We start from the raw sequence: 70,231 nt of genomic DNA on the forward strand, positions 1-70,231 counted from the left end.
TAGTGATATGCTCCAAAAGCCATCAACCACTTTCTCATATCCACATATGTCCCAAATCTAAAGTCAAACTCGGCCGCACCGATTTGATCTATCCGACGCCACCGAGTTCACTTGACATAGCCATTGCCAGAAACCCTAGTCAATTCGGTCTCACCGAGATATGTAATCGGTCTCACCGAGTTTGCTTGACCAACTCTCTGGTTAGCTTATTACGAAAATCGGTCCCACCAAGTTTGTGTAATCGGCCAAACCGAGATGAGGTTTTACCCTAACCCTAACACATCGGTCCCACCGAGTTGATCATATCGGTCCCATCGAAAAGCCTAACAGTCACATTATGAACTAAATCGGTCTGACCGAGTTTCACGATTCGGTCTCACCGAGTTTGGTAAATTGTGTGTAACGGTTAGATTTTGTGTGGAGGCTATATATACCCCTCCACCCACTCTTCATTCGTGGAGAGAGCCATCAGAACGTGCCTACAACTCCAGCATACATTTTCTTAGAGAGAACCACCTACTCGTGTGTTGAGACCAAGATATTCCATTCCAACCACATGAATCTTGATCTCTAGCCTTCCCCAAGTTGCTTTCCACTCAAATCTTCTTTCGACCAAATCCAAATCTGTGAGAGAGAGTTGAGTGTTGGGGAGACTATCATTTGAAGCACAAGAGCAAGGAGTTCATCATCAACACACCATCTATTACCTTTTGGAGAGTGGTGTCTCCTAGATTGGTTAGGTGTCACTTGGGAGCCTCCGTCAAGATTGTGGAGTTCAACCAAGGAGTTTGTAAGGGCAAGGAGATGACCTACTTCGTGAAGATCTACCCGAGTGAGGCAAGTCCTTCGTGGGCAATGGCCATGGTGGGATAGACAAGGTTGCTTCTTCGTGGACCCTTCGTGGGTGGAGCCCTCTGTGGACTCACGCAGCCATTTCCCTTCGTGGGTTGAAGTCTCCATCAACGTGGATGTACGATAGCACCACCTATCGGAACCACGCCAAAAATCTCCGTGCCTCCAATTGCGTTTGCACACTCCAATCCCATCCCTTTACATTCTTGCAACTTGCATGCTTTACTTTCTGCTGCTCATATACTCTTGCCATGCTTGCTTGAAATGTATTGTGAATGTTTAAACTTGTGCTAAAACTCCACCTTAACTTGAACAATTTAAAAACTGCTACTTTTCTTTGTTGAGGGTCTAATCACCCCCTCTAGACACCTCTTCTCGATCCTTTCACCGCCAGCAAAGTACCACACTCGGCGTCTGAGCCAGTCGTCCAGCAACTTGGTGATCCAATTCGGACTGCTATTTCCTTTGCTGATCCTTTGTGGACTGATCAGCCTTCGGCGTCGACTGCCCAAGTATCTGCTCCGATCGTACAACTTCAAGCCTCAGCTCCACTAGCTATGTCGCATGTACCAACACCTCCTCTTTTCGTTACTCATCACGTCCCGGAGGACCAAGTAGGAGCTGAGGGAGTCCTGGACTAAGGGGTCCTCGGGCGTCCGGCCTGTTAGCCATGGGCCGGACTGATGGGCCGCGAAGATACGAAGACCAAAGACTGCACCCGTGTCCGGATGGGACTCTCCTTGGCGTGGAAGGCAAGCTTGGCGACCGAATATGTAGATTCTTTTCTTTGTAACCGACTTTGTGTAACCCTAGATCCTCCCGGTTTATATAAACCGAAGGACTTAGTCCGGAAGGGGAGATACACATTACCATAGTCATACAGGCTAGACTTCTAGGGTTTAGCCATTAAGATCTCGTGGTAGATCAACTCTTGTAATACTCATTATTCATCAAGATCAATCAAGCAGGAAGTAGGGTATTACCTCCATTGAGAGGGCCCGAACCTGGGTAAACATCGTGTCCCCTGTCTCCTGTTACCATCGACCCTAGACGCATAGTTCGGGACCCCCTACCCGAGATCCGCCGGTTTTGACACCGACATTGGTGCTTTCATTGAGAGTTCCACTGTTCCGTCCCCAAAAGGTTTGATGGCCCCTTCAATCGTCAACGACAATGCTGTCCAAGGAGAAACCTTCCTCCCCGGACAGACCTTCATATTCGGCGGCTTCGTACTGCGGGCCAACTCACGTGGCCGTCTGGAGCAGATCGACAACTACGCCCCTGGCCATCAGGTCAGATTCGGGAGCTTGAACTATGTCGCGGACATCCGTGGAGACTTGATCTTCGTTGGATTCGAGACCGTGGCAATAGCTCCTGGTCACCCCGATGAACATGACCTAAATCTGTCAACGGACCGCATCCAGGAGATTACTCCTATAACTGCTCTGGTCGTAGATCCGGAGCATATTGCACCATCGAAGGACAGAAACTCAACCCCACCGCGGAGGCCACAGATTCCACGGCGTTGGAGCCGAGCATATACCTAAAGTCACACGACGTCTTTGTCACCGGAACTCCGGACTCGTCTCTGGTCATAAATTCTGAGCCATGTGCATCCGCGGACGCCGAACTTGATCGCTTATCGATCTTCAAGTTTAGCGCTGCAGACATCTTCCAACACTCGCCCTTCGGCGATGTGTTGAACTCATTAAAGAATCTGTCCCTGGCGGGGGACTCACAGCCGAATTATGTCCGGTTTGAACTGGAGGCTGATGATGGGGGATAATTCAGCTTCCCACCCGCCACCCACTCCATAGCCACTATCGAAGACTTAACCAACGTGCTCGATTACAGCTCCGACGACATCGACGGTATGGACGACGATGCCAACGAAGAGCAGGGCCAAAACCCGCCGCTTACCGGACGCTGGACGGCCACTTCTTCACATAATGTATACATGGTGGATACACCTAAAGAAACTAACAACGACGACAAGGAGGATCCGGTCAAGAACAAACCTCCTGAGACACAGCCCCGGCACCGGCGTCAGCGGCGCCGGTCTAAATCACGTCGTACAAAAGACAACAACACCGGCACCGGAGAAAACAATACTCCGGACGGAGACAAAGACAATGAAGACCCTGTCGGGGCAATCTCCGAACAGGATGAACGGGAGGACGGGCACGTCAGCCTCGATGAACAAGCCACTCACGAAGACTCGGAGGATAGTAATTATCTTCCGCTCTCCGAGGAGGAGGAGAGCCTCGGCAATGAAGAATTCATCGTGCCTGAAGAACCTCTCGAGCAGGAGCGCTTTAAACGCCGGCTAATAGCCACTGCAAGGAGCCTGAAAAAGAAGCAGCTGCAGCTTCAAGCTGACCAAGATCTTCTCAATGATAGATGGACCGAAGTCCTGGCCGCCGAAGAAAACGGCCTCAACGGCCCAGCCAAAAATTACCCGAAGCGCAAATTGTTACCTCAGTTTGATGACGAGGCGCTAGAGCCCGTACCATCATCGCACAACACGGCCGACCGACCGCCATACGGTCAGGATAAAGCGGCAATTCAAGCCGAATACCAGACCGCCCCACCTCACCGTAAAGGCAAGAATAAAACAGCTCGGGGTTGTACATACGACCGTCGACAGGACTTGGACAGTAGAGCAGGACACATAAGGTCGATCTATGGATCACGAGGACGTGCCTCGACACGCGCCGACGGCTACCTATTCGAACGTGACAAACCCAGCCACGCCCGGGCCGAAAACTGCAAACAGACTCCATCGGAGGTACGCCGCAGTGTGGCCCAGTATAGAGGTGCCGCACACCCTCTTTGCTTCACAGATGAAGTAATGGAGCATGAATTTTCCCAGACGGGTTTAAACCCATGAATATCGAATCATACGATGGAACAACGGATCCCACGATATGGATTGAGGACTTCCTCCTCCATATACACATGGCCCGCGGAGATGACCTTCATGCCATCAAATATCTACCACTAAAACTCAAAGGACCAGCTCGGTACTGGTTAAATAGTCTGCCGGAAAATTCTATTGGCAGCTGGGAAGATTTGGAAGACGCCTTTCGCGACAACTTCCAAGGAACATATGTCCGGCCACCGGATGCCGATGACTTAAGTCACATTGTCCAGTAGCCCGGAGAGTCAGCCAGGAAGCTCTGGACTAGGTTCTTAGTTAAAAAGAACCAAATAGTCGACTGTCCGGACGCGGAAGCCCTTGCGGCCTTCAAACACAGCGTCCGGGATGAATGGCTTGCCCGCCACCTCGGCTAAGAAAGACCTAAATCCATGACAGCCCTTACCGCTCTAATGACCCCCTTTTGCACGGGAGAAGATAGTTGGCTCGCTCGTAGAAGCAACAGCGCCTGCGACCTGGTCACTTTCGAAATCTGAGACGGCAATGGCAAGCCACGACGCAACAAACACAAAAGTCGCAATGATAATGAAAGATCACGCGACACAGCGGTCAACGCCGGATTCAGCAGCCCCAAATCCGGTCAACAGAAAAAGGCATTCAAGGCAAATAGGGACGGACCATCCAATCTAGACAGGATATTGGATCGACCCTGCCAGATTCACGGCCACCCCGATAAACCAGCTAATCATACCAACAGAAGCTGTTGGGTCTTCAAGCAAGCCGGCAAGCTCAACACCGAACACAAGGGGAGAAGGCTGCCCGGCGATAGGGACGACAAAGAGATCCACCAACCAAATACCGGGGGTCAGAAGCAATTTCCCCCCGAAGAAAAAACGGTAAACATGGTATGCGTGACACACACCCCTAGAGGTGAGCGCACGAAGCATTCCCTCCGTACAGGAGATCATACTACGGCTACCTCATCCGAACTACACAGCGGCCTTATCATGCCGCATACCACGTCGGCCATCACGCCGCCGGTCTCCATTCAACAGGACCGATCAATGTCCATATTGGACTAGCAATTCGGCTTCCACCATTCGCCCAATATGCCTTCGAAGTGGGTACCGCGCATACATAATTATGCACTTGAAATACCCTGGGCACCGGCGGAAGCACAACACGGGTGTGCTTGCACCCACCCCCCCCCTACTTTTCTAACTGCCCTTTTTTTCATTTTTATTATCCCCTCCACGGGTAGCTCAAGGGCCGGTCACCCGGAGGACTCTACCAGAGTTTGGGTTCGTACAATCATCCAAGGGTTATCCCTGTCAAGGAATCCCCTAACCGAGGACAGGCGGCGCAGACGTGCGACAGGAGGTCCAAAATAACCTTTTGTAGACCGAGCTCTCTATTCCGAGCCTATAAAGTGCCTTTCTCCTCAGCCTTCGACCCCTGGCACGTCAAATAGCCAGGGTTGCGGCTCTGTTATTTATATAATAATTGGCATATCACCCAGCTCCCAGTACACATAATCAGTGTCCAGTATCGATTTTTTATTAATCGACCCGAATTTTTGCTCATGTGGTTGTTTCACACACACACCTCGGCATAACTCGCCAGGGGCTCGGTATGGGAACAAATGAGTTGCCGGCAAGTCCGAACAGCTTTATAGCGTACTTCGGCGTCGCGAGTTTGCCTTATATGCATCAGCTCCGAATCATGTCTTGGGTCAATAGTTGGGTTGCCCGACTCCTGTGCTTGCTACCCTACGTTCCGCTCTATCGGCTAGGGTAGTAAAGGGAGAACTACTGTGATTGTGCTCCGGCTCATCTGGTGAAGCACCTCAGTAGAGAAAGCCGAAAACTGACTGCCATGATGCGGCGAGAGCTGGTCAACCACTCGATGACTTATCGTAATCTTTAGCGATTGTTTCCGAGTTATATGAAGGATCTTTTTCAATCATCTGTACAGCGCATCGTACTAAAAATAAGCCGCGTACATACCAGGGGCTATATCGTAGACCCACCATAAAACTCCTATGGCTAAGTGAAAGTGTTAACGCCCTATAGTCTGATCGCCTTGTTCGCCGCATTGTCACCTCCTTCATGGACCAAGATGTTGGGTCAAGAGTGATCAAATGCTTTTCCGAACACCCCCGTACTTCCTACGAGGGGGCTGAAGCCGACGACTGGAAAACTTTCAGGTTATATAAAAAACGGCCGCACAGGAGGAACAAAAGCTTTCGAGCAAAACTTAAAAATAGATTAAATATAAAATTGTCTTTTACAATTCCCTTACACCTCACTCGAATACTATGTTTTTCGAGCATTGACCCTCTATTAAGCGGGCAGCCTCTAAGACGTCTTCAAAATAATGCTCCGGTGCGCGACGGTCCTTGCCCTTGGGCGGACTCTTCGCTGCAACATCGATGGCCTTCATCTTCCCCCAGTATGTCTTGACACGGGCAAAGGCCATCCGTGCACCCTCAATGCACGCCGACCGCTTCACAGCGTCGATACGTGGCACCGCATCAACGAGCCGCTGCACCAAGCCGAAGTAGCTATTCGGAACAGGCTCAGTCGGCCACAGCCGGATTATGACGTTCTTCATGGCAGCGCCGGATATCCTATGAAGCTCGGCCCATTGAGACATCTGTTCATTCAACAACAGAGGGCGCTTTGACACGCCAAATTGTGACCAGAAAAGCTTCTCCGTTGCATACCCCTCTCGCGCTTGCTAAAACTGCACCGCATCGGAAGAACTCTTCGGCAAGTCTAAAAACTCGTCCGGAGAACTCCACACTTGGTTAAGCTGGGCATAGTTCGGATCGCCGAACTTAGTTTGTAGCAAAAACGGCTTACCAGCCGCAATCTCCCCAGCTTGCTTGATCTCCTCACGGGATGCTCTGGATTCAGACCGCGCTTCTCTGTCCTCTCATAAGGCCTTGTCAAGTTCAGCCGTTCTGGCTTCATTCTCCTTCTCAAGGAATTCACAGCGGCTAGTAGCATTTTTTAGTTCGAGCGCCATCATGGATATTTTCTCCTCGTCTTGGCGCCGAGCAGCTTGTTCGGCCTTTAATTCAGCCGATGCCTTTTCGGCAGCCGCGTTGTTAAACCGGGCCTGCTCCTTGGCCCGGGCCTGCTCCGCCTGAAGAATCTCAACGACGGCGGCACCATCTGTAGCCATGCATATTCCAGTATATAACTTTCAGAGTCATGCTTATATCACAAAAATGTATGTGAAGGGACTGCCCCGAATACATACCTTGTGACTCATCAAGACGCATATTGATTAACGCAATATCACCCCCTGCCACATCCAGCTTCCGCTGCAGCTCGGCTACTTCCGTACTCCGGGCAGTCGCCAGGGGGGACACAGCCTGTGTTCAAATTAATCAGATTATTCCCTGAGCATATCTTTTTGATCATCTGACCGCCTCCCTTGGGGAGCCAATCCGAGTCTTAGGGACTACTGTCTATACACAGGTGCATTTCGCGCTTAAGGTACAATAGGAAAAAATTATATCACAAACCTCAAAGCCTCTTAGTAGGCTCATAAAGGCTTCATTCAATCCGCTCTTCGTGGATAGAATCTTCTCAACCACCGTACCCATCAAGGTACGCTGTTCCTCCGAGACAGATGCTTTTCGCAGCATATCCCTCAACATATCCGGAGCCACCGGATCTCCGAAAGCCATTGTCGGCTGAAAACCGGACAGTCCACGGCCTTCATTATTGGCCGCCGAATCCCGGACGACCGGAGGTCCATCTTCGGGTACTGCCTCTCTCATCCCCCCACCGCTTGTTGATCAAGAAAAACCCTCCGAGACAACACTTCGGAGTCGTCCGCCTTATTGGGCGAGGAGGTCGGGGGAGGCGTCTCGCTTTCCATCATCTCCGGGAGGAGATCCCCCGAAGAAGAGGATTGCCCAGGAAAACTCTGTGCCGAACTGTAAAAATACACAGGCACGTTACATGTCTCTTCGGTAACAGGAAAGAAACGGGATGCGATCAAGGCACCCCGGACTGACTTACGATTTGGTCGAGGGCTTGTCCTCATGACGGAGTTGTTCAATGGCGTCACCTTCCAATCCCGAGCCACCCGATGGTGGCATCTTTCCCCTCTTGGCAGGCCGCCCCTCCCAACCTTCGGAGGCAGCCCTTTTCTTTCTGAATGGAGAAGGGATACTTGCTTCTCCTTCGCCTTCGTCCTCAGGCGAGGAAATGTCAACTTCTCCGGACTCGGTATCTAATTTACCTCCGGAACGAAGGCCATCCCGGGTCTTCTCACTCTCTGCCTTGCCCTCCCCTACCGGTGCTTGGTATGGCACCGGTGCCAGCATCCTTGTTAACAAGGGATCCGCTGAGTCTTCGGGAAGAGGGGCCGGACACCGGATCCGTTCCGCTTTCTTTATCCAGCCCTGGAAAAAGATGGTTTGCTTAGTGTCTTACCAAAGGATATCTGATTATGGGGTGTTCGGCGGACAAGTACTTACCATGGTATCTGGACGGTTACAGTCTAGGCCGGTGTCTTTTGTGGTCTCCGGCCATTGTCCTCGTTTCCCGCAAAATAATTTCCACATCCCTTCGTGCGTAGCGCCAAAGAAGTGCTGAAGAGTCCATGGCCCTTCAGGGTTAAACTCCCACATGCGGAGAGGCCATCACTGGCACGGCAGGGTCCGGCGGACTAGCATTACCTGAATAACGTTGACAAGATCGATATCCCTCTCAATGAGGTTTCGGATGCGACTCTGTAGAGTCCGCACTTCGTCAGCTGATCCCCAGTCCAACCCCTTATTAATGCATGATGCAAGCTGAATTGGGGGGCTGGATCGGAACGCAGGCGCAGTTGCCCACTTGGAACCACGGGGCTCGGTGATATAGAACCACTCTTGCTGCCATAACTCGAAAGATTCTTTGAAGGATACTTTTAGCCAGATAGCGCGGGTAAGCTTCCTCACCAAGGCACCACCGCACTCCGCCTGCTCCCCCTCCGTCACTTGCGGTTTCACATTGAAGGTCTTGAGCCACAAGCCGATGTGTGGAGGAGTTCGGTGGAAGGCTTCGCACGTGACAATAAACGCAGAGATGAGAAGAACAGAGTTCAGGGCGAGATCGTGAAAATCAAGTCCATAATAGAACATGAGCCCCCGGACGAAGGGATTGAGGGCGAAGCCTAGCCCTCGGAGGAAGTGGGAAACGAACACGACCCTCTCGCCGGATCTAGGGGTAGGGATAACCTGCCCTTCCGTGGGAAGCCGATGGAGGATTTCTGCGGACAGATACCTTGCCGCCTGAAGCTTCGTGATATCCTCCTCTGTGACAGAAGAAGCCACCCACCGGCCTTGACGGCTGGATCCGGACATGACTGAGGCTCGCAGAGATTGAAACCTGGGTGTTGGAACTCGAGGTAGTAAGGGTTGAGGAAGAAGCAAGCGTGGAGAAGAAATACGTGTCTGTACCCCTTTATAAAGGCTGTGAATATTGAACGCCTCCTCCTGGGCCTTAAAACTTGCCTATTCCCAAGGAGTTGTACCCTAAAGACGGTTGGGTTACCCACGTCCGAGTTGATAAAGAATCCCTTAATAAGGGGACACGATCTTTGCTTGGATAAGACGTGCCAATGACAACCGCGTCTCAGAACGTGGGGCAGCAGGCGGGAAAACGGTCTGAAATAATGACCAGACAGACGTGATATCATGTTGTAAAAAGTTGCCAGAGGATTGGACTTATAAATTATTATGCCCTCTGTGGAAGTATAAGCTACTTGTGTTGCAGAGCCGAACTCGATCATCCGAAGACCATTGTGAAGTATCCGGAAAGAAGGGAACCCGCCTTGCAATGCCGAAGACAAATCTGCGCGCCGGACTCCTCGTTATTGAAGCCAGGTTCAGGGGCTACTAAGGGAGTCCTGGACTAAGGGGTCCTCGGGCGTCCGGCCTGTTAGCCATGGGCCGGACTGATGGGCCATGAAGATACGAAGACCGAAGATTGCACCCGTGTCCGGATGGGACTCTCCTTGGCGTGGAAGGCAAGCTTGGCGACCGAATATGTAGATTCCTTTCTTTGTAACCGACCTTGTATAACCCTAGATCCTCCCGGTGTTTATATAAACTGGAGGACTTAGTCCGGAAGGGGAGATACTCATTACCATAGTCATACAGGCTAGACTTCTAGGGTTTAGCCATTACGATCTCGTGGTAGATCAACTCTTGTAATACTCATATTCATCAAGATCAATCAAGCAGGAAGTAAGGTATTACCTCCATAGAGAGGGCCCAAACCTGGGTAAACATCGTGTCCCCTGTCTCCTGTTACCATCGACCCTAGACGCACAGTTCAGGACCCCCTACCCGAGATCCGCCAATTTTGACAGCGACAGGAGCCGCTAAGGAGGCCATGATCCAGGCAGGTCTAATGATGGACCGACTGAAGGTGGTGTATGACACCAGCAAGGCCGCCTATGACGCCAGCTCTGCCCTCCAAACCAACGTCCGAGTAAGTGAGATTGTAAGTTGATTTCTGATTGGCTTTCAGCTTGACCTTTGTTCTGTTAGGATATGCTACTTAAAAACTGCTACTTTATTATTCGTAAGATGTCGATCTGTTTCTTGCATCTGTACACCCAGTGGGTGTCTCATGTAGTTGCGTGTAGCTCCTTTCGCTCCAATTAGACAGGTCGTGTCGAGTGAATTCTTGGTCCAGTGGGGGCACGCTAAGTGCACCCACTGGGTGTAGTCCCCGAGACCACTGTTGACTGTTGGCAGTCGACGGTGGTCTTTAGAACTCCCTCTCTCCCTTTTTTTACTCCTTCCACTCGGGCTGGGCAGGCCATGCCTAGTGGTAAATCAAGCCAGTGGGGGCACGCTAAGTGCACCCACTGGGTGTAGTCCCCGAGACTACTGTTGAATGTGTGATTCAGCAGCGGTCTTAGAACTCTTTTTGTTGTGGCTATTTGATCTTGCATACTTTCCATTCGGAAGTAACTGATCTTCGTTTCTGTCGACTGACTTATCTTTTTGTTGGTTGCAGAGAGCTTGTGAACTTGGAACCAGGTATGTTGATTTGGAGAAGAAGCGGATCCAACTCAATCTCGACCTGGAGTTAGCCAAGGAGAACTTGAAGAAAGCTCAGGATGAAGCAACTATCATGGGAGGTAATGATTTGTCGACTGCTCGCCTTGTCATCTTTTCCTTTTCTTCTTTTGAACCGAGTGACTCCACTCGAACAGATGTGCGTAATGAAAACCGTCAACTCCAATCTCGTCTGAAGAATGTTATTTCTTTAGACAAAATGAAGCAGGCTCTGGAGCAGAAGGATCTCCATCTTGCAGCGGCGCAGAAGACAGCGCGTGAAAAGACTGAACTTGCCGACAAGAAGCTGGCTTCAGTCGGAAAGTTAGAAGAGGAGAACGCCAAGCTGAGAACTGTTGTTGATGAGGCGAAGAAAGAAGTCGTGCAGCTGAAGGAGGAGAAGGTAGCTTTGGCCGACAAAGTTGATGTTCTCACTCGGAAGAGGGACGAACTGGAAACTTATCTGGGTGGTCTTGCCAAGAAGATGTTCCTTATGCTTGACGGTATTTTCTCTTACCCGACTGACTGCAAAAAACTTCTTCGCCACGTTACTGCCAATTCATTACTTTTCTTGTGCGTGTAGAATTCTGTCAGAATTTTGAAGAAGAAACTAGGCCGATTGAAACAGGACTGGACCCCATCAATTCTCCCATCAAGGATGAAGCTGCTATGAATGTACTCCGACTGGAATCCCGCCTCGCCAGCGTCTTGGATTACCTTGCCCAACTGAAAGTGGCATTGTCGCGGATCGACAAGGAGCTCTGGCCCGAAGATGTGTTTCAGAATGATCTCGAGTCACTGATGACTCGACTCAACGAAATCCCTGACCAAGTGCAGGCGTGGAAGAAGTCATCTGCTCGCTGTGGTGCTGACGTGGCTCTATCTTTGGTTCGTGTTCACTGCAAGGACGCCAAGGAAGAGAAGTTGAAGGCTCTTCAGGTGGCCAACACCAAGAAGCTTCAATTTTAGTCTTTCATGGAGACCTTTATCGATGCATCCACCCGTATTGCAGACGGCATTGACTTGGACACCTTCGTCGAGCGAGCAAGTCCTCCTCTTGCCGAGTAAAAAACTTGATAACTTGACCTTATTTGCCTCGGAATGCCGAGTGGTTTTGTAACCGTTAAACTCTTTCGGGCTTAGGGCCCGAGTACTTCCGCTGGTGATATTTATCATTGATGGATTTATCCAAACTTGGTTGTTTTATTTGGATGCAGTTTCTTTTGTCTCCGTTGTCTTCGGATTTTTTGATTTAGGTGAATCTAGGATCACAGTTGAGTCTTCGAGTAAGAGGATTGCTCTTCACTCGGGATAGATGTTGTACTTGTGGCGCAGTTCAGAGTGCAACAAGATGTTGTACTTCTGGTGCAAATCAGAGTGCAACCAGACGTTGTACTTGTGGTGCAGCTCAGGTGCAACCAGACGTTGTACTTGTGGCGCAGCTCAGAGTGCAACCAGACGTTGTACTTGTGACGCAGCTCAGAGTGCAACCAGGTCTCCAAGTGAGAGGATTGCTCATCACCCGGAGTGTTTTTGAAACTTAGGCGAGTACGAGGTCGCAGCTAAGCCCCCGAGTGAGATGATTGCTCTTCACTCGGAGTGTTTTTGAAACTTAGGCGAGTACGAGATCGCAGCTAAGCCACCGAGTGAGAGGATTGCTCTTCACTCGGAGTATGTTTTGAAACTTAGGCGAGTACGAGATCGCAGCTAAGCCCCCGAGTGAGAGGATTGCTCTTCACTCGGAGTATGTTTTGAAACTTAGGCGAGTACGGGATCGCAGCTAAGCCCCCGAGTGAGAGGATTGCTCTTCACTCGGAGTATGTTTTGAAACTATCGGGTACATGCCTTAGATAAAACTAGTACGTAGTCTCCAATAAGAAGGTAGTAAAATAAGAATCACTCTCCCTGATTGCATGAACACACATTCCTCTCACTGCCATCACAGTAATTGATTTTATTCTAGTGCAGCGAGATCCAGTTGCCTTTTATTAGGTCGCTGATTATTTAGTTGTCCCTAATTAAGCTTCTAACTACCAAATTAGTTCAGGGTATTTTTGAATAAAATTCTCATCAATTTTGTGCCTTGGTTACCGCGCCTCAAAAATGCATCTTACATAAAGAAACAGAGCGAATATATGTCATTTAAACTTTCATGTTTCTTGCTGCTATATAAACATGTAAACTCTTACTCCCTTTGTAAATTAATATAAAAGCGTTTAGATCACTAAAATAGTGATCTAAACACTCATATATTATTTTACGGAGGGAGTATCATTTATTGTCAACGTAGACAGACGTGGAAACCCGAACCATCAATGATGTAGTATCGATCCTACGATGCCACCTTACACAACGTGCACGGGGTAACATGCTTGCTATGTGGGTGGCTAAATAAGTACCATATCACAACTCCATTACAGATTCGCAACAAAATATATACAACAACTCTGACGAGTTAAATTAAACAAATGAATGCATTATAAGGGCCTTACGGATACATTATAAGGGTGTTACGACCAAGATACAACTCACAACAAAAGTGAATATACCTTAGACAGGTAAAGAATGCAAATGCCTTAAGAAGGCTTTAGAGAAAAGTGATTTTTTACACAAACATTTTCAAATCCATGAACTTTTTTAGAATTAAGAAACTTTTTAAAAATTAATGAATATTTTTTATTTACGGACATTTTGAAAATTTACAAATAATTTCAAATTCATTAACATATTCTGAGTTCTGGAACATTTTCAAATCTGATTTAACAAAAAAAATGAACATTTTATTATTCATGTATTTTTTAGAATTACAATTAAACCAACCAAAATGTAAAAACAAACTGAGAGAAAAAAGAAAGGCGTGCTCTCGTTCGGGGACTGAATGAGCCAATGCGCTCGGGTCAGCCTAAGGAAAACCACGCATGATATGTATCGCCCTATGCAAGGAATACGACAACAATGCCTCATGCAATGCCGTCCATGGGCCAGCCCATTAGAAACAGCTTTTGGACCAATTTTAGGAAGCTTCTCTCAAAAGTTTGGGAAGATCCAGACCGAACTTTCTGCTTTTTTGCTTTTAATTTTGTTTTCCTTTTTGACTTATTATTATCTTCTTTTTTATATTCATGAATAGTTTAAGATTGATGGACTTTTATTAAATTTACGAATATTTTTAAATATGTGAATTATTTTCAAATTCATGAATGAAATTCCAAATTTGTGATCACTTTTTAATCCATGATTTTATTCGAAATCATGAACTTTTTTAATTTTCCTGGGTATTTTTGAGTTCATAAACATTTTTCAAATCCATGATTTTTTTTCATATTTGAGGACATATTTTCAAATTAATGAACACTTCACAAAGCTAAGAATATTTTTTGAATTCTCAAACATTTCTCAAATATGTGACTACTTTTTGAGTTTGTAGTCATATGCGAAAATCTCGAGCATTTTGTGAATTTGTAATCATATTTCCAAATCAATCAACACTTTCAAATCAGCGAATATTTTCCGAATTTGCCAATATTCCCACACAATTTTTTTTAATTCATGGACAATTTTCAAATCCATGAACATTGTCCAAATTCACTAACATATTATCTTCGATATTCCTAAACATTTTTTCAAATCCACGAGCATTTTTAATGCGCTAACATATTTTTAAAACGCGTAAATTTGAATTCGCAAAAAAATTTAAAATCACCAATTTTTTTATTCTTGAATTTTTTTTCAAAACCATGAAAATCCTTTATTTATTTTAAATTCGCGAAATTGTTTTAGTTCGGAATATTTTGTTCTAATTTGAAAACATTTTCTGTATTCATGAACACATTTTAAAAATCTGTGAATATTTTTTGTTCGCAAACATTTTTCAAATTTGTGATCATTTCATGATATTATTTGAAACCATACCTAGTGACACAAAAAAGGAAAAACCCAAAAGGCAAATTTTTAGGGGCGAAAACAATATATACATTCATAAATGGTTGTAGGGATACAAATAATGTTCAGAGTTACTACCCTACTTGTCTCCCAGCATCGAGGATGCATCCCAACATCCATACATGTCTCGAAGCATCGAGTTTGCAGGCCGCTCTGGCCAGATTATGAGTCTCCAAGTTACTGTCTATCTTCTCATGTTTAATGGTCACTGACGAGAATCCAGGAAGTATGGATTAGATATCTTGTAGGAGTATAATCATCATGTTCGCTTCAAGATAGAGCTACAAATCAGGGAGCACCTATTGGGCGCTTTAGGCGCCAGGGAAGCTCCCTAGTGTCCATGCTTTGGCACTACTGGGCTGGCCCAAGTACTCGTTCACATTTGAGAAAACAAACCAAAAAACAGGGGGAAAATCAGAAAAACGAAAAAAATCGTGAATTCAAAAAATTTCACCTATTTTGAAAAAGCATTCATGAACTTGAAAAAAATTCATCAATTTTGATAAAATTCATTGAAATTGAGAAAAAATTCACTGATTTTGAAAACAAGTTCATTGAATTTGAAGAACGTCAAAACAATTCATGGATTTTGAAAAAAGTTCATTAAAATTGAAAAAAGTTCATGGATTTTCAAAAAGGTGCAAACTTTTGAAAAAAAAATGGTTCATCAAATTTTCAAAAAAATCATCAATTTGAAGAAAAAATTCACGTATTTGCGAACAATTCATCGAACCACGAAGAAGGAAAAAGAAAAAGCAGAAAAGGCAAAAGGAAAAGGAAAAGGAAAGAATAAAGTTGAATCTTGCCAGATCCTGCTGGGTGGTGCAGTGGTTACACCAGCGTAACTATATGAGAGAGGTCGCTCGTTGGAATCTCAATCGGCGCGCTTGTTTTTGGAGAATAAAACACAGCTACTTGGGCCGGCCAGTGAGGGGCCCTTCAGGCGCCCGTTTGTGAAATACACCTCATTTGGAGTTTATGAGGTGAGCAGTGGAAGCAGGGGCTGACTGTAATTATTTATTGCGTTTACTTGGTTTTGAATCCTAAACCTCTTGGTTACAAGTTTATGCATCTAACCAGTTCACCCATGAGCGATGGACAAAGGTTGGCTATGCATTTATACGTCAATACTCCACCTCACGAGTGGCGCACTCAACCTGAACGTGCATCGAAAGGGGGCTGCAATTTAATTGCGGCTGCCGGATATTAAACTCAAGACCTCTTAGTTTTAATACCATATAAAACTGCACAGACCAACTAATTCACCCAAAAATTCAAGCTATGAAGAGTTTCAGACATGGAATTGCCTACAAATGGTACATATATGCTGGGAACTAGCTATCCCAAGTGTGGGCAATGGGCCGGCTCACCCCAGGCCACCGCTTGATTTGTATCAGAATAAAAAAAATAAAAAAAAGTGATACATAATAACACACAAGGAAAACAATGCTAGCGATGTTTGCGTAAAAAATTGCATATCACGTCCCTATTCTGGGAGACCTCCTACTCGGCGCAAATAGCGTCGGCTAGGAGAACTGGCACCAATGCGTTCATTATGTGCCGCTCCAGTAGCGTTGTCGCTCGTCCCATGTCACCTTCGTTCCCTTGATCATGGTTGGCCGGTCTACGGTTGAGCAGTTGACTTAAAAAACAAAAACAAATGAAAAAATACAAAGCAAAAAATCAAAAATAAAAGTTCATGAATTAAAAAAAGTTCAAAAAATAAAAATAGTCCATAAATTTTGAAAACAAATGTTCATTCATTCGGAAAACTCCATGATGATTTTGAAAAGAAAATCACGCTTTTGAAAACAGTTCATCAATTTTTTTTAAGTCACAATTCTGATTTTTTTTTATCGATTTTGGAAAAAAGTTGGAGGATTTGGAAAAAGTTCACGGCTTTTGAAAAAGAATCATGGATGTGAGAAAAGTAATCAATTTTTTTTTTAAATTTCATCAATTTTGAAACACGTCTATGAATTGGGAAAAACTTCATGGGTTTTGAAAGATTTTAGAACAGTTCGGGGATTTTAAAAATATGCATGCATTTTGAAAAAGTTCATGGATTTGAAAGGAATTCACGAATGTAGTAAAATGTAATTTTTTTTGAAAAGTTGGGAATTTTAAGAAAAAAATGCAATTTTTAGAAAAAATTGAAAAAATTAAAACAAAGTGAAAATGAAAAACAGAAGAGAAACTGGCAAAAGGAAAACCGAAAAAGAAGAAACCCAAACAGGTTCATGTTGGTTGGCGTTATAACAGGAAAGCTTGTGCTCTTCGTGATATTCTCATCATTGCAGGAACATCAGGTGCAAGAGGTTCCTAGTTGAAAGTGAATGTACGAAAGTTGTGGGCGTTATGCAGAATGGCGGTAACTCTCTAGGTGTGGGGGCAACTATATACGATGAATGTACTTTTCTTTGTCGTACTTTTACTCGTGTAATTTTCTCCCGTTACCCTAGAGGAACAAATAGAGCAGCTCATAGCTTAGCGAGGTTTAGTGAGGTGAACCACGAGGTTTAGTAAGGTGAACCTTCATGGCAAGTACCTCCAGTTTTTATTTGAGCTAGCCTTGCTCATGATGTAACTGTGACTCCAGATCAATAAAACCCGCCATGATGGCTTTCCTGAAGAAAAAAACAGGAGAGTTGTCCAGTTGGTTATCGTGGTTTGTGCTTTGCCAAGGGGCGTGGAATTTGAATCTCATCCGGCGCATAATTTTTGAAGCTTTATAAAAAAGGGAATGGGAATGCACTGGGCTTCTTTTCATAGGGCTCGTGAAAACGACTCGACCGTTCGTCGGCCGAGGGCGGCGTGACGGCGTGAGCGCATCCACCCCTGACGTCGTCGGGGATATCCCTCCGGGCTCCAGCCGGCCGGCGCGCGCCACAGCTCACGCACGCACATACGTCGGTGCGTTTGGAGCGGGCGGTCAGACAGGACAAGCGGCGTATCGACGTGCTACCATGCCCGCACGCCGCACGTCTTGGGCTGGCTGGCTCGGTCCATCGCGTGCATGCCGGCGACTTTGTCTTGTCGCCGCCTCCACCTCCACGCACATGGATATGTAGATAAGCACGGACTTAGTGGCAGTTAGTTAATTATTTGTTCGATCTCCCTTCTATCTATCCGACACGTACGAGTGCCGGCCGCCGTGGCTCACGCAGACACTCCCCGGCATGGTCAATCACTGGCAGCTTCTCGCCGCCGCGCTGCCGACATGTATATATTCCGATCCACCGCACTCGTCATGCCGGCGGGTTTGTCTTATCGCGGCGCCGACCGCGTGCGGCCTGCACACCTGCGGCGGGTAGGCACGGATGACTGTGCGTATAGTCACGTAGTGGCAGATCGATCAGACGCGGCGGCGCACGTACGTGCATGTTCTGAACAGCCGGCGGCCGGTCGGCCGCCGTGATTCATGCTGACACTCCCCGGTGGCCGCGTGGTGCGTTGTCAGTTAAATTGGCAGCTTCTGGCCGTGGTATCGCCCACATGAATCCAATTTGTAGAAGGGCAAGATGTGGGCTGTGCAATCGCGATGTATTGATCGGTGCACCAGGCACGTATATAAGTACAGAGGGAGGCCACAACCTCAACTATACAGAGGAAACAGGAGGTGGGCCCTATTATACACAAATATACACGTACACAATATACTTAAACACCCCCCCCCCCCCAGTCGAAGCGGCGCCAGTGACGCAAAGACTAGAACGAAACTCCTCGAAGGTGGAAGTCGGCAGTCCCTTCGTCATCACATCGGCGAACTGTTGTGCAGTCGGAACGTGGAGAACCCGAATACGTCCAAGGGCCACCTGCTCGCGCACAAAGTGAATGTCCAGCTCAATGTGTTTAGTCCGGCGATGATGAACGGGGTTGGCGGAGAGGTACACCGTAGAGACGTTGTCGCAGTAGACAACCGTAGCCTGGGAGACGTCGTGATGTAGCTCCTGAAGTAACTGTCGTAGCCAGGTGCGCTCAGCAACAGCGTTAGCCACAGCTCGGTACTCAACCTCCGCGCTGGAGCGCGAAACCGTGGGTTGTCGCTTGGACGACCACGAGATGAGTGAAGGACCGAGGTAGACGCAGTAGCCAGAGGTGGAACGACGAGTGTCTGGGCAGCCAGCCCAGTCCGCGTCGGAGTAAGCCATCATCTCCAGAGAAGTGGACGCCGTGAGGGTGAGTCCGAGGGTCATCGTGCCGCGAATGTAACGGAGGATCCGCTTCACGAGGGTCCAGTGGGAGTCACGAGGGGCGTGCATGTGAAGACACACCTGCTGAACAGCATACTGAAGATCCGGTCTGGTGAGAGTCAGATACTGAAGAGCACCGACGATAGACCGGTAGAAAGGAGCATCCGACGCTGGCGAGTGACGGTGTCCTGGACTAGGGGGTACTCACCACGTCGTCTCCCGATCAGTTAGATTGGGCCGAGGACCCCCATGGTCGTATACTCATGGGCCAGTTCGGACAGCCGATGACATGCTTGAGGAAGATTCCACAAGACTTGGTGATCAAGACAAGGACTCCTCTCCACCAACGTATTCGGCTAGGACTCTTGTTATCCTAGGCCTCTGGTACATTATATAAGCCGGGGCCAGGCTAGTCGATAGATCATTATGACATTACTCATCATACCTCTAGGGTTTAGACCACAACATATGATTTTGAGGTAGATCAACTCTTGTAATCTCTATATTCATCAAGATCAATCAAGCACGAAGTAGGGTATTACCTTCATAGAGAGGGCCCGAACCTGGGTAAACATTGTGTCCTCTGTCTCCTGTTATCCATCGATCCATGATCCACAGCTTGGGACTCCCTACCCGAGATCTGCCGGTTTCGACACCGACAATGAGCCCTCAAGAGCAGAAACCTTGGCCTTCGTGTCAACAGGAGTAGCAACAGGGTGACAGTTGAGCATGCCAGCACGCTCAAGAAGCTCGTGCGCATACTTCTGCTGATGAAGAAAGAAATCGTCCGGTCGCCGAACGACCTCAATGCCAAGGAAATAATGTAGAGCACCCAAGTCCTTGATGGCAAACTCGTCACGTAGCCGAAGAGTAATCTACTGAAGTAGAGCTGCGAAGGAGGCCGTCAGGATGATGCCGTCGACGTAGAGGAGCAAATAGGCAGTCGAGTCACCGTGGCGATAGAGAAACAATGAGGCATCTGAGCGAGTGACGCTGAAACCCAATGTCTGAAGAAACCCGACGATCCGTTGGTACCAGGCGCGGGGTGCTTGCTTGAGTCCGTAGAGAGACCGGGACAGCAAACACACATGGCCAGGAAGAGATGCGTCGAAAAAACCGGTGGGCTGCTCACAATAAACCTGCTCCTCAAGATGGTCGTGGAGGAAGGCGTTGGAGACATCCATCTGATGAACTGGCCAGCCTCGGGACACCGCAAGCTAGAGGACGGTGCGGATTGTGCCCGGTTTGACAACCGGGGCAAACGTCTCAGTGAAGTCAACTCCAGCGCGTTGTTGAAAACCACGAACCACCCAGCGAGCCTTGTAGCGCTCAAGTGTACCATCCGAGCGGGTCTTGTGGCGAAAGACCCACTTGCCGGTGATGACATTGGCGCGAGGAGGCCGGGGAACTAGTGTCCAGGTACGGTTCCGCTGAAGAGCGTCGAACTCTTCCTGCATCGCCGCAAGCCAGTGAGGATCACGGAGGGCTACGCGAGCGGACGCGGGAAGAGGAGACGGCTCCGCGGTGGAGGCGGCGAGGAGGTACTCATCGCCCGAGTACCGTAGGCTCGGATGGTGAACGCCGGTTCTAGCCCGTGTAACAGGGCCAGTCGGCAACACCGGAGCGGCCGGCGAGGCGGCCCGGCCGGCGAGGCGGCGGCCGAGGCGGCCGAGCCGGCCGCGCCCGAGCCCACGGCGCCCGAGTCGGGGGCGACGGGTGAGGGGGGCGCCAGCCGAGGCGTCGTGGTCGGCCGAGGAGGCCGAGAGGGCAGGCGCCGGCGTGGGGGCACGAGACGCAGCTCATCCCACGGCGCGAGGACCGCCAAAGCCCGAAGGCGGTCCGAGAGCCGAGCGGGGCCGTCCACCTGACGGAGTCGCCGAAGGGCCGCCGGTGGCCGGCGACGACGAGGCGACAAGGGGTACCTGCTGCTGAAACGGAAACACCATCTCATCAAAGTAAACGTGTCTGGAGGTGAAAACACGATGGGAGACGGGATCATAGCAGCGGTAGCCCTTAGTGTTAGGTGGGTAGCCGAGAAAGATGCAGGCGACAGAGCGGGGTGCAAGCTTATGAGGCGTAGTAGCGGCGATGCTAGGGTAGCAAAGGCAGCCGAAGATGCGAAGCTCATCATAAGAGGGTGGTGCACCGAAGAGGAGGTGATGAGGTGCAAAGTTCCCGTGAGTGCGACATGGACGGATGTTAATGAGGAGTGAAGCGGTGGCGAGAGCGTGAGGCCAAAAGCGCGGAGGCACATTGACATGAAAGAGGAGAGTCCGAACGCAGTCACTAAGAGTGCGAAGGATACGCTCAGCGCGACCGTTCTGCTGCGAGGTGTACGGGCAGGTGAGACGAAAAGTCGTGCCATGTGTGGTGAGGAGAGTACGAGCAGCTAGGTTGTTGAACTCCTTCCCGTTATCTATCTGCAACGCGAGAATAGGACGACCAAACTGCGTGAGAACATAGGAGTAGAAGGCGGCGAGAGTGGATATAGCATCCGACTTGCAGCGCAACGGGAAGGTCCACACATAATGCGAGAAATCATCAAGTATGACAAGATAATAAAGAAAGCCTGTATTACTGGCAACAGGAGAGGTCCAAACATCACTATGAATTAACTCAAACGGGTACGATGCAACATGAGAAGAAGCCCTAAACGGGAGACGAGCATGTTTGCCGAGGCGACATGCATGACACGAGTGATCCTCGTTCTTATTACACATGAAAGAAAAACTCCGAAGTATATGACGAAGGGTGGCGGGATTGGGATGACCCAAGCGAGCGTGCCAAAGATCCACTCCGGTGGCGAGAGCGACAGGGGCGGCAGAAGTGGTGGAGGTGGCGGAGTGAACCGGGTAGAGCTCGTCGGGGCTGTCACATCGGTGGAGCACCATCCGGGTGCGAGCGTCCTTAACAGAAAAACCACATTCGTCAAATTCAACGGTAACAGGATTTTCACGTGTAAGAGAACGAACAGAAACAAGATTTTTAATAAGCTCAGGAGAAACTAAGACATTAGACATGTATATTGGAGTGGAGTTAGACGGAAAATATGCATGACCTATGTGAGTGATAGGAAGAGAGGAGCCGTCACCGACGGTGATGCGGTTGGAAGTGTGGACGGGATAGGAGGTGTGGAGGTTACCGGGATAAGCGGCCATATGTGCAGTAGCTCCGGTGTCCATATACCAGTCGCCGCCGCCGGTGTAGCTGGATGGTGAAGGGGCGGTGTGAAGAGCCGCCAGAAGGGCCGGGTCCCACGGCGCCGACGGGAGAGGCTGCGGCGGGGCCGTCAGGGGCAGCAGCGGCAGCCCGAGGGCGCCACATAGGGCGCCGCATAGGGCTGCGGCACGGCATAGAACGCCTGGTGCGACGGTGGCCGGGCGCCGAGAATACCCGGGGCAGGGGCACGGGGAACCGGCATGGAGTAGGCGTGCACAACGCTGGTCCATGGATTCTGGCCGGCGTACCACGGGGCCGACTGATAGGCCTGCTGTGGCGGATGGGGTGCTCCTCCCTGAGCGCCCGCGCGCCCCCCTGCTTGCGGCCGCCGAGATGGCCGCTGGGGCGACCCCCATTGGCGGCCGGCTGGGGCGGCGGGAAGGGAGCAGCCGGGGCGGGCGGGAAAGCGGGCGCCGCCGGCTGGGGCGGCGTCGAGCGCGGAGGTGGCGGGGCTGGACCCCCGCGGGTGCGAGCGACGAGGGCGGTGTGGGTTGCGCGAGTCCGCGCCATCCGCATCCGGCGCTCCTCCAACTTGAGGTACGCCACCACCTTAGCGAAGGTAGGCTCCGGGATGAGGGTGAGGTTGAAGGCGGCGTTCCCAAAATCCTCGTTGAGTCCGGCGGTGAGGGTGCTGATGAGGAGCTCGTCGCCGATCTTCTCCCCGAGATCACGGAGCTCATCGACAAGCTTCTTGAGGTGCATGCAAAAATCATCGATGGACGAGTCAAGCTGCTAGCACCCATAAAACTCGCCGTGGAGAAGGACCTTGCACTGCAGCCTATTGTTGATGAAGAGGCCGTTGAGCTTGGTCCAGACCGCGTAGGCGTCATCGTCGTCATCCACCACGGTGTGGAAGAGGTCGCTGGAGATGGTGAGGTAGAACCAGCGGATGATGATGGCGTCGAGGATCATCCACTCCTCGTCGTTGATCATGAGGGCCGAGTCCACGGTGCCGTCCACGTGGCCGTGCAGGAGGTACTCACGGAACACAAGCGAAAAGTACCGCTTCCAAACGGAGTAGGACGCGGTGTTTTGATCAAGCTTCACTGGGACACGCTCATGGATGTTAAGGTCGCGGACGAGGGTGACATCGGGACCAGCGAACGGGTTGGATACGGTGGAGGAGGAGGAGCTCATGGCTAGGATTAGGGTTTGGGACGTGTGGCGCGGCGCGGGTTAGAGGTGGTGCGGCGCGGGGTGGGGTGGCGGGGTGCTGCGGCGCGGGAAGCGGCGGGGTGGGGTGGGGTTCGCGGCGCGGGTGGCGGTGCGGAATGTGGAGGCAGGGAGCGGAAGCGAGCGGCGATCGGCGGCTGCGGCGTCATGGAGAGGCGGCAGCGGCGGAAGGCGCGGTGGTGGGGGGCGGCGGCGACTAGCGGCAGCGGCGGCGACCGAGAAGATGGTGGCGGCGGCGGCGGCTGGTGGTGGCGGCGGGGAGTAGCGGCGGCGGCGGCTTAGGGTTTAGGATCGTGCTGCGATAGATACCATGTAGAAGGACAAGATGTGAGCTGTGCAATCGCGATGTATTGATCGATGTACCAGGCACGTATATATAAGTACAGAGAGGGGCCACAACCTCAACTATACTGAGGAAACAGAAAGTGGACCCTATACACAAATATACATGTACACAATATACTCAACAGAATTCACTGCTGCAAATATAGAGCAAGCAGCCAAGCACGCCGCTAGCTAATTTTGCAGTTCGTTACCACGATCGGCTCCATAGACCATAATAACCGGATTGCTAAACGTAAGTTGACTCGAACGAGACTCTCAGCCGATGCTGTATTCGCGGGATCTTATATGAAGATTCGTGCAAGATTCTAATCTTAATTGTTTTGTTCATTTTCATATGTGTTGGCATTTGACTGAGATTTGGTTAAGTCTTAAAGCATCTACATCCAGGCGCCTCAAACCCGCCTCATACGTCGGGGCTGGTCGTCCGTCCACTGTTCTTTCATGTTTTTTTGAGCCAGACGGGCTCCTTAAACGAGTCTCAAATGCCCGGGTTGACCGGCACCCCACATATCCAGCTCAAATATGAGGCAATATGGGGGCGACCTGGCGCGCCCGGGCACGCCCGCCACATAGGAATTACGAAGGTGTCCCACGCAGACTCGCCCAAAAACCCGGCGGTCCGACGGACGTGTCCTCCGTCGCCGCGGTGGCGCCGCTCCGGCTTGCCGCCCGTGAGCAAATCGACATATTTAAGCTGGCCGGAGTCCCGCAACCCTAATCCATCCCCTCCCCCCCTCTCCATGCCGCCAGTCCGAGCCCATCCACCTCTTTCCTCTCCCGCTCCGGCGCTCCGCCCATGCTCCGGCGCTCCGCCATGGTCCGGACTAAGATCACGCACTACGCAATGCTCACGCCGGAGCGCAGCGCCGAGATCTAGCAGCATATCTGGGTGAGACAAGCCGCGCGCGCAGCCCGCATCGCTGCCAGCCTGCCTCCGAACTCGCCGGAGCCGAAGGAGGAGGAGCAGCAGCCGGGGGAAGAGGAGGAGATGGAGCTGGTGCCGATGGAGGTGGAGGATGCGGAGGAGCCGGACCAGGCAGGTGCCGACCTTCAACCTGGAGCAGGCGGATGCAGAGTTCGTCGTCGCCCAGTCCAACGAGATGGCAGAGCAGCATGCCATCATGGAGTCCATCCAGGATGATGCCTATGCGGAGACCAATCAGGCGTTCCTCCGGCGAGGCGGAGCCCGACGCGCTTTTCGCCGAACTCGACACGGAGATAGAGGCTGAGGAGGTCGGAGCGGAGCAGCCGGAGGAGCCGGAGCCGGGTACAGAGATCGTCGTGATCTTCGATGAGGAGTAGTTAGGATCGACGTAGTGCGTAGGTTTTACTTCCTTTTGCATGTCTTTATATAGATTTAAAAATCTAGTATGAGATGTCCGGATGTAACAAGTGAATTTTACGGCGTGCCCGGTCACTGCACCGGGCGCTTGAGGGCTCATTTTTGTTATACGTGGATGTAGATGCTCTTGCTTGACTGAGATCCAGGCACACACTCACAAAACCGAAGATCGTCGGCACCTTGCTACCATATCGTTGTCAACTTTTCATCCTTACCTTCATCGCGATGTATATATAACTCCCGTTCGTTTATCACGTACGGTTGTCCCTATCGTGACGACCCATCCATCTGTCAGATCGGTGCGTAGGGGGTTGAGAAAATCCCGCCGAATCGTAGGTACGTGGAAGCTAGCTAGCTCCTCGTCCGGCAGACATGCGTGCATGCACACGCCTCACTGACGCAACCGTGTACGCATGCGCGGCACGCAGACCCTCCGTCCGTTCCGTGCCCAGCTACACAAGCGTACATAACATATACATCAAGGAAACCAGCTAAGCTAGCCCGAAATGGTTCTGGAAAACGTGAAGGCGCACGTCACGGACCGGCCAGAGCGAGCTAGCTAGCTAGCTGGACCGATCGATCATCGGGTTAACGTGCAAGAATGTCATGTTTCTAGAAGCTAATGCACTGTCGTTGCACTTGCACCCACCCGGCCGGGCTGGAATTGGTCACGGCGAAGCTGTGACTAACGCACACCTGATGCATGCCGTGATGCGTGACGTCTTATCTAAATTCCGAAACCATGGACCGGCCAAAGAGCCGGTCAAATAACTCAGGAGGCAGCACGTATGTAGCTAGCTAGGACGACGCATACCAAGTCGTACGTACTGTACGTGACATGTGCGGCCGATGCCGGCACGCCGAGACAAATACACCATTCGTTGTACGTAGTATTCAACTGCTGCTAGCAGTTACGTTACGTACGTATTACAAGTCGTCATGCGTGTCATGCAGACGGCATGCATGCGCGCGCACGTCACGGCAGGACAAGCTAGCTAGCAAAGGTGGTGCTGATCGTCCTCTGGATGGAGACGGAGCAACCAATCGCGGCACGCACGCACTCACGCGCGTCATTCATTCATGTCGATCTGTACATAGGAGTATATGTTTACGACCAGGTATGTATGTACGTATGTACACACACATATATATATATATACCAATACGATTGTATACTCAGTAGTGTAGTGTATTGCTAGTACGTCCTGATCGACGAGGGATGTCACGCCTGTCCACGTCACCGGCTGCTAGCTTTGTATTCCCTCCGTTCTTAAATAAGTCTTTTTAGAGATTTCAATATGAACTACAAACAGATGTATATATACGTAGTTTAGAGTGTAGATTCACTCATTTTGTTTTTTATGTAGTTCATCTTAAAATCTCTATAAAGACTTATATTTAAGAACGGTGGAAGCAGTTCGTTATCCTGATCTAGCTGGATCGAGTGATCGAGATGCATGAAAGGAGAGTTGTCACTGGAGCGAGCATCTGAAAAAGAAAAGGCTCCAGGTGCTGCTGCTGCTCAAATCGCCCATCTTTTCAGAGAACACGTAGGCATGCAGTGAAGCAAATCGAATTGGGGAGATATAGGAGTAGTGGGGAGGCAGCGGAGTGGAGGAGGTGCCCACCAAAATCACGTCGTCGACCGCGACGCGCTTTTACACGATCTTCCTCCCAACACCGGCCGCCGGACGGCGCACTATCCAGCTTTAGAATGTTTCCAGTCATGTTTAACTGTCTTCTGCTGTCTCTACAGTAGAGGCTATTGTTCAGTTGACCTAGAAACTGCCACTTCTCTCCCTGCAAAGAAAAGAGAAAAGAAACTGCCACGTCTTTGCCTACACTCATATCCATTCGATGAGTAATGCATGATTTTTATTTTATTTTATTTTAAAACAGAGGCATACGCTTTTGCCTCATCCACTAATTAAAAAAAGAGAGAATAGATTTTGTTACGCAAAACCATTATTACTAGAGGTCATTACTCCCCCATAACGATGCTACCCAAATTTTCGCACTCGGAATAGCCCAAAGTCTTGCTTCCCTCTTGATGATACCAAAAATGATCGGTGGAAGAGTGGACTTGTGTCGGAAGACACATAAATTCTCTCATTCCAAATATTCAAACTAACAAAGCATGGTGAGAGAGGCCACAACCTTTCTATCGGGGTTGTTGTTGCCCGACATGTTGCACCACCAAATCACCAATGCCTATGAGAAAGGCACATGCCCACCAACCTGCACACAACACGTGGCAAAACGGTCAGACTGAAGGAAAACTATCCACTCTAAAGAGATTTTCAAGTCTTCACCTGAAGAAATAGGTTCGGATTGAGTACACACCGAAGACATAAATCTCAACTTTCTCTTAGACCCCATAATAGTATGTTTTGACCTATGACTCAAATAGAAGAAAATGAAACTAGGAAATCACAATTTTCATTATGCACTTATTCCTCTCTGCGAGTTGACTGTTCCCAGAACAAGCATTCCAAGACATTCATTGTCATTACAATTTTTAGAGTCATAACTCTCATGTTAAACAAAATACTTTGAGACTTCCACCGGTGTATAGTCACAAATATATTAGGCCCTTAACTATTTTGTCATTAATCATCCAAAACTATCTAGGAGGCACTAGATACACTTACAATCTTCCCTTTTTGGACGATTGATGTAACAATACCAATTAAGCTTCAAGAGAGGATAAATTAAGTTGAAAGTAGAAACATGAGGATCTTGAATTCGAAGATATAGAGGAAGCTCCCTCGTAAAGATGTGCATATCGAGGAATTTTCTTTTGAATGCAAATGCACATGGTAGGTTTGAATAGTGGAGATCTCCTCTATATCTTGGAATTCAAGGGCATCTATTGCATATTGGATAAACTTGCGAGGAACGATACAATGCATCCAACAGTGATCTCTAAGGAATAACCACATGCATATAATATAGCAGTTTAAGCATGCACGAGGAATAAATGAGTTTAATGCATACAGAGGATCGCAAACTTAAGAGTTTTACACCACTTTATAAGGCAAAACCCGCCAAAGGACCCACAAACATATTCACACATTGATCTTCCCCCCTTTAGTCAACAAGTAATCAAAAAGGTCGAGAAACAGTGGAAGTCTACTCATCCACATGCTCGAGGAAGACGTCGATGAAGAATCCAACAGCGAGGAGGAAGTCGAAATATCGGCGATGATCAGAGCAGCTTCTTGGTCGGCAACAGGAGAAGTTGGGCCGATGGAGTATCTTGGCGTTGCAAGCCTGGATCAAATGCACGTAATGCGACAGTGTCGTCGACGACAATGTCACGAGAGTGAACATGATCCCATCTGAATAGCTTGACAGTGGCAGAGGAGAAGTTGCTTTGCAAACAAAGTTTCCGCGAGGAACATCACACATCCGACGATGGAAAATTTTACCATTGTTCAAAGTTATTGCTAATGCCCAAAGCTTCAAGCTATTCGCGCCTGTAATGCTTTAGCAAAAGTGCAAAGCTTTATCCTTGCGGTCATGCTTGATATGATTCGCTAGCGCTTGTTGTAGACCAACAAGAATGTTATGGTTTGAAGGTGGCTGGTGGTTAGCTCGTGTGCGACAGAAGGAAGATCTGTGCCACTGGATCAGGGCAAACACGCAAAGATGCTTGATTTTCGATGAAATGGAGTTGATGTGTTGGAGCTTCAGATTGGGGATCTTGTCAAGAGGTGCCCACAATACCTTTGACATAATCATTGTGAGGAGCAGTAGGCAGACCACGAGCCAGTGGTAGAAGATATCCATGAGAGGAATCTATCATGTACAGCCGTTCGAGGTCTTTGTCAAGGAACAACCGGATCTAGGGAGCGTATATCTTCGGAACAAATGGATCTGAAGCAGAATGCATCAGATTTCTTCAGAAATCTTCAATGTCAAGGATATCCAAGCACTCATGATGAAAAATTCTCTTCTTCTCACATAGTAGCTCGGTATAGTAGATTTGCCACTCATTGGACCAAAAGCGTGCAGAGTGCGAAGTGTGCTCCCTTTGGTATGGATTGTTCTTTGAAAAGAAAGTCACATTCTGATGAAGTGCATGGTTGAATGATGGACAAGGAGCCTTTCGTCTTGCAAACATGGGGACAAACGGCTGAGGGAAAATGGACAAGGTGGTGTGATGATTTTCCTTTGCACTTCTCGGGAATGAAGAGAGACAATTCTGAGGTACTTCAATAGATGGAGCGACAGCGAACTCGGAGGTATTAATGCTAGAGGTACCAGCAGCAAAAATAGTATTTTCTCCGGGCGGTTGCACTTTGGGAAGCTTCTACAAGTTCTTTGACATGAGCACTAGGCTCAACTGAAATAGGTGCCTCTTTGGCATGAGGATATTGCACATGTTCTTGCTCAAGGGCCGGAGGCCCGGGTTGGACGACAACTTCCTCTCTTTATTCGGATGGAGCCCTTGGCTCCGGTAGGACATTTCTTCTAGAACATCTTGTTCAACTTCTCTTCTGGAGTGATGTTTCACGAGAACTGCTTCCATGCCGTCAAGAATCATCTCTTGACAAGGATTCTCAGTGGCCACCGATGCAATGCCACTCTTTAATACCTGCACTGGCTCATTGATGCGGAGCCGAGTGGAGGTTTTCTTCTTGGTAGGTTGAGTTTTAATTTATTCAACCTTTCAATTTTGCTGAGTCGCTGATGCAGTAAGAATTTGCTTCAGAGAGGAAGGCTAGCACGACGACATTGTGCTTCTGAGTACATTCTAGCTAGAATGGCATTTGCTAGGCACGCTCCCCGGGTGTTTTTCTTCTCAATATAACCTTTCTTCTCTTGCTTCGGCTCTTCTATGTTGAGAAAGATAGCATCCCTCTGGTCGTCATCAAAACTGAACTCATATCGGCCAGCTACATGTTGCCATTTTTCATCGACGATCCATTTCTACGTGAAGATTTTGTAGCTCATCCATGAAAGATGTCACTTCCTCAAGTACATCGCCGGGAAAAGGCATTTCCTTGATGGGAGTGCACGGGTCTTCAGCCGAAACATCCATGAGATCCAGCATAGGTGTAGGATCAAATAACTCGAATTCTCCTTCAGCGGGCTATGAAGAAGAACATTCGGCAAAGCTCTTGCGGAGGTACGTTATACTTCTGCGCCAGAGGAATTAAATCATCTGCGCTATCATATGCAGAGCTCTCCAGAGTTGCTTGCTATCATGATGGCTTTCCCTGGAAAAAAATGCAGCAAAAATGCGTCCCCAATTTCATAGTATATTTTAAAATTAAGAATATATCTCTACCACACCTCAAAAACCACTCTGCTGGGTATAAACAGACAGACCACTCCTTTTCAAAAAAACAGATCACTGTTAGGACACATCATGCTCCTCATCCCCGTCCTCCACACCTGATCCTAGTTCCTCCACGGCGTCCTCGTGCGGCACGGCAGCCACCCACGGACCCACCGGCCAGTCACCAGGAGAGATCCAGCCACCCCGGCAATCGTCACCGGCCACGTCGCCCCCGTCACGAGCCGGGCCCGCCGAACCACCGCGCGGTCTCCCCCCGCAACCCAACCGCGGCTGACGCGCCGCCACGTCACGCCGCCCCCCGCGTCGCACCACTTTGCATGCGCACGCACACGGCCGCGCCGCGACCGGCGCGAGAAAGCCGCGGTCGCCGTCGTCCTCTCGCCGCGTGGGCCCCGCCGAGGAGAGAAACGCTCGCCCGCGCCAGTGACGGATGAGTGACGTACGCCGCTTCCCGCCATGAGCTCATCGCGCTTTATATATCCGGCCTCCCAACGGCCATTGCCCATCGCACCACCACGGACGCAAGCAAACTGCGCAACGCACCCAGCGGAAAAGGTAGCGGAGGAGGAAGAAGAAGAGCTCGATCGTGTGCGTACGTCGCCCGGCCGTCCGATCGAGATGTACCAGGCGATCCCCTACAGCGCGGGCCGGCTGCCGGCGTGGCCGCGGCGGTCCGAGCAGGCCGAGGCCGACGGCGCGGCCGGCCAGGAGGGCGGGCTCGCCGACGCGGCGGCGAGGGGCGACGGCGGGGAGGCGGTGAGGCGGGCGGTGGCGGAGAGCCCGGTGCTGGTGGTGGGGAGGCGCGGGTGCTGCCTCAGCCACGTGGTGAAGCGGCTGCTGCAGGGGCTCGGGGTGAACCCCGCCGTGCACGAGGTCGCCGACGAGGCCGAGCTCGCCGCGGTGGTGACCGGGGACGCGGGCGGCGAGGCCGTCGTCGCGCTGCCGGCGGTGTTCGTGGGCGGGCGGCTCCTCGGCGGGCTCGACCGGCTCATGGCCGTGCACATCTCCGGCGAGCTGGTGCCCATACTCAAGGACGCCGGCGCGCTCTGGCTCTGAGCCTACTCTGAGCAAAATCAAAGATGCATGCCGGACGGGGTACTACGGACGTACGCACAACCGTTTGATCAGGAGTTAATCTTTTCTCCTTCTTTTGATTTCTCCTTTTGACTCTTGAGATCATGTGAGTTACTGCTGCTCGATCTCCAGTCTCTCTTGATTGGGATCAATAATGAAGTACTACCACTAGCTAGCTATATATAGTTAGGCTTAAATTCTTTTGATTAGGGGTGGAAAAAATAGGAACTATTGTGCCATCTCGTGCTTATTTTCGACCACACGCTTGTAAATACATGGATGAGTGAAGAGGGGTGTACTATTTAGCACTGTATAAATCATGTTCCTTTCATCTTGCACATCAGTTTTCTAGATGCCAATTCATTTTGTCTTTGAAGGTTTCTTCTAGCGGGCTTATGATGTTATCATGAAATGGCACTGTGTTGGATATTTGTAATCCATGGCAGGTGGTTGTTTGTTGCAGCTGATTTCCCCCTTTCTTCTTCTATAGTACTCCTTCTATTTCAAAATGTAAGATATTTTTTGACACTATACGTATGGTTCGCCACCGGAACACTCAAGCTAAGCCGGTGCTAGCTGCAATTTAGTCGATGTCATGATGAATCTTATCAGTGCAACAACGACATGTGACGTGTGATTTATCATCACGAGCTAACCTCACCCACGTGGCGCTCGCAGGAAGCCAACCACCAAGTTATTAGTAAACAAACTAATCATGATACATTCCTTATGAAGGTTGATTCATTCATTTCAACCCTGCAAAAAAATCCCCTCTCCTTGGAGTGCTCAAATTGCTATGATATTTCACATCTGCTAGAAGCCGTTTCCATTGTAGTAGGGTTTATTTGGTTGTTTATTTGCTCATGGTTTCTTTTGTGTTGTTGGTTTGAGCCAACGTACCCTCTACCCCACATGTGCCATCCTTTTTCTCCTTCCTATAATATGTGAAACAACGATGCAACGACACACAACCAGAACAACCCTAATGAACAACACGAATACCCAAGGTGTATGCTTACTGTCAAAGGGAATGCTAAGTCGATGATGTGTCGGGTCCCACATCAAATCCACAACCAAGACGATAAGCGCTCCCTTTTTGTCAATGTAGAGAGCTCCCCAAGGAGTTTAGAGCAACTTCAACAAAGTCGCCACGATGGGCAAATCTCTATGATAACCATGAATGTGGTGATTCCGGCTAAAAAACGCACTCTAGTAGAGTCACCATATCATGCCACGTCATTGTAATTTGTGGAGCACTCTCCATATCTGGCCTCTAAACCTCCATATTTGGAGTCACGGGGCTGCCTTGGGAGCACACTCCATATGGTAGTTGTGTGCGGCGGGAAGGAAACTTTACGTGGTCCCCCGTCTCACGTGGGATGACATGAAAGTAAGGGAAAACGGATGTCCCATTGAGAAATGGGTCCCATGTGTGGAGGCAGCCAAATATGGTGACTTTTGAGTTTGTGCATAGCTGGCGCAGGCTTCCATATCCATATAGAGCGCGCTTTATATGCATTATATTGAGGCTATCGAGGTGATGCACAAACTCGATATGGAGACTCGCAGGGATGCACAAACTCAAACTAAATATTTCCATTATGCATCGTCGGCATGGACTAGGATGGACGGAAGTGGTCAGCGCTACGGCATAGAAGGGGGGGCGTTGGTGTGGGAGGGAAGAGTAGCGGCGGGGGGAAATGTCGCTCGCATCAAACTATTTTTGGGATAGAGTGCACTCTGAAATATTCCCCCACAACGAAGGCTCGCAGGCCTAATTTGGAGCGGCCTCATTACGCCGATCGCACATGGGATGATGACTCTACTAGACCGCTCTTTGCCCTGAAAAAACTAGACTGCCCTTTTCGACAAATATCGCCACACAGACGTTTATTATGGCATCGATCAGTGTGATTATGCTAAAATTGCTCTTAGAAGACGACGTCGGCATGTCGGCCCCTAGGTGTGTGAAGTAGAAACCTACCTTGCAAAAAATGACACGCCACGACTCAACGGCACGTACTATGTAATAATAAGCATATACATAGATCGCTACTGTGGGTAGGTGCCGGTGGGGAAACAACGAGAACCCCATGAGTTGTCAAGGGCGAGGTAAAAACCGAACGAAATGACATAGGTGCATGCGTGCATCCTTGTGTCGTTTCTCCTCCTCCTCTTCTTCTTCTTTTTTTTTTTTTTTTTTTTTTTGCTTGCTGTTGGATGCGAGCAGATCGACAAAATCATGTGCGGCACGTACGTGCAGGTGCCCTACGTCAGGCTGGCCGGAATGGCACTGCCCAACCAACTTTGGATAGGATCCGCTTGTCTGGAACGGAGAAGAAAATTCGGCGACGTCTATTTGGAGCAAAGTACACAAGTCGTAGTACGTGCGTAGGAACCAAAAATCCGAGTTCGACATGAGAACTTGAGGCCAAGTGGCCAAGTTGTGAGCACTCTCCCACAGCCCCAACCAAGAAATGCCAGCCCCCAGAAATTCCACAAAGTAAAAGTGAAGTTAGATTGGTTCGATCGATGTCAAAAGTTGGCATGCCAATATTTGGCAAATGCCAAATGCTGGCTAGTGATTGATTGGCTATCGACTTTTCTTGTCAACCTCACAAAAAGTTGTCAACATTTGGCAACTTATAATTTTGTCAAATGTTTGCTTGCCAAATATTGGCAGCAAATTAATTATGCTCTTAGTTTTCTGTTGAACCTTAACATGGAAATTCCCCAGCACCACTGTACTAATCCGAGGTAGACGCTGATGCATGGATCAATTAGGTTCAACAGTGAGCGAGAACATTGATCAAAGGTAGTGTCTCAGCTCTCAAGTTGCAGTAAGATGGGGATTGCGTACGTAGGAGGTAGTGCGAATATGAAATTGGCCTTTGACCATCCCCAGCCGTTGTGCAACCACCGTAGAGCTTATGCGCCGCTGACGTGGCATGCATCACGCTCCTCCGACTCCGATCATGGGAATTCCGCCTTTTCTTCTAACGGGAAAACGACATGATGATGATGATGATGATGTACCCTCCTCTCTCAGCTTCTCAGGAGTGTTCCCTCGAGGTAAAAAGGGGTTACCGCATGCGCATGAGCTGGTGAAGCTGGCACGTCGCGCTCACGCGCAATTCGCCCGGATCCAGATGAGCCAACGAATGTTGGGTGAGTTGAGTTGAGAGAAGAAGAAAGGGACGGTGAAAAATATCAAACTGAAATGGTCAAGAATTTCCAGAAGATTTACATCATCGCTTGTGACGTGGGGAAGCATTCTGATGACGCTGAAGGCCTGAAAAACACACGCACGCATGCATGGGCATGGCTTCGACATTCAGGCCGGTTGGTTCTGAGCGTTAGGTAGATCTCTCTTTTTCGGAGTGTTCTATTTTTTTCGTGATTCCCGTCGAAATTGAATCGAACTGTTTCTCGCGAAATTCATGTGAAATTCTCATGGATTTTCCGAGCTAGCTCCTTGCACGGCCTGAACTTTATAACTGTAGACATAGTAATCTTGATAAGGAGATGACATGATACCGACACGACGACTCTCGGAATCCAAATATCTGTTCCTGGGCTACTAGCACAATCTACAGGAGACGTGGTCACAGATTAATCGACTGATGTCAGCCAGCCAAGGGGCGTCTAAAACTCCAGCCAGGGAGTATTAAAAACGTGTAGAAGCAATCGTGTGACGACGACCCCGACAGCAACGTTGTCGCGCCCGCCTACGTGGCGCGACGAAGGCCACGGTAGGACGACGTGGGGTGGAGATCCGGGGGATCGCACCCTGACATCAACGTGTTTGACAAGTAGCTACCCGGTGGTTGGATGGCACTACTTCTTAATAATTAGAGATAGGAGGACTACTTAATTACACTAACATGTACGTACGTACTCACTTAATAATGGCCTGCCAAGACGAACGGCTCCTGGCCAGTTGATGTCACACCCCTGCGCATGTGCTCATGGACATACGTCATGGATCACCAGGAAATGGAAATGGTTTCCAGCCCAGCCTAGTGGGAGGAGGGTTTTGGACTTGGTCTTTGTTAAGCAAAAATATGCATCTTTTGTTGTTTATAAGCTACAATTGGGCTGCTTTGGATGCTAACTACGATTAATTAGGCTGGCTGAGGTGCTCTCCGAGCATCATCAAGTCCAGGGGAATGAACCTATTCTATCATCCCTTGTGCCGAACCGACAGGATGGACTTGTGCTGGCCTATCACAACTTGCTTGATTCCGGAAACGAACATGGACCCTTCTCCCTCTATACGCTGGCTGGAGTGGAACAAAAGCTAGCTAGGATAGGAGGATCAGGCATCAATATCATCATCATCGTCGTCGTCTGTCGTCGTGGTGATGCATTGTTGTTGTGTACCACTACCTGTTTCGATGCCAGGCAACCTTTTTCTTTGCAAGAGAAAGCACTTTAGTGCAAAAATACCACATGGATATGCCGGTTTGTCGGTTGCGGTTTTCATATATAAAAGCGCAGAGAATAAAAAGGAAATATAGAAGAGGCACGCATTGGATAGATTTTGTTGCTTTCTTTTCTTTTCATTTTGATGAATGTATACATGTACTACACCCTCTGATCCATATTAATTGTCGCTGATGCTGATTTAGTATAATTAGGGAGTAGTATTGTTCTATGGTTCAGGGCTTAAAGAAACCTGAAAAAAAAAAAGCATGCCTGACTATTTATCGGCTGCGATTTTCCGTTGTGTACGTGGTGAACTGACCTGCAATGCCGCGTCCAAGCGGGTCTTATCCAGACACGGAGATGATGAAGCCATGGGATGGATGATGGGCAAAGACCAAAGAGTGCTGCTGTCACGCGGTTGGCCCCGTGAAAGCAACCGGCATGTGTGCACCCTTGGCTCCTGGATAGCCCTTGGGGCGATGCAAGGGCCAAATTGTGCGTGTGTGTGTACAAATCATAATAATATCTGGATTGGGACATGGGCAGGGTGTCAAAGATAGATGATAGGCTTCAGCTCAGCACGAACCTGGACAGACACAACAAAATGAGTGATGATGAAGGCAAAACAACTGGGCAGACACGACATGTGATGTCAATCAAATGAATGGAACCTTTGCACGGACGAGCGCACCTCTCTTTCCAGATCAAGCAGAAGATACCACCATCAAGAAGAAAAGGCTTTGTTTGGACCACAGCGGTTTCTCCATGGCGAGGGAGGTGAAGGGGGTTCGGATGCCGTACCTTCGCCGCGAACTTCTGGCACCTTGCAGTCCACGAATCGGCTGAATTGCAGTGCCTTGGTCCTTGAGGTGGTGATATGTTGATCCTTAGCAGATTGCAGATCATACATGGGGGAACAACTACTGAATCGGACAACAATAGTAAGAAGCCGCGACTGTTACAGGCTTTGAAGTTGAGTTATTTCAATCCACCTGAGCCCTTCGAGCTGAATAGGGATGACATGTAGGATGAAAGGTACAAACAAATCAGTGATCAAACCCAGCAAACTTGCTACTATTGATATTTCCACAGAAGAAATGTAATTTGGGGACAGAAAAGCACATACAGGGGACCAAAACAGGAAGACTGAACTGTTTGCATTACTCTGTTTCCCTAGGAAAATCAACGAAGTAAGGATGTAACGTACTACAAAGATGTGACCAAGTACACTTCACCAAGGTACATATCGACAACTAGGTTTAACAGCAGTCAGCCTTCTGGACTCCTGATCAGTATGGCAATAGTGCAACATAACACAGGCCTAGCACCGAACTGACACAAGCCGGCGAGTGAAGCGCATGGGTATCCATTTCCGCATTTTCATGGACCTCCACATTGACAGGTATATGGGAGCTTCTGAAGACAGCTTTCCAAAAAAGTTTGCTACTTAGTTTCATGAACTGAACAAAAGCACAGCAGGCCTGAAGCCAGCTCGCACCTCTTCACCATTGAAAGTGTTTCTTCTACTTCTACAGTGAGTCAAACCACGAATCAAAGTCAGCTGATACATTCGAGGAACCAGAAGGTGGAGGCGCGTTGGCATTCGAGATGTTCTGTTCCCCCTGTACAGGTGTAGCTTGTTTCTTCTCACTCAGGCAGAAAGGGGTGTCGGCAAGCAAATCATCCACCGAATCATCGATAGATGTTACATCTATTTGCTTGGCATATCTGAAGTCAATGTTGCTTTTGGAGTCAAAAGTTGGTCGAGAAGATAAACTTGATGCAGCAGAACCTTTATTCTGCACAGGCAAGGATGTCTCTGAAAGCAAGGCATCTAGATCGTCATCAACAGGAGAAAGTGCCGGCGATTTGGACGTTGTGCTGCTAGACGTGACTTTCTCATTTGACTCGTTGATCTTCATACCTACCAAAGCAGAACTACTTCCAAACGACTCATCTAAGTTGGAGCTAGAAAGGTGAGTTCCATCGAGTGAATTAAGAAGCATATCGAGCTCTTCCTCTGGAGCAACCATCCCAAGCTTCGACTGTTCTCTGTGGCCTGCATTTGGAACAGCACCTGTGATTCCTGCGTAGGCTTCAGTGTCTGAATGCATAGGTCGAGGAATAACTTTGAATGATGTTGTAGCTTCTTCTTCTGCAAAACATTCCGACTGATGATGTGTTTTCATTGGGTCATCGGAATGAATGTTGCTGGCATGCTCAGGACTAACAGCATCTTTCCCAGGCTTTATGTCCCTGAAGTTATGTTGAACCAAACTGCCTTTAGCATCAGACTCCAATGTTGTGCCCAGTTGAATCAGTATTTCATCATCTTCGTCTTCAGAAGCAACAGCCTAGGGAATAACAAGATGAATCAGCCTAGAAGAAATCACATGAACAGAGGGATATCAAGTCAAGCTGAACGGATTTGAAAGAGGCTTAAGCATACATGCATGTTTAGCATAAAAGATCTTAATGTCACCAACTCAATTTATAAAATAGGCACATGCATACAACTCCTGGGCTCCTGGCTCCTGGAATTAGGACCTTATAGACACATGCATCAATATTGATAGCTCAGATGAACACCAACACTCCAACAGGTCAACAGCAGCTTTATCTTTATCTATTTTAATATTGTATGCACCATGAAGAAGACAAATTAAGGGCGGAGGGTTTAATCGGTCAAACAGTGAAATAGGGATAAAATGTCTACTCAAACTCATTACCTTATATAATCATTATGGATGGGTACTGCTCCAATGAAGGGAACAAACGTGTTCCTCCAATGAAATTAACATCATCAGAATAATACGGAAGCTTATATAAATTTTATTGCTTCAATTAACAACAGAGTATGTAGTGCAGGAAATTGCCATGATGGTGAATGCAGCAGAAAGCAGTGGCCAGAATAGCCAAAAGGTCAGATGCTAAAGCACCCTATCCTTGTTGCAGAAAATTGGGAGATCAACGGAGAAAATGGTAGCATAACGAGGCAGACGGGCTAGCTAGGAGGTGGCAACTACTAGTCATGAGTTGCGAAAGTGCACTTAAACATTTAGATTGCAGCAATTGATAAGGTTTGCATACCAAATGCATATGTTTATGGTAGTATTTGTCAGGAAATATGAATTTCGATTGAAGGTTTCTTCGTATACAGATTGGATTAGATTTTATCGTCCATTTTCATTTAATATAAGATGGGCCTCTCCAAAATCTAACAGATAATTTCCCAGTCAAAAAAAAATCTAACAGATAATCCATTCGTTTACACCTCATAATATTACATGTTCTCATAAACTATCTATCAGCAAACTTACTGCACCTAATACCAAAATCTACCATAATTAATTTACTTCATTGCCATTTGTCAAAATTAACCTCAGAGGTTATTATAAAACTGGAAACTACCAACTGAAAGGAAAGTACCAACATGAAACAAAGTTAGCAACTGGAAACAGAAATTGCAGTACTGTTTTTACTATAAGGAGGCAATCTTAGACTCTTAGTACTCTTCCATGATTCAATACATTCAATATTTATAAAATGTGCGAAGCTGAACACGGTAGCAATAGAACAGAATATAGTACCATATCCTCGGGTAGTAGATCTTCTTCCATAAAAAGTCTCTGGGAGAGCTTAATCTTTGAGAGTTTGGTGGCCAATGCATGGAGATCCATGGAGAGAAAAGGCACCTGAAATTAGAAGAAAATATACTCCCATATGAATATGTGAAAAACTGATGGTCCTGGAGTGAAGAAGCCACCAAATTCTGAACAAAAAGGTGCAATAGTTTCGTAAGTAAAAAACCACAAGAGTCCACCAATCCAAATAAACCTCTACATTACTTCATATCCTTTTCTATTCAATAATCCATATAATACGCTGATATTGTCTATTTGATCCAAACACATTTTCCTTCCATAAACTTCGACAGATGCTCAGACAAGGAAGGGACCAAGGGCAACTCCTGCCAGAATCCCATGCATTTTAAAACTAAATATTTGCTCTCAGAAAATTATCTATACCATTTTTTAAGACAACATCAAACCCAACGCTTGTGTAGAAAAAAGGTAGGGATTGGACCTAAACATCACCTACCCAAACAAGCACCAAAGCAAGTTATAAATTGCGTAAAACAATACATTTCACAAACATGATATAGCACAGTAGCAGATATGTACTACCTCAAAATCTGGTGCTAAATCATCCTCTAATATGAAATTATCGTCTTCAAACCAGGACATGATCCCTTCCCCTTTAGCCTCAAGCATAGATGTAGAAGCCTGCATAAAATCTAGAAAAGGAAACATAAAATAAAATCTTAGCACCACTAGACTAGAATCAAAGCAGTCTCATAAACAATGGGCCACATCCTAATGAACATGTGGTGCTATGTTCAGCGCACAAAAACAGAATCCACATATCAATTTTGCCAACATTATGTGCTAACTCATTGTGGTAGGGAATTTTTAATATGAGTCCAAATCAATCAAGGGATATATGCTCAATTCCAGCCCTTATAATAACACAGTAACTAATGATGAAATGCAAAGTATACCTTGTGATGTTTGATGCACTCGATTCTAAGTCTCGGTGTTAACACGATTAGGAACAGAACATATCTTACATTAGCGTTGACAGCACAGATTAAGTCATATTTGAAGCAAGCATAGCACGGATCACCTAATAGTTGACCTAAACATGGTTGAAGCGACGAACTGAATAAGCTTGACAATGAACAGAGGGAGGTAAATAACATAATCCACACTCAATTTTTACAGAAAAACTATGAAACAGAGGGTGAATAGAAGGCACGATATCGTTGGAATTTTCAACACTGCACATAATCAATCTGCCGGGCATCTTCTTAATCCCAGTCCTAACAAGAGCACAGTAGTTACTACTGAAATGCAGAGGATGCCTTGTGATGTTTGATATACTCGATTCTAACTTGGCGCTGCCGTTAACATGAATATGAACAAATTAACAAAGCATTCCTTACTTTACCAAGTTCTCACACTACAAATCTAGGCGTATTTAGAGGAAGGATCGCAATGATCGCCCAATTGACCTAGGCATGGTCGAAGCGACGAACTGAATAAGCTTGCTCAATGAACAAACAGCGGCAAAACATGCTGAAATCAGAAGCGGCAGCCGAAGCTGGAGTCGAGAGCTCACCAAATGGGGAGTCCTGGGAGGCGAGCCGGCTGGCCGCGCCGAGGCCCCGCTCCTCGAGGGGCTGGGCCCGCGCCTGCTCGAGCAGGAAGGCGAAGTCAGCGCCCTTGCTGCGCGGCGCCACCTCGCCGGCCCATTCCGCGGCGTCGTCGGCCTCGGGTTCTTCCTCGAAGCGGTCCCAGTTGGAGGGGAGGTTGCGGCTGCGAGGGGCGGAGGAAGAGGAGGAGCCGCCGCCGCCTCCGCCGGCGGCGGCCGCGCGCTTCTGCTTGTGCGCCGCGGCCGCCGCGGGGGTCTGGTGGGTCCGGCGGCCGTGCACCGTGTGCGAGCGCTTCGACCTCGCCGCCGCCTTGGGATCCATCGGGGGAGCAGCGGAGCAGAGGGGAGGGATTGATTTTTGCAGTTCAACCCCTAATACTCTTCATAAGAACAAATGTGTGCTCGCCGAGGGTTTCTATGTAAATTCGCGGGGCCACATTTATAATTATACAGTTTCACGAGGGCCTTTAAGCTTCTACGATTTCAGGACAGTTCCGCAGAGCAGAGAGAACAGAGGCAAAACCCTTCCGTGGCTGGCTTGACGGGCGGCGGCGGCGGCGGCGATGCGGTTCACGGCGTCTCCGGTGGTGGAGCTGCCGGTGGGCGGCGCGGTGCTGAGCTTCGAGCAGGACAACGACTCCTTCGAGGTGGGCACCTCGGTCTGGAACTCGTCGCTCGTCCTCGTCAAGTTCGCCGAGCGCTGCCTCGGCGACGCGGCGCTGCCCTTCGCCGACGCGCTCCGCTTCGCGGGCGCCCGCGCCATCGAGCTCGGCGCCGGGTGCGGGCCCGCCGGCATGGGGCTCTCCCGCCTCGGCCTCGCCGACCTCGTGCTCACCGACACCGCCGCCGTCCTCCCGGCCCTCCGCCGGAACCTCCGCCGCAACCGCCGCCACCTCCCGCGCGCGCCCCGCCTCGCCCAGCTCCATTGGAACTGCCCCGCGCACCTCGCCCAGCTCGCCGCCCCGCGCCGCTACGACCTCGTCGTCGCCGCCGACGTCGTCTACGTCCAGGAGTCCGTGCCCCACCTCGTCGCGGCCATGGACGCGCTCGCCGACGCCGAGCGCGGCGTGGTGCTCCTCGGGTACCAGATCCGGTCCCCCGAGGCGCACCAGGCCTTCTGGGACGCCGTGCCCGCCGCCTTCCCCGTGATCGAGAAGGTGCCCCGGGAGCACCTCGACCCGGAGTATGCCTTCGAGGAATCCGATGTGTTCGTGCTCCGCAGGAGGCCGCGGCAGTGAGATTTGTTCTTGTTGCCAGGCATTTGCATAGCAGGTTTGCAAGAATTGCTTATTCCAGTTCAAAAGTATGAGTATTTAGTTGTGATGGCTGGTGAAGGCCTCTGATATACAGTGCTGAATGTTTGGCTTCCATGGGTTAATGCTTAAGTAACATGTTAAGTTTCGCCGATGTTTTGCGGTGTAAACATGTCAGGTATTTCATGTTCATGATCGCATTTGTCCGTTGCATTGTGTGATCGACAAAAAGAAATTCAATGTGTAGATAATGGAGTTGTAAGCATCCTAACACTCAACTTCTGTGTCGAAATCAAATCTTCTTGTGAGTGACACTCTGTCTTGATGAACTGATGAAATGCCCCTCTTTCCAACTAGGGTAAGAGATTAACTGAACATGACTTCAAATAAAGAGATAATTGACTCAACTTCTATGTCGAAATCAAATCTTCTTTGTGAGTGACACTCTGTTTTGATTAACTGATGGAAAACTGGAAATGTCCCTCCTCCCAACTTGGGCAGGAGATAATTGAATGTGACTCCTCCGGTATGCAAAATCTAGCTGAGTATGCCGAGAGGATTCTGTCATGTCTTCTGTTGTTCAAAGCAAATAGGTTGCTGCTGTGGTTTTATGAAATGGTGGTGAGAACCTGATATGATTTGTGAAAGAGCCACTAGTTTTGGCCTTTTGGGAAGCGCGGTGCTTATACGGCTTGAACTTAAAAATACAATGATTCTGTTTCCGTCCATGTAGTTCCTTTTGGCACATCAAAACCGTGTTGTATGCCCATTGCCCCCTTGATGAGGCTAATCGAGTTCCATTATCCTTTTTTACCTTTTGGTGTTGAAGTTGAAGCCATGACTGGATTCAAGGGGGTGAATTGTCCCTCATGGACGTACCATTGAAGCTTGTGATTCCAAGTGATTTGCGCATGGGCTTGTGTCCAGCCTGAAGTCTCTTGCTTGGGTGATGCCTCCGGGAGCTGTACGATGAAGAGACATCAGATGATTAAACAGTTTATGCTCTGCTCATATTTGTCGCATTTTGTAGGGAGTTAGACCTGAGGATGTACAGTCTTGACTTAACTGGCCCTTCCTGAAAATGATGGAATGTAGTAGCTTGGGCTCCAGTTGTCCACCTAAAACACGGTCCAAAAGGCCGAAACTTGTGAAATGTTATATTGATCTGATAGTAAGTCTTGTAGATACAATATATACTCTCTCCATTTCAAATTACATTGCACATCATGTCTCGCGTCAGAAACATGCTATTCTTTGTCCGGGCACCTCTGGCCTTATTTCATTCGGTACCTCCAGGTATTTGGATTCTTTGAAGGTGCAAGTTATTATAGCAGATGTATCTGTCGTTCATATACAGCTATGATGCGTGTGATGTTTTAAGGCAATAAGTTATGCTGGAATGAAAATTGTACGACAACTGGAGTTATTACAGCAGCTGTATATGTCACTCATGCATGCTGTTAATCTGGCACAAGTTTATGGATACTATTTCTGTCGTATTGCATTGTAATTTAGCTCAAGCTTATGCATACTATTTCTAAGTCGGATTGCATTGTAATCTGGCACAAGCTTATGGCTTACGATATTATTACAAGCCCTTTGGCATATGTCTCTGCGGCGCACTTCAGTAGCCGAAATTCTGAATGAAGCTTAGAACACAAATGTACTCCAGTACTGTAACTGTTCTTTTTATGATGTTCCAGCGGAGTGTACTGTCGGACAAAAGCGTCGAGGAAAGAAGGATCAAGGCCAAGGTGGTCTTGTCTGATGATGATGACCGGAACGAATCTGAGGTTCTCGTGCAGGTTGAGTGGAAGAGGAAGGAGCTCAAGTTGAGTGAGAAGGGGATGATATGTGTGAAAGGGGTATTCGAAAATTGATAAACAGTTATTTTTAAACGATTGACTAACAACATTTTTTTACACTTCAAATCTCCTCTTTTCATTTACCAATGTATATGTATATGTATATACTAGTAGTAATAACCAAACAAAGGGGCCGACTATATTGAAGTTGGCTTAGAAAACTATTGGGACTTGGTCGATGTGGCTGAACCGCTGGATTTTCGTTGGAGTCCCCTTATGCTTTGTTCTTCCTCCGGCCTTCCCTTCCATTTGCCTGATGCAGCACCGGTTGAACTGCTTGCTGCTGCAACCCATGGTCGGCGGCGCCCCGCCCCGCCCCATCCTCGCTGCCGCCAAAGCCTTTTAAGCCCTTTTTCTAATTGTTAATGAACTCACAAGAAATCATGAATCTTAGAAAATATTAATGAATATGTTGGCTTTGGTTGATGAGGCCAATCATGGAAATATTCACGAATTTTAGAAAACATTCCTGAATTTAAAATTGTTCCTATAATTTAAAAAAATGATCACGCATCTTGTAAGCGTTCATTTATTTCAAAATATCCACATACTTCTCTTTTTGAAAACAAAAACTGAGAAAACCATAAGGAAAAAAACCGTTAAGCGTTAGGGCTTTCGTAACGGGAGGTGCTGAACTGGGCCAGCCCACGACCACGCTTTGTTGACGACGGCACCAGGCAACAAGACGCCACACCCCGTTCCCCTTCCCAAACCCTAGGCGACGCGACGACGACGACGTTCGAGGCGAGGGCGCTAACCCGGCGGAGGCAATGCCGCCAGGAGGAGGAGGAGGAGGAGTAGGAGAAGGTGGAGATGGAGGAGACCACGGGCACAAGGAACCGGCGTCCACCCACGGAGACGGAGACCAAGACCAGGAGGACCCATCTCGTTCTTCTCTGTTGCCGCCGTCATCGCTGCCGGGCCTCGCCGTTGTTCCCGTAGAGTCTGAGGTTCGCGCCCATCCTCTTTCCCATGATCGATCTGGTAGATGTACTATAAACTTTTGCCTTAAAAAAAGGAAGATGTATATTTAGGAACAAGAACCTAAACGAATTGGTTTTGTACATTTTCTCAATTTAGAATGTTCATTAACACCGGTTTAGTACATCTTCTCAATTTCAGAATGTTCATTAACACCGCAAAAAAAGGGAGATGTATACTAAACGTTTTGGCAGTTCAATTAGTTCAAATTGAACTGCTAAACGAATTGGGTTTTGAGGAATGCATAAACGATTCGTCTCTGCATTTTTTTTAGAATAAGAAGAGGAAGCACGAGCAGGCCCAGGTGTTCATCCCGGAGGGCGTCCTCATGGAGATCCTGTCGCGGGTGCCCTACCGGTCGCTATGCCGCTTCAAGTGCGTGTCCAGACCATGGCTCGCCCTCTGCTCCGACCACGGCGTCCGCAAGAGGTCGCCGCAGACGCTCTCGGGCTTCTTCCATTTCAACCGCGGCTGGCGCTTCCACAACTATTTGTCTGGGAAAGGCCCTCCCATGGTCGACCCCGGCCTCCCTTTCTTGCGCGGCACATACGGACACTTTGAGGTCGAACAATGCAGCACCAGCCTTCTCCTCTGCAGATGCTGGAAAGCGCCCCATCCTAAGCTACTCGGATGGAATTCGTTTCCGAAAGGCAGGGCTGTTGAGCGCTTCAGATGGGGGGCTGAGGCTGATCAATTCGATTATGTCGTCTGCAATCCTGCTACTCAGCAGTGGGCTTTGTTGCCTCCTGTTCCTCCTGTAGAATTGCACAACCAGAAGCAGGCAGATGATGACCTTTTCCGTGCCATCACAGGCCATTACTTTTTGGGTTCTGATCCAGCCGTTCCTTCACGCTTTGTGGTGTTTGTGCCCGTATTTGGCATTGGCCTGCCGGTGACATGGATCTACTCATCAGAAACCAGAGGATGGACTTCCATCCGGTGCCAGTTGGATGCTTATGTTAATAATCCACGGTGCTTCTTTCTGAATGGCACCATCCTTTATTTTTGTAACTTTCTTTCAATAGTCACAGTGAACATGGAGGGAAATGTGTGGCGGGAAATGAAATTGCCACCTGCCATGACAAACATATATCTTGGTCCTTCCTTTGGGCAGTCCCAAGGATGCCTGTATGCTTGGCGGACGGACGATTGCCAGCTCTCTGTTTGGGCTCTTGAGAACTATGATACTGGACAGTGGACCCTAAGGTGTACTGTTGGCTGCCTTGAACTGTTTGGAAGGGATTGTCGCAAAGAAAATGAGGTCTACTGGATGTTTGCAATTCATCCAGATTGTGATTTGATTTTCCTTACTGACGGAAAGGAGAAGACATTGTCATACGATATGAATAACAAAAAAGTGCATGTTATTTGCGCTTCTGGAGATTTCCCGGTAGGTCTACCTTACACTCCCTGTTTTGAGGAATGGACATGAGATGCTTGTCTTGAGTTCGTTGGGTCTATGCCAAATCTTGTAGTTTTGAAGCTGTGTGTTGGTCTGTTCTGTTGTATAAATGCACTTGAGTTATTTTTCATGTTGGTGTCTGGGTGCATGCCCTTCTTTTGCTTTGAACAATACTCCATATCACTAGCCCTCTGATGAGAAAGTTTAGCTGTATGAATAAAGCCAGCCATTGTTCTGTTTCCTTTCCTGTAACAATTATTGATTTCGCTCTTTTAGTCATAATATGGGGTTAGATAATATAGTATGCAACTTGCTGTCCACCAATGTCAAATATTTATCTTTGCCTGTTTCTTTTATAGGAAGTAGGAAGTAAAATGTTATCTCCTTCTGGATTGTGTTTTTTCATTTTTCACAAGTACTATGAAGTCATGTTTCTCGGATCGACAACCCTTGAGGTTATTCCTCTGTTTTTGTGTGTTTTTCTTCTTCAGATTTGCTAATTCGCACCTTGATGAGAATTAACAAATTCTCATATAACCCCTATGCTATTTGATTCTACGTGAAGATTAGTGCATATTTTTTCTTGTTCTTTTTCCTTTTATCCATTGTAATGTCACTTAGATGAGACTTAATTAATTCACATCTAGATGAGAGCTAGGCATACCTGTACTTCTTCCTTTCGTAAAATGCATATGATGTTTCAAGGCAATAAGTTATGATGGAATGAAAATTGTACGGTAAGTGCAGTAAGTATAACAACTGTATATATCGTTCATGCTGCGATCTGGCTCAAGCTTATGCACACTGTTTCCAGGTCTGATTGCGTTGTGTAAACCAAGATAGGTATTTTATGTTTACGGACGGCTTAGAGTGCACAATGATACCAAGCAGAAAACAGGGAGCACTTCTGACATTCTTCACTTGCATTATCCTGGGGGAACGTTGGGCTTGTAATGTCGATCACGGTCTCGGAAAGTGGCAACAACTGGTTCTCGCTTATGATCTTAAGCCCCTTGGAGTATGCCTCTGCCATAGACGCACTGTACTATCTGAAATTCTGAATGAAACTTACAATACAAATGTGGTAACTGTGTGTTTTTATGGATGTTCCAGGGGAGTGTACTATTGGACAAAACTCAAAAGCATAGAGGAAACAAGAGATCAAGGTCAAGATGGCCTTCTATGATGATGACGGAAATATATCCGAGGTTCTCGCGGGGGGGACCTGCAGGTTGAGCAGATGAGGAAGGAGCTCAGGTTCAGGTAGAAGGCGATGATATGTGTGAACAGGATATTCGAAACATGACCAATAGCTTGATATCTAGTACGTACTAGTAACCAAATAAACCGTTCAACCTAGGCTTTACTGTGATGCACAAACAGAAATGTTTCGTTTCTCTTACTGCATATTTTTGCTTAGCAAAGACCAAGTCCTAATTAGTCAAAATCTTCCTTCCACTAGGGTGGGCTGGAGCCTGGAGGCCGTTGGCAGTGATCCATGACATATTTTCATCACCACATGCGCAAAGGTGTGACATGGACTATCCAGGAGTCTGTCTCGGCAAGCCATTGCCTGCAGCGTAAGTAAGTATCTGTAATCCAACCACTTAAGCTGACTACTTGTTCAAACATCGCTGATGTCAGCAAGTGATCTGATCTTCCAGATGTTTATCCCACTCTCAGATCAATCGTCGTACCGTGGCCTTTGTCGCCCCACGTAGGCAGGCGGTACAAGGCGCTGTCGGAGTCGTCATCATCTGATTACTTCTACACGCTTTTGATTTGTGACGATGATCACGTCTCCTGGTTGATTGTGCATCTGAATTCTGGGAGGCGTCATGCCATCTCCTTATCAATATTACCACGCCTCCAGGCGGAATTCAGGGGGTGAAATTAACTTGGCGGTCAGGAAATCCACGAGAACTTTACAGGAATTTCACGAAAAACAATTCGATTCAAGTACGACGGGATTTAAGGGAAAAAAATTAAGATCTACTCCCTCCGTCCGGAAATACTTGTCGGAGAAATGAATGTATCTAGATGTATTTTAGTTCTAGATACATCTATTTTTATCCATTTTTCCGACAAGTATTTTCGGACGGAGGGAGTACTTTACGACCAGAATCAACTGGACTGAATGTTGAAGCCATGCGTGCATTTTTCAGCCCTTGAGCGTCATCAGACGGCTTCCCCTCGCACGTTTCACTGGTCATAGACTCGCGCGCACAAGGGATTTCTGGAAATTCTTGACCATTTCTGTTTGATCTTTTTCGCCGTCACTTTCTCCTTTCAATTCAACCACCGTTGGCTCACGCCCTCGTGCTTCTCGACTCGCTGAGCTCATCTGGATCTGGCGAATTGTGTCTGAGCGTGACGTGTCAACTTCACCAGCTCATTCAGTAGCGTACTATCTCTCTTTTTTTTTACCTCGAGGGCATTCTCTCGAGAGCATTATCTCACGTCGTTTTCCCGGTAGAAGAAAAGGTGGAATTCCCATTATCGGAACGCGAAGCATTCAGCGTCAGCAATGCACAATTAGTCAAGGTTTCTTTCATTTTACGCATCTATGCTTTGATCAGACCTCCATTTGTCATACCTATGTTTAAGACAAGACTCGGCACCCTGCTGAGCTCATCTGAATCCGTGCAAGTTGCGATGAGCTTGACGTGCTAACTGCAGTAATCCTTTTTTAGCTGAATGGCATTTGAGCATGCATGAGCAATGGGTAGTTATTCAACGTACGTATGGAGATAGTCAACGCTCATTTCATATTCGTACTAGTGCTCCATCTTGTTTCAGTCAATGGGTTGGTGCCACGCAGACGCAGTGCCCTCAAGAGCGCATGTCAGGGGAATCAATGTTGAAGCCGTAGGTCGGCGTCTCGCAGCAACCAGGTTAGTGCCTCGGGAAAACAGACAGCGGTGCTGCTGTGAGATTTCCATGTTAAACGTTTACTTTGCCTGGGCTCAAGTTGTCATGATGAACTCGGTTGTTGTTTTTTCAAAACAAAGGCAAGAGATTTGCCTCGTGGATTAGCTAAACAGAAGAGAAATTGTTCAGCTAATTTTTGGGAGGAGGTTTCTCTTCTCAACACAATCAGAATATCCGACACAGTGCCGTTTCATGAAAACATGGCAAAAACAGAACAGATTGATTGATTGTCATCCAGAGAACCATGCAAAGCTAGCTGCTGTACAGAAGGGAACGAGCATCATTTACATGGAGTGCTAAATACTCCAGTAGAGTACATCCATCTTCACTCATCGATCTATTTACAGGCGTGTGTGGTCGAAACTAAATTCACTTAAAAAGAATTTAAAACTATCATCGTCTAGCTAACTATCATCACCATTACTGATTGATCCCAAGCAGAGAGGAAGGTCGAGCAGCAGTAATTCACATGACCTCACGAGTCAAAAGAAGAAATGAGAAGGAGAAGAGATTACTGGCTGTACTAACTCCTAATCAAAATGTCTCAGAGCCAGAGCGCGCCAGCGTCCTTGAGTATGGGCACGAGCTCGCCGGAGATGTGAACGGCCATGAGCCGGTCGAGCCCGCCGAGGAGCCTCCCGCCCACGAAAACGGCCGGCAGCGCCACGACGGCCTCGTCGCCGGCGTCTCCAGTCACCGCCGCGGCGAGCTCAGCCTCGTCGGCGACCTCGTGCACGGCGGGGTTCACCCCGAGCCCCTGCAGCAGCCGCTCCACCACGTGGCTGAGGCAGCACCCGCGCCTCCCCACCACCAGCACCGGGCTCTCCGCCACCGCCCTCCTCACCGCCTCCCCGCCGTCGCCTGCCCGCCTGCTCTCCTGACCGGCCGCGCCGACGACCTCGGCAGGCTCGGACCGCCGCGGCCACGCCGGCAGCCGCCCGGCGCTGTACGGGATCGCCTGGTACATCTCGACCTCGACGCTGATCGATCGGTGCGTGCCGCTGTGGTGTGTGCAGCTTGCGTCCGTGGTGTGACGAGCAACGGGAGCGAGGCTGGACATATAAATTAAAAGGGAGGAAGGTGGGGTGGCGTCACCCGACGACCATCGCCAGCGCCGGCCAGGTGTGTATGCGTATGCGTTCTTCTCTTGGGCGGGCTCCACGCGGCGAGGACGTCGGCGACCGCGGCTTTTTCGCGCTCCGTGCGATTGTGTGCATGCAACGCGCCGTGACGTGGCGGCGGTTCAGCCGCGGTTGCGGGGCGGTTTCATGGGCCCGGCTACGTGGCAGGTCACTATTGCTGGGGTGGCTGGCTCTCTCCTGCTGCCTAGTGGGCCCGCCCGTTAGCCGGCTGGCGCACGAGGATCAGGTTGCTTCATTTTTTAGAAAACTATGTTTTTGTCCCTTCAATTCCTAAAATGTATAGGCTTCTTTTGGTATACACTTGGTCCTTCCAGTTTCAAAAAGGGATAAGTTTGGTCCAAAATCAGATTTTAAGCACGCTGACCGGGTTTGACCACGTTTGACCGGGGATTTAACTGGTGAACACTAAATTCAAAAAAATAGCAAAAAAAAACACTAAAATTTTGTGGCAATCTAGATGCTTTGGTGCCTGAAAATTTGTGTGTGTTTCGACATCCGAGGATCTCGTGGCAAAAAGAAACTAATTTTGGCTAAAAAAGCATTTTTTTACTACAGCTCCTCGGATATTATTTGACCACAAAAATTCACATGCACCAAGCGCACCCAAGCATGTTGGTTGTCACAAAAAATTAAATTTTTCTGAATTTGTTTGCTATTTTTAAAAAAAAATTACTGTTCATCGGTCAAACCCTGGTCAACGTGCTCAAAATCTGAATTTGGACCAAACTTATCCATTTTTTAGACTTGAAGGACCAAATATATACCAAAAAAACTTGAGGGACCAAGTCTATACTTTTGGAAACTTAAGGGATCAAAAACATACTTTTCTCTTCATTTTTTTGCAAGGGGTGCCAACACTTTATTGATCTATTTGGACAATGAGAGGGATACAAGCTGGGTCATGCGGGTTAATCAGCCACAAGTTATGACCTGTCGAGCAAAAGGGAGTGTTTGGCAGGATTGTGTGCATCAACATTCGATGCTTTATTTTCAAAACTAAAACTACACCTATTAAATTGGATATGCAAAGTGAAATTTCTCTAATTACTGCGAAATAAACTCCCCCTTTCCATCATCTATGTCATCTATCACTGGTTTGCAATCACACGCCACCACGAAGTTCTGAAGAGAAAGGTCCTCTGCAAGTGCTGGTGACTCACAGAAGGCTATGGCCTCCAAGACTACCAGATCGGTAACTCTTGGAATAAATAATGTCGAAGAGCCCAAGTACAAGCCAACATGGTTTCTGCATACTGCTGCCGATGCTCCTACTCCAGTATTGAACAGCCCAGCATCTATGTTGATTTTCATCAGCCCAAGCGGGAGTGGCTTCCAGGCTGAGCTCGATTGAGCAGCCAAGCCTACAGATGACCTGTTCGACGATGCACTGGACAACACATTGATTGTATTCAACTCAGAAATGAAGTGTTTCACGAACCTATGTGTCGCCAGTGGGTTTTTCATATCTAGTATTTCTATACTCATTCTTGGGTTCGTCTGGTCTTCATGCCCTAAATAACAATACTTCCGCCTCCTTCTCCCCCTGCTTCCCGAGAGTGCTTCCTCTCTCTCCCATGGCATCAAGGACCGAATATCGCCCCTGCGGACTACCCTGTCTTAGCTGTCCATGGCCTGCTTGGTGGTGGCGCGTCCCTCAGCGGGCGTGTGGGTGAGGTGGGCTGCTTCCTTCGAGTCCTGGTGGCGCAACTGTCCTGGGTGGCTGGTGGCCGTGGAGGGAGTACCCGTCCGCCGCTGGAGGCTTGATACGCCAGATCCAGCGAGCTCCTGACCCGATTTGGTGCCATCCTTTGGCATGGCGCGCCCCTCGTCGGTGGCCCCTTGGGTTGCTTCTAATGGGTGCCCGGTAACCCAGATCTATGGTTCGTCTCCGTGCGGGTGCAAGGTGCAAGCTTTGGAGTCCAGTGGGTGGCAGATTTGTGTCAATGCGGCATTAGGGCGGCCGGCTGCGTGCTTGCGACCCATCTCCATGTGGGTGGTGAGTGAGGGTGAATCCCCTTGGTCGCCGGAGCGGTGGCTCCGAGCGATGGGCATGGTGAGACCTTTTCGACGGGTGTCGCTGCGCAGGTGCTCGTGTGTCGCCTTAGCCACTTGGGCGGCGAGGTGGATCACTCGGGGGCATCTGTCATGCGAGTGTGTTCTTCACTGCCACCCCGCCTGGTCTAGGTGTTGTTTGCATCTTACCTTGGTCGGCCGTGCCTGCGGGACCTGGTTGTGTCCCGAGCGAAAGCTCTGCCCAACAGTGTCGGGGCCGGAAATAGCGATACTCCCGTGTGTCGTTACCTCCTTGGAGATGTCATCGTGGGTGGGTGACCTCCATCCACCATGGGATTTAGTTGAAAACACTTGGTGTGGCATGTTCCAGACTGGGCGGTGGCGGCGTTGTGGCGGCATTTCCTCCTTGGAGACTTCATCTCGTGGGCAAGGTCCCATCTTGCTGGCCGTTGAGGTGTGTTCTGTGATGAAAGTTTGTTCTCGTCGTGTGTCGGTCCATGCTTCAAGGACGGTGCACTCTTCAGGAGCTAGGTTCGGCGAGGTGGCTATGCTTGAAGGCCTGCCTCTGTTGTCTTGGCGCTAGCTTCCATTTGCGCTCTAGGGTGGTGAGCACTCCATCGTTCGAATGGTGCGGCGCCCTTCGAGCCAGGGCGAGGAGCTTAGAGCTCCTATTGGCGATGATGAAACAAGATGACGTCGTTCTGCCAGATGCCCGGGCGATGGCAATGGCATAGCATCCTCACCGGCTGGTCTTCTTCTCGGGTTGGCTTCCTTTGCAGGGTTGGTCCTCCGATCATGTTTGAGGGCTCCAATTGCTTGTCTTTTTATAGCTTTGTTGCTGCTCCTGGGCACCGCTGTATCTTGCTTGAGTTTTTGTTTTGTTTTGTTGAGTTGTACCATTGGTTGTAAGGGCTTCATTAATTTAAAGCATGGCGCCAGCCTCTTTTCTAAAAACTACTCCCTTCGTTTCTAAATATTTGTCTTTCTAAAGATTTCAACAAGTGACTACATACGAAGCAAAATGAGTGAATCTACACTCTAAAATATGTCTATATACATCCGTATGTGGTAGTTCATTTGAAATTTCTAAAAAGACAAATAATTAGGAACGAAGGGAGTACATCACAATTCAGCTAGCCCCTGGTCAGGATTGCAATACAACCTACAAGAAATCTAGGCCCATTTCCATGTTCGCAAGTAAGACCAGCACAAGGCGTGCAACTTATTCATGAAGGACGGTAGGCTGACACAGAAGCGCATGCAGGGACTTGCCAGGCCATCTCAAAATTGCACGATTGATCCTACCGAGCTAGCTACCACATCATAGCTCGGAATATTCATTTCAAGTGCAAATGGGGAATATAATACTACTCGCATGCTACGTACGTTTTTTTTAGGAGTGCATGCTACGGGGAGCTCCTATCGGGCGCTTCAGGCGCCCGAACTCCTCCCTGGCGCTCGCTACGCCGCTTAGTTGGGCCGGCCCACAAAAACGGCAGACAGCGAACGCAAAAACCGCAAAAAACACCTCTACAGGTCAAGAACTCATGCACATCAAGGTCGCCGTGTGTCCCACTAGCCACTCGAGCTACCTATCATTAGTGATTTGCATCAGCGACAAATGCGTAATAAACACTGACGCCACGCTATTTAATAGCACCGAACAATCTACTGTATCGCTTAATTATTTTTGAATTATTTGGAAAAAATGTGAATTTGTAAAAGTTCATGGATTTGGAAATAAGTTCACAAACCTGAAAAGTTTCATCAATTTTCAAAAAAAAGTTCATCAAATATGAAAGAATGTTCGTGGGCTTTGAAAAGAAAAATCATCAAATATTTTAAAAGTTCGCCAAATTTGAGAAACGTTCATCAAATTTGAATTTTGTAATGGATTTCCAAAAAGTATCATAAAATTTGAAATAGTACATTGAATTTGAAAAAAAGTTCATGGAATTTGGAAAACGTTCATCAAAATTGAAAAAAAAGTTCATGAATTTTCAAAAAAAGTTCATCGACTTGAAAATAGTTCATCGAGTTTGAAAAAAAAATCATCAAATTTGAAAAAAAGTTCATGGAATTTGGAAAATGTTCATCAAAATTGAAAAAAAAAGTTCATGAATTTTCAAAAAAAAATCATCGACTTGAAAATAGTTCACCAAGTTTGAAAAAAAATCGTCAAATTTGGAAAACGTTCATCTAATTTGAAAAAAAGTTCATCGAATTTGGAAAATGTTCATCAAAATTAAAAAAAAGTTCATGAATTTTCAAAAAAAGTTCGTCGACTTGACAATAGTTCATCTAGTTTTAAAAAAGTTCATCGAATTTAGAAAACGTTCATCAAAATTGGAAAAAAGTTCACCGAATTTGAAAAAGAAGTTCATCTAATTTGAACAAAATTGAATTTGGAAAAAGTTCATCAAAATTGAAAAAAAATCTGAATTTTCAAAAAAAGTTCATCGAGTTTGAAAAAAAGTTCATCAAATTTGAAAAACGTTCATCAAAACCACAGAAATTCATCGAATTTGAAAAAAGTTCATGCCTTTTGAGAAAATAAAAAAGTAAAGAAAACTAAAGTAAAAAACGAAAAAGAAAAACAAATAAAACGGTCCAAAAAAGACCAGATAAAAAAAAGTAAAACCGGCTGGGAACCCAGGGGAGAAACGAAGTAATAGGCACAAAGCGGTAGCTTTCCTAGTGGTTACTGCGATGTCCTTCAATCGAGTAGGTCTGCCGTTCGAATCCTGCGACCACACCTTTTTTGGAAAATTAAACAGAAAAATTGGTTAGAAGGCCGGCCCATATAGCCCGATGAGAGAGGTGGGGGGGTGTGCGCCCGTTTGCGCGGTTGCCTGTAACCGGCGCAACGGGCGCCGTTTAGGAATCGCCCATGCTACGTACTACGTAGGTTGTACTCTACCAAATTGCTAGCGCTGTCAACTCGGGATCCATCTACTATGAGGCTATGACTACGAGAGAGCAACGTCGCGGGCCGCGTATGGGTTTGTAATTTTCGGCCGGTGGGCCGTCCAGCGTGCGCCCCTTGGTCGCTTAATTAGGCTGCGTGCGCGCGGTTCGCTGTCTCTTAATAGTACCACACGGCTAGCGTGTAAATTAGTTGTGCGGCTTAATTAGGCTGCTGTTAGGCTACATAGAGCCGAGGAAGCAGTCACGGGCCAGTTAGCGCTGGCTAATCGGGTTTGCCGAGGCAAAAGACCGACGTATAGACGTTGAGGCATACACGCATCGCAAATGCGAGCCGAGTCTAACAACTCCGTATAGACGTATACGGTCAGTCTTTTTGTCTCTTTATTCTTCTTCTTGTGATTTTAATTTTGGAAAAATAGGGTCTGTTGTCACGTCCTCTTTTTTCTACCTTTTGCAAGAGGTATGGCCGAGCATTGTAAATATGTTTTTGCTACCTTGTTTTCTCCATTGCGAATTTGACGATGGTACAACATCCCTTTTGCAAGAGGTATGGACGAGCATTGTAAATATGTTTTTGCTACCTTGTTTTCTCCATTGCGAATTTGGCGATGGTACAACATCCTGAGGTCAAAAATATGAAGCAATGCATTCTTTTCTTTTCTTGTTTCCCTTACATCCGTCGCCATGCTCAAAAAACATAGTGTCAAAAAAGACTTACATTTTGGGACGGAGCGAGTAGCTAACATCAATTTTTTTTATCCTTCCTTAAGACAAAAATTCTTTTCCTTTTCTGACGCTCTCGTTTATAATCGTGCACTAATCATACATGCATCATGCACGGTCACGAACGGTGGCTCACGTGAATATCACAACACACCCTTTCTTTGATTTGATCCTGGGCAGCCGGCAGCCACCTCATTGGTTTTTCTCCTTACACCCGGACAGACTTCAATTCGTCTTTTACTTCTTTCCACTCTAACTGACATCGAATCAATTTTCCCATTGCACTCCGGTTGCATCGTCGTCCCTCTCAAATTGCGGTGACTAGGGACACATCGGCCTCGCCGCCGATCCTTCGCGGAGATGCCAAGACGGCCAAACATCCTCCTTGACTTTGGAGCATCGAAGGTGGCGCCAAGTGATGAGGTCAAAATAGCCAAACTGGACCCGGAGTACCTCATGATATGTCAGCTGACAGACAAGAGTGACGTGTATAGTTTCAGCGTCGTGCTACTGGAGGTTCTCACCACAAAATAAGGCAATCTACTTCAATGGGCCCGAGGACGGGAGCCTCGTCTCGCGCTTCGTAGCGGCCACGAAGGTCGGCACGCACAACAAGCTCCTGGGCAGCTAGGCGATGAAGGAAATGGGGTCTGAGGCACTGGAAGAGGCCACCCACATCATGGTGCGATGGGTGAGCCTGAGCAGGGAAGAGTGGCCGACCATGAAGGAGGTTGCAGAGAGACTGGAGGCGCTGAGGAGGTACCACCAGCGCCCGTGGGGTCAAGGTGGTGGCAGTGATTCGAAGGAAGCGAATAGCTTGTTTGGTAGGGATATGGAACAGGGTGTGGAGTACATGTTTGTGCCTTGAGCCGTCCTTGATCTTGAAAGGGGGCAATATGTACACTTTAAGCTTGTAGTATGTTCTAATACCATGTGCCATTCTCCTGCAGAAGTGTATTGGGACTTGAATGACGAAAAAGGCTCACACCCCGTTTTATATAAAAAGCAATGACCATACAATCCGAAGGATATAACTCAACCCCACACCATCACACACACCCCCAAGACAAGATACAATGATGCCAAGAACAGCTACAGATGGAGCTGCATCCGACGACCGTGGACTACAGAAAGGCGCCCTCAGGAATGTAACGGCACCGGAGTGTTAACATGTATTTTGTATAGTGTATGTAACCGTGCACACGATGGCACGTTAGTCTCCTAGATTGTAGGATCACAACTAACCAAGGCCTGCGTGTCTACTCTCCAGTGTATGTACGTTGTTGTAACTGTGCATGAATCAAGAGAGCTTAGTTTTACTCTCCAACTTGGTATCAGTTTCCAGACCATCGCCATGTCGGAGCAGCGCTCATCCTTCTCCTCCGTGGCGACCCTCTCCGCCACATCGCCGGCCTCCCTATCCTTGACGGCCCCCTCCTCGGCCACTGCCGGCGCGGCCACCTCTTCCTCCTTTATTTTTGGTACCTCGCCCTCCAATCTCAGTGCCACCGCACCACCCCACCTCCCAGTTTACACCTCTCTTCTCCTCCACTGTGCCGCCGCCACCACCTGCCCGCCATCCCATCTTCAATGCCGACATCTCTAGCCACATCAAGTTTCTCTTAAACCCTGCTGAGCATAATTATCACAAGTGGAAATCCTTCTTCTTCATGGTCGTGGTTCACTATGGCATCACATATCTTATTGAGCATCCACCTCCTCCCAACGCCGACAGCCAGTACCTCGAGCTCGACGCCCATGTCGCTCTTGCCATGTATGCCACCCTTGCTGATCAGGTCATCGATCACGTGATCGGGGCCACCACCACTTATGATCCCTGGACGCCGATCGGGGACTATTTCCTTCCCAACAGGGCAGCCTGCTACATGATGCTCAATCGCCAATATCGAAACCTCAAACAGGGCGATCTCCCTGGATCGCTCCGTCACGGCGTCAGACACGGCCAAACACCGTCTCCGCCGCCTCGACGGGGAGATGGCCAGGTACGGCGAGGAATGGTCCCTCGCTGAGATCGCCGCCGCCGCCAACGATGACGTCTCCAACGACCGCCGCCCTCTCCCCCAGCTCATGTCCTCGGTGGCCGCGGCCGCACTGTGCACGACGCAGGAAGAGGCAGAGAGGATCATCCGCGAGCATCAGGCGGCCGACGGGAAGCCTTGCCGCGACGCCACCACCTTCCGCCGCCCCAAACCCGACGACTCCGACTTCGACGGTGGGTCAAGCAACGATGACGGAGGAGGAGCCGCCGGCCAGCCCGGCATGGCCTACGAGTTCACCATGAAGTATAGGATAGTTTAGGGTTTTAGTTCACCGGACGAAACATCGTCCGGTTTTATGTAGAAAGTATCATACTTTCAGTGAAATCAGCCATGTTTATATCAAAATTCGTCATGTTTGGTAACTGATTTACCTTGACTGTCATTCCCTGATGCGGATATTCTTGAATGTGCCCTCATGTTGATGTGTTCACCGGCCGGCCGGGCAAATGACGGCTGTCCAGTGGCATGCATGCGAACGACGGCGCGCTGCTCCAGTAAAACTGGACATGACAACAGCGCTGTCCATGGTCGTTGTCCATCACAAATTAACCCGTACCACGAAAAACAAGAGAGATTCATGTGACCAGGGCCGGCCCTGATGGGGGCGCAGGGGGGGCGGCCGCCCCGGGCCCCCATAATCTAGGGGCCCCCTCCCAGGTTGCATGTACGTACTTGGCCCATTAGGCTATAGCCAGTTTCTCGTGGAAAGAAAAACGAGTAGCCCGGCTGACCAGATCCCAAGTAAAGGCCCAAGGAACGGGGGAAGGACGCAAGTCACGCAGTTTTTCCTCTGATCGTGCGACATTCCCGTGAACCATGATGCCTAATCGCCCAATCGTCGTCACAGGCTGCAGCGCTGGCGCAGTAGGGCATGTCCCAGCGGCTCCGGTGTCCCGGTCTCAAATCTCCAGCCTCCCGTGTTGGGGCCTCTCGCCCTCCCGCCTCGTGCTAGAGTGGGACACGGGAGCATCCAATCGAGGCGTCGATCCGACCAATCCGAGGTAAATGATGTATTCCCTACAGGTTAAGTACGTAGTAATCTGAAGTATTTATTTTCTGCAGATTAAGTACGTAATTTATTTTCATCCATAATCTGATGTGTTTTTCGTATTTTCATCAATGTATCATCAACTCCAAAAAATATGCATCTTGTAGCGAAAAGAAAAGGGAAACAACATGTGGTTGTCTTCATAGAATCACAGAGACAGGAGCTAGCTATTGACATTTTTAAGAGTAATACTGACACATCAATGCGCCATGATGATGAGTTCGCAATAGTTGCCTTTTTTGTGGGGGTCAAGTTTGCAATAGTTGCAGTGGAGGAAGAACAACCAACTAATGGGAATTCTGAATCTGAGAAGCAAGAAGAAAATGTCGACACTAACATCAGTGATGACTGTGTAAGTGGCTCTCCGTACGTAACTAATTCGTTGGATGCACATTTACAGTCTCTTAGTGTTCATGAACATCTAATTTTTACTTTGATATTAAAACAAGAGATTATTTCCTATGTTAAGGTATATGATCTTATTTCTGAATTGAAGATTATCAAATTGACTTAGTCATATGGCGTAATGTCTGCTATGGAGATTTTCAAGCATGTGAGAAAGGTTGATTGTTATCCCAATGTGTCCACTGTTTATTGCATCTTATTTACTGTGCATGTGATTGTCGCATCGATTGGACGAAGCTTTTCAAAGTTGAAATTATTGAAGAACTATTTAAATACAACAATGACTCAAGAGAGACTAAATGGATTGGTAATATTATGCATCGAGAAGAAAAATTATTGGGTGAGATTGGCATCAACCCCCTCATATTATAAGTGATTTTTTTTTTGCGGGTGATAATATAAGTGACTTTACATTGAGGAATGTGAAGAAAATTTTAAGGTAATATATTTAAATCATTTGACATGAATACTGCTTTTGGACGCGTACATATGTTTATTGGTAACATTTTATGTGCGTAAATTTTATTACTATTACAATGTTTATATTAAGGGCCCCGACTTTTAGTTTCGCCCCGGGCCCCCAAAATACCAGAACCGTACCTGCATGTGACGGATGGGGCGCCCCGTTTCGTGCATGGATGTACCGGGATCGATGGTGAGGTGACACTGGTTTGGAGTCGGGGATTCATTGGGTTGGCCGTCGCTCGGCCACGGTTTCACGTACGAGGAAAGCCGCGTTTAACAGGCTAGCTGTGCGAGTTTGTACTTTAGCCAAGTGCATGACTAAATCATGCATGTGCCGATCGATCAGCGTGTCCAAACCGTGTACGTGGCAGCCAAAAAACCCACTCTACCTAGCTAGCTAGATGATTCTGCTGGGTGAAGTATCTTTCTTTTTTCCGTGAAGTTGGACGATATGTCAAGAGGGAGGGAGGAGATATACGGAGAAAGAGATGCGACGGGGATGGTTTGTGGCTCAGGGAAGAATGCCCTTTGTGATTAGTGAAGACACATGATAGAGTAAATAGCATAAAACTATCACATCTCGGGTTAGGGTTTATAAAAAAACTACCGCATTTTCAAAAATCAACCACAAAATTGGCTTGCTGTTTCAAAAAGCTACAACTTTCTGCAAGTGGCCGATTAGGCCGGAATTGATGGTGAGGTGATGGCTGGGGCGCTGGCCCGCTCTGCGTGCACCATTTTGTGCATGGATGTATATATCGGAATCGATGGTGAGGTGACACTGGTTTGGAGTGGGGGGGTTCATTGGATTGGGCGTCATTGCGCCACGGTTTCGCGTACGAGGAAAGCCGTGTAAGAGGCTAGCTGTGTGAGCTTGTAGTTTAGCCAAGTGCATGACTAGAGCATGCATGTGCCAATCGATCAGCGTGTCCAAACCGTGGCAGCCAAAATGTTCGTTCGTTAGGGAGTGTCGCGGACCACGGTTTCACGTACGAGGAAAGCCGCGTAAGATATGCTGTGTGAGGTCGTAGTTTCTACCTAACAAGTGCATGTGCAGCAGCAAGTCATCATAAGTCATATGAACGACGACGGGAGTAGAGGACGTGAGATGGCAGGGTGAGATCGAATGCACACGGTAGCTAAAGACGGCGAACTAGAGCATGCATGTGCCGACGATCAGCGTGTCCAAACTGTGGCAGCCAAGAAAAACTACTCTGGATCTTTATGTTGGGTGAAATGCTTCTTCTACACACAATGTTTCTAAAAAGATTTTCACAAAAGCTGGATGGTATATATACTTTGTACATTGGTGACAATAAATAGTTAGTGAGCTTTTGTATGTGATCACCATGGTTTACCCGACATTCTGTTGTTAATGTAACTGCTAAAAATGGACTTTAGCTGTTGATTAAATCCACACTCATTGGCTTACCAAAAAACATGATTTTATTTGGTAACCCAATAAGACACGGGATATTTTGGGGCCATCTCAACGGATATATACTTTCATAAATTCCACTAGGCGCATACACTTGGAAAGTTTGCACATTAAAAATCATAACTTGAAATATTTTCATCTCAATACATGAACCACGTGTACATTTGTTTCTTGATAAAAAGTATAAAAGCAATTGCCCTGCTATCCGTGACAAAGAGCGACTGCTTAGGTGATGGGAAGCCAAGGAGGACCCATTGGAGTTCAGGGTAGCTACATGCTAGATTTAGAATTTGCGATTTTCAAAATGACCTAACCTTATTGATGTGTTGTGAAATGAAAAGTAGTAAACATTATGAATCACTCATATGATGGTATAAGATTTAAAAGGAGGCCTTCTCCCTTACATGCTTTATTATTCATTCACGCGCATGCATAATATTACAAATGTCCAAGGAGACATACTACTCCGAAACTCTAATGCGATAAAAAGCATAGATTGATTGTGTGACCTTTTGCAAAACTTCACCATCGAGATATTTTAAAAGTCGTCGTCAGGGCCCTATGGTGTGTTCAAATTTGAAAATTTGAATTTGTGCACCTTTGTAGCACTTGATTCTCTATGCCTTTATCATGTTTTACTTGAATTGTTACTCTGGTTGAACCATACGGTGTGTTTCAATTTGAATATTTAAATCTGAAATGTTGTTGAAATTTGTGTACTGGAATTATCAAAGTTTCGGATTAATGTGTTGTGCAAATATCAAGTTGGAATGGATTATGTGAGCAAAATGGTTGAAGAATTATCATAGATTCCTTTGGGAGAGTTCGTGTGTTAGGAAAAGAACTAGGTGTGCGCTTCTTTCTATCCTGGCATTTAAGTAGTTATAGTTTAGGAGTTAGTTTTAGAGAAATAGCTAGAGATGCTCTTGGATGTGATATTTATCACTGGTTGGGTCGGTCTGCAAATGAGTAGTTTATCTTGTAGAAGAAAAGGATGAACGAGGGAAGGCCGTATCTGCAAATGTGGAGAGGAGTGCGGGTAAATTGTCATAGTTTCCTTCCTATACGTTAGATATAGACCGAACGGCCTATATTGCAGGATGACAGGCACACCATTATCACTAACTTTGCTTTTTATAAGAGTAGAGATAAGAACGCTAACAAAACCATTACTTCCTTGCGGTTTAACTGCACTTTCTCTTCTTGCGTGAAAATCAAATGATACGTAGTTCTTAGTGCATCAACGTAAATGTTACTCATATCACTATTATTTCGAGTCGGTGTTACTCACATTTCTGAGGGACCGCCATGTTTTGCAATATGGTTGGGGATAAAATTACCATGTGACACAAAGCACTTCGATCCTGATGTTTTTTACAACTAAAGTTGTCATCCAGAAAAACCCTAAAAAACTGAAACTTGTCATCCGAAAAAAAGTTAACGTGCTTCACAACTAAAATTGCCATTCTCGTGTCACTGAGCTTGTCATAAAAAGTATTCGGAGTTGCCATATATTCATGCCACACGTTTGGCATTAGTAGAGTCCTAAAATTACATTAGCACACGTAGTCTAGATAAAGTGTCACGGTGAGCCGGTGAGGTTTAACCTTCTTTCGTGGTGAAGAAATGTGGAAGGCAAATTGTCCATCAGAAACTACAGTGACGTAGGCAAATTTTCCATCATGGATGTGACGCTCAACCCTGGAACAAACGACGACGCTAGAGGCCTTCCACATATGCAAGTGTCCAACGTGAAGTGTATCTTTTTACTTGGTGATGTGTAGGGGAGCTTTAACACAAAGAGGCATCAGTTGAGCTTTTTTTGGAATTCTTGGTTAGGCTTGGAATACAAACTACTAGAAAAGACCCTCGCCTCACTCTCGTGGGCGACACGGGGATCCTTATCTACAACTGCAGCCAGACTAACCTTCTCTTTCAACCCCCGTCGCCGCCGCCAAAGGAGGCGATCGGGCTAAGCCCGTGCCGCGCGCGGTGGAGGCGTGGCATGTTTCCCTGCATATCTAGGGCGGTGTGATGATACTCTTCTTCAGTAACAGAGCTCCTGCCAGGCGGTGCGTGTAGAGCAGAGACACTTGCTTCCTCTCTCCATCCCCCAAAGCTCGGCCAGGCTTCTCCAGTAGGGCAGAAGGCGTCGGTGGTGTACCGTGTGGACCAGCCACCGATCATTTAGGGTGACGAGGCTGTCGGCGAAAACCAGTCTGGTTGCGGTCAGGGCGACATGCAGCAGTGTTGACGGACGTCGTGACCCTATTGAGGGTGCCCATGCTGCAACTCATGCCTCCTTGCGTGAGTGCTCCAGGGAAAACCGTAGATCTAATTTTTAGCATTAGATGATGACGTCATTCTCTGTTGTTTCCCCTCTTGGGGGCATCGTTTTGGAGATAGTACTGGCTGGAGGGACCCGTGGTTGGTAAGTGGGTTGCGCCGCAGTTGTCATGTCCTTGTCTCTTTGGTTCATAGACTTGAGTGGATGAGGCATGGAGACAATATAGCGGTGATTCCCTGATGTGACATGGCGGAGGTGGTGTGCAGTGGCAGTGCCGATGACACTGGCTGGTGGTGCGGATGGCCGGGCATGGTTGCTCGACGGTGCTTATGGAGGAAGATCACGTCCTTGGTGAGGTAGTGATCGATGACTCGTGGTCTATTGTCTACGGACCATCAGGCATACCTAGATTTACCAGTGACATACACTCTTGTCGGAGGCGAGGGATCGTTGGAGCGTTTCTACTACGAAATTTTGATGGTGCCACTTCTCTTCCCATGCGATCAGCATCACGCGTGTGTCGGCGAATGTTCTCGGCTCCACATACCACTCTTGGTGACTGGCATATTATGCCTGGTGCGTGCATGATTTTCAGTCGCGCGGTCAACATCTGGACTGTGTGGCCTTACATCATCTTCATGCGTCGCAAAAATGCCACAAGGAGTGTCGACGGCTCCAACTGTAGATGCTCTGGCGGTCCGGCCGTCTGGCTATAGACATGGCGCTCCGCCGGAGTCCATGTTGATCTTTACACTTTTGCGTTTGTACACCCCCTAAACACATCAAAGATAGAGATCTCTCCATACTCTTCCTGGGTCGGCCCATTTTACACTTTTCCCTGTTCTGTAAAACCTTCAAAAACTGAGTGCCCATTTCGAACCCAGCACCTCTACCCTTAGTACAAGGCAATAACAAACTGAACTACTTTCTTGTTGTGTCTAGTTGTCTTCTTTTTCTTCTTCAAATATAACACCAACCAACGTGACCCTGCTTGGTTTTTCTTGTTTGTCCGGTTTTTCTTCTTATTTTATTTTTCTCTTTCTTTTTCTTTTTTTTAATTCATGAAGTGTTCAAATTTGTTTTCAAATCCGTGAACTTTTTTCCAAATCCGTGTACTTTTTTCAATCCACGAACTATTTTCATCTTTTACAAACTTTCTATTAAAGAAAGTGATTTTTTTTCAAATACGTGAACATCTTTTTTCAAAATTTTTCCAAATCCGTGAACAATTGGGCCAGCCCATTTTACACCTTTTCCTGTTCTGTAAAACCTTCAAAAATTGAGTGCCCAATTCGGACTCAGCACCTCTACCCTTAGTACAAGGCAATAACAAACCGAACTACTTTCTTGTTGTGTCTAGTTATCTTCTTTTTTCTTCTTCAAATATAACACTAACCAACATGACCCTATTTTTTTGTCCACTTTTTCTTCTTCTTTTTATTTTTTCATTTTCTTTTATTTTTTAAAATTTCATGAACTATTTTTAGATCATGAACTTTTCAAATTTGTTTTCAAATCCGTATATTTTTTCAATCCACGAACTATTTTCATCTTTTAGAAACTTTCTGGTAAATCAAGTGATTTTTTTTCAAAATTGATAAACTTTTTGCAAATCCGTGAACAGTTGGGCCAGCCCAACAAACACGATGGGAGTGTTGCGGTCGCCTGTTACTCCCTCCGTCCCAAAATTCTTGTCTTACATTTGTCTAGATACGGATGTATCAAGTCACGTTGACTTGATACATCCGTATTTAGACAAATGTAAGACAAGAATTTTGGGACGGAGGGAGTACATATCAAGAACATTTTTTCCCACAAAATGACGGAACACCTTCTCACCCGAGCTCGATGCGGCTCCATCGCTGATATGCAGCTTTGCGGACCTCCAAGATGGCTCACGAAAAGTGAAGTCATTGCCGAATTAGACCGGGGCAGCACCCCGAACAGGCCATCAAATTCCGGACCTGGCACCCACCATGACTAAGACGCCAAAGGAGGAAACCATACCTGCCATCTATCAACCACGAACCCAGCACACGTCCGTCTTCAAGATGTCATCAATGCAGAGCACAGTCTGCATACGCTCCTAGACTACCTCCAAAGCTCCACGCTGACGTTGAGTAGATGCCGTGGCAACAACGAAGCCCGAGGACATATGTCCACTACAAGGATGCCGCTGCTGCCATGAGATCCCCGCTTGAACAGACTGGTTCCCAAATCCATCACCGACCATAGAGATGATCGCCTCATCGGAGAAGAATCTGGAGCTTCTTTATTCAGCATCGCCGTTGCCGCCGCCGAAGCCAAGACGTTGAACGATCCAAAAACTCTAAGCTACCAGGGGCCTAGAACCTAAAGCTAAAACGATCCGCACGCACGGGATACGGCGACCCCCCCCCCCCCCCCCCCGCCCCCCGCCCTCTCCATCGTCGACCTCGACCTCCCTCACCACGGACGAACAAGAGGTCGACGATGGAGAGGAGTTGCCGAAAGACGGCGATGGCTAGGGTTCCCGGTCGCTAACCAAAGAGAAAACACGTATCTTGACTCTGTACTTGCTTGCTGAATATCCCCCTTCATGACCATTAGTGTGTCATCGGCCAATTGAGTACGCGAAGAAGGAATCCACGTTGAGAGGATGGGAGGGTAGCTTTTTTATTTCCTTTCCTTTGATGACGAGAAAAGCAAGACCCTGAAATTTGTTTCCAAACGCATCCGCCAACGTCAGCCATCGGTCCCCGATCGTACGGCCCGAGACGAGCCACGCGCTCCGCCGCTCGTGCTCTCCCTTCCCACCAGGCTATATTTACGCGGACCCTCCCCATCCGCCCCGACCCCTCTCTGCCTCCTCCGCCGCGCCGCCACAGCCAGGTCAGGTGCGCCTCCTCCGTCAACCAGCGGCCGCGGCAGCGAAGCCGCCGGATCGATCGAGAGGATAGCCGCCGTCCTCCCGCTCCCGAGGTGCGTGTCCGCCCGACCCCCAGATTGTCTGTCTGCTGCCCCCGTCTTCCTCTCGGCGGCCGATCTAGGTTTGGCGCTAGATTTTTCCGCGTTCTCGTTGGACGATTTGTCGATTTGCGCCTGGTAGATGTCGGATGCAGTAGTTTTTGCATGTCTCTCGGGAGCAAATAGATCGTTGCGCCCGAATTGGTTCGGGAGATTTCGGCTGGGAATAACCCGAGGTTAAGCGATAGGGGAATTGAATCTAGGGTTTTGCAATTCCTGTGCTGGAAGATTGTTGCTATTAACTGGTAGGCGTCCCTCGTGAGATTCCTAGAGCAAATAAATCGATCCCTCAGTTCTGTTGTAAATATCATCCTAATTGAATCTAGGGTTCTGCAAATTCTTTGTTCTTTATATTAACTACTAAATAGTGCAGGGGAAACTGAATTTATATTCAATTTGTAGAATAAATCGCTCCCCAAATTTTGCTGCTGGGTCGGGACTTCCTAGTATAAGTAGGGAATATGCCAAGATTAACTAACATGGGAATTGAATGTAGGGCTATGCAAATTCTATGTTGAAATACCCTTGATGGTATTGAGGGGGGCTAAATCTATGGTCAGCAGTAGATGCTGAAAATTTGTCAGGTTAAGGATGTTGAAGCTATATTCTTTCCATCTACTATGCTGCAACAGCTGTTGCTGGCCTACTCTGCTGCTGTTGTGTCCTCTTTGTTGTATCCTTTCGTGCGGCTAGAAGTGCTTGTTTGACGGGATACCTGGGTGGTTCTTAGGTCAGGTGTATACGAGTGGCCTTGTTTAGTGGAGTTTGGGGTTTTACGATTTAGACACACCTTTTACTGGATTACAAGAGGTTTGTGAACATGTATGCAGCAGTCTGCTTTAAATTATGTGTGCATCTATGCTGTTCTGGTTGGTACTTCTTTTTTGTTTGTTTTGGGCTGTTCTCTTCAATCAAAGATTAATATTCTAAAACGGTGTGCAGATTAGGTTTTAAAACGGATCGTATAGTAATCTTTGTCTGGCGGATATAACAAGGCCTGCAACCCAGAAGGAGTGCCCTCGTGCAACAGGCAAAAAGTTATTTCTTTTGTGCTATGTTGTTTGGTCTCTTTTTGCAGTTGCAGGGGGAGAAACACTAACACTCTAGTGGGAGGAACACTTCATCTCTTTATTTCTGGTTTAACCGTTTTCAACGGTGTGCAGCTTTAGGTTAAAAAATTGATCAGTTTACTAGGAGCAGATCTAGTCCTGATGATGCCTGAAGTTGATCATGATTCTTCTGGTCTTCTTTCTATTGAGCTTGTTGCTATAATATTAACGATTTTGAATAAGTGTGCAGATTAGGTTAAAAATGGACTGGGAATAGCTTGTGCTTTATAATGTTCCAACCAAACAGTGAGCGTTACAGGGGTAAATTCACAGGAATTGTACATGTTGGTGATATTAAAAAAGATACATAGGTCTTGTGAGCCTGGTTGGTTTAATCCTATATGTTCCCATCGATATTTTGTCTTCTGTAATGCACTGTGACGACCTTAATTGAGGTATTCCAGTATTCCTTGCTCCCTGTTCTTGCCAGAGAACCCAATAATGTATTTTTAAGCACATAGATTCTTTTCTTCTAGATAAGAATTTCTGATGCTGTTCTTATCTTTGTTTTGTGCAGCTTCAGCATCATCTGAAGTGCTCCCAAAACAATGGCGGAGCACTTGGCTTCAATTTTTGGCACGGAGAAGGATAGGGTCAACTGCCCCTTTTACTTCAAGATTGGAGCTTGCCGTCATGGGGATCGTTGCTCCCGTCTGCACAACAGGCCAACCACATCGCCAACTATTGTGCTTGCTAACATGTACCAGCGACCTGATATGATCACCCCTGGAGTTGATGCCCAAGGTGTGGCTATTGCTCCAGAGAAGATGCAGGAGCACTTTGAGGACTTCTATGAGGATATCTACGAGGAGCTGAGCAAGTTTGGTGAGGTTGAGACCCTGAACGTGTGTGACAACCTTGCTGACCACATGATCGGGAATGTCTATGTCCAGTTCAGGGAGGAAGAGCAGGCAGTGGCTGCTCACAACGCCCTCCAAGGCCGCTTCTACTCTGGTCGCCCGATCATCGTGGAGTACTCCCCTGTCACGGACTTCCGTGAGGCTACCTGCAGGCAGTTTGAGGAGAACAGCTGCAACCGTGGTGGCTACTGCAACTTCATGCACGTGAAGCAGATTGGTAGGGAGCTCAGGAGGAAGCTATATGGTGGGCGTTCCAGGAGGAGCCACGGGAGGAGCCGCAGCCCGAGCCCACAGCACAGGAGGGACAACCGTGACCGTGGTGGCGACTTCCGCCGTGATGGCCGGGATGAATACCGTGGTGGCGGTGGCGGTTACCGTGGAGGCGATGGAGGTGATGGTGGCGGTTACCGTGGAGGTGGTGGTGGTGGCTACCGTGGAGGTGATGGGGGTGGCTATCGTGGTGGTGGTGGTGGCGGTTACCGTGGTGGCGGCAGGGGTGGAGGTGGTGGCAGGCATGACAGGTATGATGATGGACCAAGGCGCAGGTATGGTGGCAGCCCGCCACGACGTGGAAGGAGCCCTCCAGCCAGGGAGAACAGCGAGGAGCGCAGGGCCAAGATCGAGCAGTGGAACCGTGAGCGGGAGGAGAAGAAGTGATGAAACCGCGAGTAGTGGAACCGCAAGCGTTATTTACCTTTTCATTCTTGTGTCGTTAGTTTGCTCCTATGTTGAGTCTGGTGGTTTACTGTCAGACATTGGTTGATATAGTACTATTGCTTGGTTGAGTGACCTGTCAAGTGCAGGATTCTATTAGAGGCGTGTAAGCTGCTATTTGTGCTCAATATTTATCTGCAGGATTCTCGTATTATCTGCCAAGTTTACAGTGTTCTGCTTTTGTTGGTTTGATCTTATATGGTTTCGTTTTCTCATTTAGAATATAACATCTATCTGTTGTCGACCATATAGTAAGCCATTTAACTACACGTAATCAGTATATATCATCACTTGCCAGTTGATGTTTTCTTTCCAGGAAATCACAAGATGAAACGAAACAATCACACTACGCGGCAGCATAGAGGGCAAAAGCGCAGGGCGAAGTTTTTGGTTGTCTGTTCGCTGGCTATAGTTAAGTGTGTGTGTGTCGATAGAAATATTGCTTGGTTGAGTGACCTGTCTGGTGCAGCATCACATTCGTTTTGGTCCATGGGACGTGTAAAACTGCCATTTCTTTTACAGTATTGGTCGTTGTTTAGTCACTTATTTTCTAAGTAT

The 70,231-nt window shown here is 47.9% G+C and overlaps 6 protein-coding genes across 11 annotated transcripts; 4 read left to right on the plus strand and 2 right to left on the minus strand.

Moving 5' to 3' along the window:
• The first annotated feature begins 30,818 nt into the window (after window positions 1-30,818).
• On the plus strand, window positions 30,819-31,739 carry LOC123183099 (monothiol glutaredoxin-S9). The gene has a single exon (XM_044595829.1). The coding sequence runs from the start codon at window positions 30,946-30,948 to the stop codon at window positions 31,381-31,383; it is 438 nt and encodes a 145-aa protein (XP_044451764.1). The 5' UTR covers window positions 30,819-30,945; the 3' UTR covers window positions 31,384-31,739.
• Window positions 31,740-36,879: 5,140 nt separating this feature from the next.
• Window positions 36,880-41,408, minus strand: LOC123183100 (uncharacterized). Its single transcript, XM_044595830.1, has 4 exons — window positions 41,011-41,408; window positions 40,017-40,126; window positions 39,420-39,524; window positions 36,880-38,183 (listed from the first exon to the last, which is right to left on the minus strand). Exons 1-4 carry the CDS (start codon window positions 41,363-41,365, stop codon window positions 37,359-37,361), a joined length of 1,395 nt encoding a protein of 464 aa, XP_044451765.1. The 5' UTR covers window positions 41,366-41,408; the 3' UTR covers window positions 36,880-37,358.
• A 117-nt stretch (window positions 41,409-41,525) lies between these two features.
• Window positions 41,526-44,376, plus strand: LOC123183101 (protein N-lysine methyltransferase METTL21A). Of its 2 annotated transcripts, none has more exons than XM_044595832.1 (2): window positions 41,526-42,315; window positions 44,000-44,376. In XM_044595832.1, exon 1 carries the CDS (start codon window positions 41,607-41,609, stop codon window positions 42,279-42,281), a length of 675 nt encoding a protein of 224 aa, XP_044451767.1. In that variant the 5' UTR covers window positions 41,526-41,606; the 3' UTR covers window positions 42,282-42,315; window positions 44,000-44,376. The 2 variants fall into 2 exon arrangements, with proteins under 2 accessions (XP_044451767.1, XP_044451766.1); XM_044595831.1 differs by lacking the exon at window positions 44,000-44,376 and adding an exon at window positions 43,126-43,518.
• A 457-nt stretch (window positions 44,377-44,833) lies between these two features.
• Window positions 44,834-48,670, plus strand: LOC123183102 (uncharacterized). 5 transcript variants are annotated; one of them, XM_044595837.1, is made up of 6 exons: window positions 44,834-45,111; window positions 45,417-46,532; window positions 47,359-47,562; window positions 47,658-47,807; window positions 48,007-48,128; window positions 48,228-48,668. In XM_044595837.1, exons 1-3 carry the CDS (start codon window positions 44,932-44,934, stop codon window positions 47,362-47,364), a joined length of 1,302 nt encoding a protein of 433 aa, XP_044451772.1. In that variant the 5' UTR covers window positions 44,834-44,931; the 3' UTR covers window positions 47,365-47,562; window positions 47,658-47,807; window positions 48,007-48,128; window positions 48,228-48,668. The 5 variants fall into 5 exon arrangements, with proteins under 5 accessions (XP_044451772.1, XP_044451770.1, XP_044451771.1 ...); XM_044595835.1 differs by lacking the exon at window positions 47,359-47,562 and having other exon boundaries at window positions 47,658-47,868; window positions 48,209-48,670; XM_044595836.1 differs by lacking the exon at window positions 47,359-47,562 and having other exon boundaries at window positions 48,209-48,670.
• Window positions 48,671-49,676: 1,006 nt separating this feature from the next.
• On the minus strand, window positions 49,677-50,563 carry LOC123176649 (monothiol glutaredoxin-S9). Its single transcript, XM_044590752.1, has one exon. It carries the CDS (start codon window positions 50,533-50,535, stop codon window positions 50,020-50,022), a length of 516 nt encoding a protein of 171 aa, XP_044446687.1. The 5' UTR covers window positions 50,536-50,563; the 3' UTR covers window positions 49,677-50,019.
• A 16,126-nt stretch (window positions 50,564-66,689) lies between these two features.
• LOC123183104 (splicing factor U2af small subunit B) lies at window positions 66,690-69,827 on the plus strand. Its single transcript, XM_044595838.1, has 2 exons — window positions 66,690-66,945; window positions 68,617-69,827. Exon 2 carries the CDS (start codon window positions 68,648-68,650, stop codon window positions 69,614-69,616), a length of 969 nt encoding a protein of 322 aa, XP_044451773.1. The 5' UTR covers window positions 66,690-66,945; window positions 68,617-68,647; the 3' UTR covers window positions 69,617-69,827.
• Window positions 69,828-70,231: the final 404 nt, after the last annotated feature.

This window comes from Triticum aestivum, chromosome 1D (genome assembly GCF_018294505.1).
Source record: "Triticum aestivum cultivar Chinese Spring chromosome 1D, IWGSC CS RefSeq v2.1, whole genome shotgun sequence".
NCBI classification, from domain to species: Eukaryota; Viridiplantae; Streptophyta; class Magnoliopsida; order Poales; family Poaceae; genus Triticum; species Triticum aestivum.

What these genes read in the sequence shown, in the direction of transcription:
- LOC123176649 (XM_044590752.1), bottom strand. Translation starts at nt 50,535, where the DNA reads ATGTCCAGCCTCGCTCCCGTTGCTCGTCACACCACGGACGCAAGCTGC.
- LOC123183100 (XM_044595830.1), bottom strand. Translation starts at nt 41,365, where the DNA reads ATGGATCCCAAGGCGGCGGCGAGGTCGAAGCGCTCGCACACGGTGCAC. An exon ending in CTCCCAGGACTCCCCATTTG is followed by an intron (nt 40,127 to 41,010) that starts GTGAGCTCTCGA and finishes TTCCTTTTCTAG; the next exon opens with ATTTTATGCAGGCTTCTACA. An exon ending in ATTTAGCACCAGATTTTGAG is followed by an intron (nt 39,525 to 40,016) that starts GTAGTACATATC and finishes TTCTAATTTCAG; the next exon opens with GTGCCTTTTCTCTCCATGGA.
- LOC123183102 (XM_044595835.1), top strand. Translation starts at nt 44,932, where the DNA reads ATGCCGCCAGGAGGAGGAGGAGGAGGAGTAGGAGAAGGTGGAGATGGA. An exon ending in TTGTTCCCGTAGAGTCTGAG is followed by an intron (nt 45,112 to 45,416) that starts GTTCGCGCCCAT and finishes CATTTTTTTTAG; the next exon opens with AATAAGAAGAGGAAGCACGA. An exon ending in GCGCTTCTGGAGATTTCCCG is followed by an intron (nt 46,533 to 47,657) that starts GTAGGTCTACCT and finishes TGGATGTTCCAG; the next exon opens with GGGAGTGTACTATTGGACAA.
- LOC123183104 (XM_044595838.1), top strand. Translation starts at nt 68,648, where the DNA reads ATGGCGGAGCACTTGGCTTCAATTTTTGGCACGGAGAAGGATAGGGTC.
- LOC123183101 (XM_044595832.1), top strand. Translation starts at nt 41,607, where the DNA reads ATGCGGTTCACGGCGTCTCCGGTGGTGGAGCTGCCGGTGGGCGGCGCG.
- LOC123183099 (XM_044595829.1), top strand. Translation starts at nt 30,946, where the DNA reads ATGTACCAGGCGATCCCCTACAGCGCGGGCCGGCTGCCGGCGTGGCCG.